This window comes from Triturus cristatus, chromosome 3_1 (genome assembly GCF_964204655.1).
Source record: "Triturus cristatus chromosome 3_1, aTriCri1.1, whole genome shotgun sequence".
Classification (NCBI taxonomy): Eukaryota; Metazoa; Chordata; class Amphibia; order Caudata; family Salamandridae; genus Triturus; species Triturus cristatus.
Window position 1 is genome coordinate 911713431 of NC_140583.1, and position 72089 is coordinate 911785519.

A 72089-nucleotide genomic window follows, 5' to 3' on the forward strand; every position below is an offset into this window, starting at 1 on the left:
AAGCACAGAAGAGAACAAGTTAAAGGAGCAAGTTCTACGTTTCCAAAGTCATCGGTGTGGAAAATACTGTCGACGGAAATACAAGAGCAAAGAAAAATACTACACTAAATGTCGATTTGGATTTCCTAGACCTGTTCTTACAAATGGAGTCAACAGTTTTATGTCAGCTGTGAGACATACTATCACAAGAAAATCACCTAAGAATACCTACAACCTTAAAAGAAAAGAAGAATCAAAAAATATAAATGACTACAACCCAGTAATTTTATCCATGTGGAACGCTAACATGGATATACAGTATGTTGCTGACAATTCCATTGCTGTTGCTCGATATGTAACGTCTTACATTACGAAATCAGAAAAAACAGAATTGAAGGAAATGTGGGAAGAGATTTCTCACGAGAAGACTGTCAGTAAGAAGCTGTACAGTTTCAGTTTGAAGATGTTATCGCATCGAGAAATTGGATCCTACGAATGTTCAGATAGGTTATCTTCTGCAAGTCTCTACTCGAAGTCAAGAAGAATAATTTGGGCAAGTTTAGGCCTTGCAGCAATGAGAAATCGGGTACTGAAATCTGTTGGAGAAATTGAATATTTGGCCGAGAATGACCCAGAAAGTACAGACATATTGAAAACAAACATGTTGGACACATATTATCCCAAGAGAAGTCATCATCTGGAGAACATGTGTCTCTATGAAGTGCTGCTGAACTACATTTATTCACGGAAAGCTGCAGAAGACATCAACAGTGGAAAATATAAAGTTGTTGGTGAAGAAGGATGTTTGGTGAAGCAAACCAAAGGAAGTTTGATAAATCACCGGAAGCTGAGTTGCGACACTACCGACAAGAAAGAATTTTACTACTTGGCTCTTTTACAGTTGTTTAAACCATGGCGTACAGAGGATGAACTACTGGGAGAATTCCAGAGCTATGAAGATTCTTTTAATGCTTGCAAAGACAGCATACAATGCAGTACATTCTCAACTTATCTGCAAATGTTAAATGAAGAAATTGAACAGGAAACTACAATTGCAGCAGAAATAGCTAGAGACAGTTCTGAGGACAGCCAAAGTTCAGGAACACACAGTCAAGATCCCCTAGGACAACCAATCGTTGAAAATGAAGCATCAATAGCCATGAATGAAGTGGAAACGGCTATGAATCAAGCTCAAGAAGAATTTATAGACTTAGAAAATTTGGAAAGACAACTGAATCAAGAGCAGCAACAAATTTATGAAGAGATCAAAAACAAAATTGATCACGGATTTCTACATATCAAAAAAGAGTGCTCATGCACATCATTTCATCCAATCAGGATGTATGTAAGCGGACAAGCTGGCACTGGAAAAAGTTTCCTAATTAAAGTCATCAGAAGCTACCTAAAGCAAAAAACGGATTCTACTTTGTCTTGTGTGGTTACTGCTCCAACTGGGTTAGCAGCATATAACATAAAAGGAATCACCTTACATCGTTTGCTAATGTTACCAGTGGAGCATGAGAACAAAATACAATTCAACAAGCTAACTGGAGAAGCATCCTTGGAAGTTTCACGAGTATTGAAGAAGATGCAAGTTCTCATTATTGATGAGGTGAGCATGGTATCAAACTTAATGCTTGCCTTTGTGCATTTAAGAATGCAGCAAATTTTGAAGACAGACTATGACGTGTTATTTGGTGGAAAACACGTCATAGTTTTTGGGGATCTTTTGCAACTTACTCCAGTTAAAGGACAACCAGTGTTTAATACTGTGACACATGAAGACACAAAGAAGTCATTGGGAAGCATTGGAAATACAAATATTTGGTCCTTCTTTGAGTACAAGGAACTTACAACTAATATGAGGCAAGCAAACGATGAAGAATATGGAAGTATTCTGAAAGATATCAGGATTGGACTACTCACAGATGTTGGGAAAAAAGCATTACAGAGTCGGCTGCTACATAATTTATTTCCAAAGGAAGAAATAGTTGCAGAGAAAATATACAAGAATATTGCAGAAAACAAAAGTGTCATCTGCTTAATGCCAACTCTACGTGAATGCTCAATATTTAATGAGGAGCTTTTGAAATTGGAAAAGGAAGACATCAGAAAATTGGAAGCAGTGGACAAAATTGAGGATGGAAGAATTACAGTCACAGTAACAGGCAAAATGAAAAATAAATTGGACTCACTAGAGAAGAACATCTCCAAAACAGCAGGATTAGAAAAAAATCTTTATGTTTGCATGAACTGTAGAGTGTTTTTAAGGAGAAATTTGGATGTTGAGAAAGGCTTAGTGAATGGAGCGATGGGAAGAGTTGTGGGTTTTATTAATTATCAGAAAAAAGAAGGAATTGAATGTTTACAGATAAAATTTGATCAGATAGAGGAAGTTAAAGACATTTGTCGTTGTTCAGTTCGTTTCATGCTTGTGAAAGACTTATATGTACGTAGGAAGCAGTTTCCGTTTTCACTAGCATATGCTGTAACTATCCACAAGTCTCAAGGATTGACTGTAGATTGTGCATTTGTGAACATTGGTTCAACTGTGTTCAAAGAAGGTATGGCATATGTAGCTTTGTCACGAGTCAAAACATTATCAGGTTTATTCATGATAGACTTTGATGACTCAAAAGTTAGTGCTGATACAAACTGTGTAAAGGAGTATAATAGATTAAGAAGAAGCTATGCTCCTCATTTAGGTCAGTATCCTGTGTTGGAGAAACGTGTAGTTTCTCGTAAAAGGAGAAATGAGAATATCTGTAATGAAGATATAGAGAAGAGGAAAAAAAAGAGGAGTGATGTAATTGCAAACAAAAAGAAAAAGGACAATGAAGAACAGGTTGTAGGATGTCATTTTGAAAATAGCTCTGGTGTCAACTGCTACGCTAATGTAGTGCTGAATGTTGCATTTTATCTGGAAAGTTTGCAAGAGCAGATAATAGTAAATCAGGGAAAAAGATTCTGTTCAGAGCTCAGTCTCCTTTTTCAAAAGCTGAGTAAAGATAAAACTCAAATAGAAAGTGCTACTGATATTAGAAAACTTTTAGATGTATGTTCAGGACGAACACAGTTTTCTCAAAATGAACAGCAAGATGCACACGAATTTTTGATGTATTTTCATCAGGTAGTGGAAGAAGAAGGAGTTCCCATTGACATTTTTTTTGGTCTCTCTTATAAATGGGAACATAGTTGTGATAATTGTTATAATATATGTGGCTCTATTGTTGATAATGAAAGGTTTATTTATTTGACATTGCCAGAGAGTAAAACAGTCACTTTTGCAAAATTAGTTAAAGATGCTAATCATAGCATGAAATGTGGTGAGTGTAATTCTGACATGTTATCAACATTAATTTTAAGGGAATACGGACAGTATGTAATTTTAATGATGCAACGATGTAGAGCTGATGGATCAAAATTGGATACTTTAATAAAGAAGTTTACAGGACAGCAATTATCAATTTCAGGAAAAACTTTTGTAACTGTTGCAATAATTTTCCATGATGGACCTACTGTTACTTCTGGACATTACACAGTTTATCTAAAATGTGAAAAAGGCTGGACACTGTGTAATGATTCCCAATTGATTTTCAAACAACGTTTGCCTTTTGATTTAGCAAATTCCTATCTAATCTTCCTGAAACCTAAATTTTAGAGAGATTTGGCAAGATCTGGACAAAATAATTTTACCATTTTACTGGATTACCATTGCAATTTTGTAGAAAAAAGATTTTTAAAATTATCATTTGGCCTAAAGGAAAGATAACCAATTGTAATGTGGACTTTTTTAAATTTTAATGCAATTTTCAAAAACCAATAATTTAGAGATAATCGGTAACTTCTGCACATTTTAAATTATGGAATGCTATTGGACTGCCATTGGAAATTTTTTCAAAAATGATTTAAAAAATTACTATTTGGCCATGTGGAAAAGTAAGCAATTCTATTGTGGACTAAATAAATTATTCAAAAAATTTTCGTGAACCAAAATGTTACAGAGAATTGGTGAGATCTGGACAGATTAAACTTTAGAATTTTAATGGTTTTCCCTTGGAAATTTATTCCAGGAAAAAAAAAAATACTATTTGGCCTAAAGGAAATAAAATCAGATGTATTTTGGAGTTATTTGAGATATAATATTGTGATTATACTTCTGAAACAAACATATCAGACGGTATTTTAAAGAAAAAAGTATTGTTTTTAGATGATATTTTTTTAGAATAATATGCATTTCTGTAATGATAAGTTTAAGTGAGAAGAGATTCTGGGCTTTTTTAATACAATCTTTGTGATTGTTAATTTTTTTTGCCCGCTGTAAAATGATGAATGCAATTGCTTTCACAATTAATAGTGAAATGCAATATATTCTGAAAACAGCAAAAATAAGGCAAAAATATTTTTGGGTAAAAAATGTAAATATGTGTACTGTATTATAAAATGGATAAAAAATATTAATACTTTTTTCTTTATTTTCAGATCGATATAGAAAATTTTCGGAAACTACAACCATTTTAAAAACTATTTTTTAAAAAAACAAATGAATAAATATTTTTTTGAGTGAGTATGGTAAGTTAAAAATAAAAATTGTAGTCTCTCAAGGACTTTGTAATGAGATAAATGATTTTTAGTGTTTTTTTTTTAAAAATAAAAAAAAGGTACGCTTACCGTACGCGTACGGTAAAAAAAAAAAAAAAAAGTTTTAAAAAAAAAAGAAAAAAAAAGATGAAAGATAAGGTTGGCTCTTAAAAGAACCGTTGTGTTCATGCAGGGACAGAGGAAAGAAAGATTGGGAATATTAGACGGTACGACAAGTGTGCTGATCTATTTTACTGTTCACCAGGGAAACACTGGTCTCCCTATAAGTAATTAGATCGTGACAAGTGGCGCACCGTACTTCAACCCTCGCAAACCGAGGGTTAATTTCCAGAGGGCCAGCAAAAGGAGATTCTCCCCCCACAGATGAAGGGCTCACCTGACCTGCAGAAGAAGGAGTCTGCCCTGCAGATGATGGTCCAGGCTGAGCTGCTGTGGATGTACTGGCTCGTCTTTCTGAAGAGTTACCTCCAAAAAGATGACCATGTGTCCTTCTGTGTACATCCTGGAGGTGTCTCTTCATGGTGTGATTCCCAAAGGAATACTTCCTGTTAGGATTACCTCTAGAAAGTACACGCTTACACAGCTTGCAAGTAACTAAGGGTGCATTCACCTTTTGCTGGCCTTCTGGAAAAGTAAAATAATCCCAAACATAAGAAGGCTTTACTTTCCTCGCTCTCTGCCTCAAGACAGTGCTGCTGGTGCTAGCCTCACTCTCAGAAGAGCTCTGCTGTTCTGCCATCGTATCCCAAAGACAAACCAGCTCCTTCTCCCAAGGGATCACAAGCAGAAATGAGGGGAATGGGTGTGGTGTAGGAGAGTTCTAGAACTGAAAGTAGTTTCAACCAATCAAAAGTTGTGTTTCAAGATCACATGACCTACCGTACGCTTACGGTACGCTTACGGTACGCTTACGGCAAAAAGTACGCGTGCGCGTAAAAAAGACACGCGCTTGCGCGCATGCGCATAACAGTCACTCCCCGGCACTTCCGCGTAACGTGCGCGTGTTGCGTAAGCGCGCACGCGTCCCACGCGCAGTACGCGCGGCTACGCAAAGTACGTAACTATACGCAAGCAGCGTAGATAGATTACGGACGTTGCGTAAACCGTACGCTTACCGTGAGCTTACGGTACGCGTACTATAAAAAAAAAAAAAAAAAAAAAAAAAAAACTGGAAATAAATTTTACATGTTTATTTTAAAAAATATATATAAAAAAAATATTTAAGGATTTTAAAAATTTAAGCATAGTCTTTATAAAAGATAAGAAAATTAAATTAAAAATATGTTTGAAAAAAATGAAGAATAAAAAAAAAAAATAGCATTTAAAAAACCTTGCAAATTCACTGAAAAAACCATGGGTTTCACACACGTTATAGTTAGGAATTAGCATTTAAAAAACCTTGCAAATTCACTGAAAAAACCATGGGTTTCACACACGTTATAGTTAGGAATTAGCATTTAAAAAACCTTAGAAATTCACTGAAAAAACCATAGGTTTCACACACGTTATAGTTAGGAATTAGCATTTAAAAAACCTTAGAAATTCACTGAAAAAACCATAGGTTTCACACATGTTATAGTTAGCTGGACATTTTACTCGTAAAAAACCAATGAAATTGCCCCGTTATAGTTAGTTCAGCTAACTATAACTCGCGCGCCCGCAATGCACTGCTGATGACGTCACATATTACATCACTCATGACATGGTCAGTGACATCACTCATGACATCACTGATGACATCTCAAATGACATCACTGATGCAATAGCAAAGTAACTCAAATGTTTGGGGTTGCTGTCATGGGCCGTCTGAAAATGCCTTGCCACAGGGTAATTCTGATCTTTGTTGATTATTGCCCTGATGTGTTGCAAAATGCGTTTATGGACTGCCAGTTTGGTGCTGCCGATGTACTTTAATTGACAGTCACATTCTAAAACATAAACACAATATTCTGTCTTACACGTTAGATGTTGTTTGATTTCTTTAACGGTTTTGGAGAAAGCAGTGGTATATGTTTTTGTGTTAGTCCCAAACTGTCAGACCTTGCATGACAGACATTTAAAAAAACCTTTTCTTATAGTCAACCACATATCTTTTCGACAACTCTCATGGCTGTTTTTAGCTAACATTCTCCCCATACTCATACCTTTTCTAAATGAGATTGCAGGATTGGAAGGCATCAAATCACCTATCACAGGATCATCCTGGATAAAGTGCCAATTGCATCTAATAATGCTCCTTAGTTCTTTTTTCTGTTTTGAGTATGTTAACATAAACCTTACAGGTTGTGGATTTTGCTCTACAGCTGACTGTGATGATTTAGACTTGTAGACAAGGAGATCCTCCCTTGCCCTCGCTTGTGATTTTCTCATAGCGGCATCCACAATTTCAGTACCATAACCCTTGGCTAGAAATCTGGCACGACTTTCCATCTGTTTTATCCTCGCATCTTCTGGGTTACTACAGATGCGACGGATACGGAGCATTTCCCCATAGGGGATGCGCTTGATTAAATGAGACGGATGTGCATTCGACGCATGTAAAAGTGTATTACCTGCAGTCGTTTTTCTAAAAAGGGTAGTGACTAAGACATTATTTTCGACTAAAACTTGAACATCTAAAAAGGTCACTGAGCGCCTACTTATGGTAAAAGTGAATTTAAGATTAAAGTCATTTTGATTAATTTCATTTATGAATTCCAAGGCACTTTCCTCCCCTCCTCGCCACACAATAAAAAGATCATCAATAAAACGCATCCAAGAAATGACATTGGTGGTATATACATATTCGTATTTTCGCATGAGGACCAGTTCTTCCCACCAGCCCATAAACAAACAGGCATAGCTGGGTGAGAAACTGGCCCCCATCGCAACGCCCTGAATCTGTTGATAAAACTGGCCATTAAAAAGGAATAAATTGTTCTCCAAGTTGAAAAGCAGCATATCTAACAACATTCTGGTGTGTTCTGCATACATCATAGGTCTTGTGTTTAGGAAATACTCCACAGCTCTCAATCCATCCTGGTTTCGAATGCAGGTATAAAGAGAGCATACATCCAATGTAATTAATAGTAAATCTTTATCCCAAGCCAACTCCTTGATTTTGTTTAAAAAGTCGCTTGTGTCCTGGATGTATGACTTTAATTTCTTCATATGGACCTGCAAAAAATAATCAATGTACCTGGAGAGATTTTCCAGTGGCCCATCACATGCTGCAATGATAGGCCGACCTGGCGGTGCATCTATGCTTTTGTGGACCTTTGGTATGAAATAAATATAAGGCACCAGGGGATGTTCTTTCTTAATAAATTTATATTCATCCCAGCTCAAAAGTCCTACACTTTTCCAGGCCAGCAAATTCTTAAACAGAGAGTCTTGAGTGCTTTTGTATTTAAATGGAGTACTTTTCCTATAGCATTGGGGATTGTTTAGTTGACTGTATGCTTCCTTTAAATAGTCTTTCATAGGCCAAAGGACAATGTTCCCGCCCTTATCAGAGGTCCGTATTGCCACATCCTCACTTTTTAATCTTGTCATTAGTTGGTTATATTTTCTTTCACTGTTGGTATAAGTTCTTTTGGATTTGTTGGTGGCGTAGGTCAATTTTTTAATCTGGCCCACTACATAATCACTAAAGGAATCCAGTCTGTCGCGTGCTGTTAGGGGGAAAAACTTTGATTTGGTTTTGAAAGGTGTTTCTGGCCTGGTCTGGCCACATAGGGACATTGTGTCCTGACTGATGAGTTGATCCCCACTCTCCAGTTGACACATATCACGAAATAAATTGATATCTGCAACCATTAGCCCCGGGGTGTCTTTGTTAAAAACAGGTGCAGCGACTGTCGATATTAGATCAGTGGATGATCTTTGTAAGTGAAATTTTTTGAGTTTGAGTTTACGTATAAATTGGTAGACATCTGCTCTCGTTCTGGTGTATTGAAAGTTGGATTCAGGGCAGAAGGATAATCCCAGGGAGAGTAACTGCTCTTCCGCTGATGACAGGTTGATGTTGGATAGATTTATAATAGTGTTTGATTTTTGTATTTCCACTACACTGTCAGAGCGTTGTTGTTCATCACTTGAATTGATTAGTTGCGTTTGCCTCTGCCACGGCCCCGCTTCCTGAATTCTCCAATTCCTGCGGGCCTGGCGTCTCCCCCTTCTCCTTTGGGATTTTGTGTTGTGACCATACCTTGGTTCTTTGGCAGCAGGGTATCCCTTCTGCCCTGCTTTAAAATGTCCAGCTCTTCCCCCAATGTAAACTTTATTCCTTGTTCTGCATTTTTTCTGGCATTTTCATTGTCCGAATCACTCTCCGGTGCCGAACTCAACCCCGACTGTGAGGATATTTCAACATGTTGACTGTTAGTATTGTTTTCCCCCTGCATACGCTTACTGGTTGTTGCTGCCATTAGTGAATCATAGCGCCGTGAAAATGCAAAAATTTGACCGTTAGCATAGTCGTGACGGTCTCTTTTGAATTTGTAAAATTTGCGTGTTTTTATTTTCTCCTCCTCTTTCGGCAGTCTTACGGTAATTTCTTCCCTCATTTTTTGTCCTGCCCTAGAGTCTCCTTCCTGCTGTTTAATGCTCTCTTCTAGGGACTCAATTTTTCTTTGTAATTCAGCCCTATCTATTTCAGCATATTTTACCAGTATTTGAACCAATTTTTTCGATGATTCGAGGTTACATTCACCCCACTCAGCCATCATCAGGGGGTTCGGCGCCTCGTAGCTGGGGGCTATCATGATACGCAGCCCCCTGGGGATTCTCCCTACATCGAGATATCTTTTCAATGAGCGCGCCTCCCACCATTTGGACTGTTCCTGGTGCTTGTATTTCTCCAGCAGCTTAAAATTTTCTTTAAGACCATTTGTCCTGGCATTGGAGTCATTGGATCCCTCTGCTATGGCATTTACTGAATTCTCTATAGAGTCTGAAAACATTTCATCCGCGGCGAGCTCGCGGTTCCTGAGCGCGTCGGCAGACATTGGACTTTATCTTTCAATAGATTTATTGCTCCTAGAATCAGTCCCAGTGATGTTGCAGAGATAAACTCACGCAGTGTCCTGGGCTTTCAAGGAGACAGGCACACCTCCCCACCCTCGCTGCACCGATGCGATCTGAAATCGGAATGCGTTTAGCTAAGCGCCAAGACTCCGGAAACACCCCACGTCCTGTACTTGCTTAGCTGGGCGATATCCTCCGGCGGGTGGGGGCTTCCTTGCTTAGCACTCTCACACTTCCTGTTCATTGATCGACGTGCAGCAGCCGGGGGGCTCCGTCCGTTTTCCTTCCAAAACTTTCTTTGATGCCCCTGGGGTCCCCGCCAGAGCACTATTACGTGCCCGTGATACAGCTGACAGGGAACCTTGACGGGCAGACGGACCGCTTGCTACGGAGCCTTCTTCCTGGGAGGGGGTCTGCTGACCGGCAACAGTCCAATGCCGGTAAATATCACTCCAGCTCGTATCACCTCGTGATTGCTTGCGCATGAAAAACGAGTGCAGACCTCCAATGGTGCCAAATTAATTTATTTTTATTTTAGTCCTCTGCCATAACGCGTTTCGGCCGTTCAAGCGGCCTTGATCACATGACGACGCTCAGCTGGTTTGTCCCGCTATTTAAAGTGCCAGTGCATAAAGTTCATGAACATAGTAAAATTACTATAGTAATAGTACTATAGTTTATAACAAACATATTCTCTTAAATGCTCTTGTATGTTATTAATAGACATTTTATGCATTTCCTACGTTTTTAGACATAAAATATGTCCACATTAAATAATATAAATATAATTTTCTGGAAATGTACAATCCATGCTGATAAAACATCTCAAGATTGCGGCCTAAATGCCAAGTTTGACCCTCTTTATACAGCTCATGAATATTGAATAAAGTGAATGAACAAATGTTAAACGTGCTCCATAACCGTGAAAAAATGCTAACATATACTTCACAAAACCAATAATGAAAATGCTAATTTTCTATATATATATATATAAACAAAGAAAAGAGAAAATTTGTATCATAGCCATATTGAATCCATTATACCTAATTCTATAAGTCGCCTACTTTTCTTGGGGTTGATTCCATACTATGCTTTTAACCTCATACCTGGCTAATGCCAATTGGGTATCTCATTAGTGTTTATTCTTGTTCTGATTTTGCATCCCCCCCACACAAGATTAAAGTGACATTGTGCTACAGTACTTTGGATTAAAGTAAACATTTTAGTGCAGTATGTCAAATATAACTGAAAAGTTGGTCAAGAGAAATTGTAGAGCATAATATTAAAATCAGATCATCTTCCTAAGTGGACTGTGAGTTCCTCCCCGCTATTGAGTCCATTTGGTGTCTTAGTCTGCAAATCAATTATATAGTGGGATTCTAATCTCCGCAACTTCAAAACCCTGTCCCCACCTCTCAGGCTAACAGGCACATGGTCCAAAAAAAAATATTGCAACAGTTCCCTGTTGCTCTGATGTTTGAATGCAAAATGTCTTGCTAAAGGATAATTAATATCCTTATTGGCAATGGCACGTTGATGTTCAAGAATACGTAGCTTCACATTATGTATGGTGCTCCCTATGTACCTTAGCCCGCAAGGGCAGACTAGACAATATACCACATGCGATGTTAAACATGTGATGAATTTTTTTATCACTTTATGTTTTGTGACGCCTGGGATGGTATAATTTAGGACTCTTTTACTGTTGGTACAAGCCCTGCATTTACCGCAGGGAAAGAAACCTTTCATGTCTTTCAGTGTTCCTGTCCTCTGTGTAGTGGGTGGCAGGTGGCTCTGGACCAACTTATCCTTAAGCGATCTCGCTTTACGGAAAGTAATTAAAGGTGCTGGAGGAATGTCCCTACCTATTGCTACATCCGTTTGGAGGATATACCAATTCTTTTTCAGTATTTTCCTTAAAATATTGGCATCGTCTGAGTATGTGGTAATCATACGAAAGGTGCCACTTTCTAGATCTGAATTATTTCTTCCACTACTTCCTACTTCCTTAGTTTTTAGAAGCTCTTTTCTGGGAATTCTCTGCACTTTTTTATATGCAGCCTGCAGCAAATCCTGGTTCATAACCTCTCGTTCTGAACCTAGCTAAACATCTATCTGCTGCCATTTCGAAATCCATATCACAAGAGCAATTTTGTTTTAAACGTAAGAGTTCCCCATACGGTATGCTATTGATCCATTTGGGAGGATGACAGCTGTCAGCATGTAGGATCGAATTGCCGGCAGTAGGTTTTCTAAACAATTCGGTCTCTAATGTCCCATCCTTAACATACACTCTGAGATCAAGATAGTTCACTGCCACTGAACTGATTTTGTATGTAAATCTCAGGTTCAAGTTGTTATCATTTAGTGCATGAATGAACTCATCCGCTTGTTCGACTGACCCTCTCCATACCAGGAAAAGGTCGTCGATGTAGCGATGCCAGACAACCACATGCTCCTCCCATTTGGCCCTGGTTCCGGCAAGGGCCACCTGCTCCTCCCACCAGCCAACGAATAAATTCGCATAGCTGGGGGCGAAGCAGGTGCCCATCGCCGTCCCCGATATCTGTCTTAATAGATCTCCTTGAAACAGAAAAATATTGTTGAGTAGACAAAATTCGATAAACTCAATCAGCATGAGGCTGTGTGCCAAAAACTTCAATGGCCTTTTGTTTAAGAAGTATTTCATAGCTTCGATCCCCTGCGTGTGATCTATACACATGTAAAGGCTGGTTATGTCTAAGGTAATTAATGCAAATGTTGACTCCCATTGTACATCACTAATTTGGATGATAAAATCCTTAGTGTCCTTCACATAAGAAGAGAGTTGCAGAAACAACTGAAAAAGAAAAGAATCTATATATCTGGACATATTCTCGGTGAGTCCTCCTTTGGACAAAACAGGAGCTTGATATATATATATATATATATATATATATATTATCTACTGGCGGTCGCCAGTAGATAGTTATAGTTACAACCTAGTTTCCATAGGAAATCTCAAAATTCTATTTTGAATAACTTTGGCGCCGGTTGACGAATCCTCGCGAAATTTTCAAAACTAATGGGGCGCTCCGTTCAGCTCCTACCCTGAAAGTCTCGGGGTGATTCGTCAAGCGGGGGCCGAGAAAAAGGGGGGTCCCAAAACGCGTTTTCCCCATGCATTTTTCCATAGGACCTTTAGTCGCAGCTACAGCCCGAATGGCTGAACAGAATTACGTGAAATTTGGCAGAGAGGTAGCCATCAGGTCAAGGAAGTGCCTTTTGCAGGTCTGGTGTAAATCTGTTCAGTATATTCTGAGAAAATAGCATTTAAAAGCATATCAATATCTATACGCGCGCACCGTGCGCGCTCTGTGCGTGCACCCTGCCGTGCGCCAGCGCAATTCTGATTGGTTGTTAGATGTCGGTAAACATTCGAATCGGTCGAAACCAGGAAGTGTCGGCTGCCATTTTGTCTCTTGCAGTCTGAGGGGGTTAAAATAAAAGGTGGAGAACTTGAAAAGGGGGCAGAGTGGACAGTTCCTGACCCCCTAGCCTTGGACAGGGGGTCACAGAAGGACCCCCAAGGGCGAAAAATTATTATTATTTTTTTTTTTTTTTAAATTGCGAGGTGCGCGCACGTTGCGCGCACGGCGATCCGTTGGTGCTCGGTACGCGAAGCGCACCGGGCACCCACAGCGCGCGCACGGTGCGCGATGTGCGCACCGTGTGCGCACGATGCGCGCACGGTGAAAAACCTGGAAAAAAAAAAAATAAATAAATACATAACTTAGCATTTAAAAAACCGTACAAATTCACTGAAAAAACCATAGGTTTCACACACGTTATAGTTACGAATTAGCATTTAAAAAACCTTGCAAATTCACTTAAAAAACCATAGGTTTCACACATGTTATAGTTAGCTGGACATTTCACTCGTAAAAAACCAATGAAATTCCCCCGTTATAGTTAGTGCAGGCAACTATAACTCACGCGACCGAAATCCTCTGCTGATGACGTCAGATATTACATCACTGATGACATATGTGTCTTTATGAAAAATAAATATTTGTAATATATGTATAGCTAAAGATTAATGGAAGAAGACATGGGTAAATAAGTGTCTAAATAGAGTGATGTAATATCTGACGTCATCAGCAGAGGATTGCGGTCGCGTGAGTTATAGTTGCCTGCACTAACTATAACGGGGGAATTTCATTGGATTTTTATGAGTGAAATGTCCAGCTAACTATAACATGTGTGAAACCTATGGTTTTTTAAGTGAATATATATATACATATATATCTATATATATATATCCTACTGGCGGACGCCAGTAGGTAGTTGTAGTTAGGACATAGTTTCCATAGGAAAAACGTTTTTTGTTTTCTCAATATCTTTGGTGCCGGTTGACAAAAGAGGGGGTCCCAAAACGTGTTTTCCACATGTAATTTTCCATAGGGAACTTTAAACACAGCTACAGCCCGAACTGCTGAACGGAATTACACCAAAGTTGGCAAAAAGGTAGGTCGTGGTTCAGAAAGATCCCCTTTTTTTAAATGTTGTAAATCCGTTCAGTAGTTCCTGAGGAATTAGAAAAATAAAACGTTTCAATATATAGGGCAGCGGTGGGTCCGCAAACCCTCCCAAGCATGAGCTTCACTGTGATTGGCTGCCAACACTCAAAACCAGGAATTGTTGGCAGCAATCTTGTGACTCAGTAGAACCGAGTCACATGAAAAACAAGAAAAAAGGGCAGGGTAGAAACACCCTGACCCCCTAGGCCTGCTCAGGGGGTCCCACAAGGACCCTCAGGGCCCAAAAAAACATTTTATTTTCATAATTTTGGCATAACTGGCACTGGCGTCCCGAATCCCACTGAAATTATAATATATATAAAATATATCTATATATATATATATGTATATATGAAGCAGTCTCGTTCACAAAGTTTCAGACAAACAAACGAGAGTGGACCCAAGATAAGTGCTCGTTTTCTATTTTATTCCTTTAGAAATATCGCCATGACGCGTTTCGACAGCTCCCTGCCTTGATCACATGACAGCGTTACCTCGTGTGCTTAATCTATTTAAAGTGACGGCATCCAATCATATAATTCATAGACATAAAAAACATCAAACAATGAATAGTTTGCAAGATGTTTCAATAACTTGAACAATAAAGGCATAAATGCTTAAAATGTCATAAAGCTAACAATCATAGAGTATAAATATATAAATATAAATAAAACTCAGTTAACAACACCTTATTGTAAAATGCATATATATACAATAACATAATCAGAACTTAGTAATTTGCATAAATGCTTGGTTCCTAATTTATGTGTTGTAAGACCTTACCGGTTCTATTACAAATGTTAATAACTTTCAGAAATAGTTTGCTTAAATGCAAAAAAGGACCGGTATTACCTAATGTCTATTGTATTGAATGGACCCAATTTTTTAGTGCCTAAAATGTGAGAAAATTAATAAATTGTGAAAAATCTATCATACTACAAACAGCTTTGTTTTACCCTTCTTTTTCCCTTGTTTTAAAGTGCTCGTGCTATAATTGGTAAAATGTTATCCTGCTCCCTTTGCCTCATTTATTTCTGATTAATTTCATTTCAAAATTGAATTTGGAGGCAGTAAGGGGTATTTGTTGTATAAGTGTTGAGACTAGGGTCCAGGAGAATTTATAGGTTGTATTTTAGAGTAATTGATTCCCACTATTGTACTTAAAATTAATATAAATATGTATATAAATATTAAATACATAAAATGTTAATAAATACAATCCAATTACTAAAATCTACTCCATAAAAACACCTAAACATTACAGCATATAAACAGCATAAAAAGAAGAAAATACAAAGAGGATAAAACATCGCAGTGCTCAGCATATCTGTTTGATTAAAACAATTGGGTTGCAGTAGGCATATTTGTTACAGATTATACTATTATAATTGTTCTTAGTCAAGGTAAGTATGCAGATCCTCACTAGTATTGAGGCCTCCTGGCTGCTTAGTATCCATCTCCAAAATATATTTTGTTTCAAGGCGCCTTAATTTGTGTTCATGATCCCCTCCTCTTTTTAGGGTAGGGATAGCATCAATGACAAAATATTTCAGAAATTGTAGATTACTATCATGATGCAATTTAAAGTGCCTAGCCACCGGGTAACTCGGGTCATTGTTAACGATAGCCCTTGTATGTTGTAAAATGCGTTTATGGACAGATAACTTAGTGCTGCCTATATATGATAGATTGCAACTACATTGTAGAACATAAATAGCATATTCTGTCCGACATGTCAGGTGTTGTTTTATATCAAAAGCTTTATCACTAAAAGCAGTGTGATATGAGGTTTTGTTTATACCATACTGACATGCTTTACAGCTAGAACATTTAAAGAAACCATTTCTAGCCACCAACCATCCTATTTGCTGTTGTTCTTCAGGGTTTTTTCGAACTAGTGCATTAGCCATTGAGAATGATTTTCTATAAGTTACAGCCGGATGCTTAGGGAGCATATATATATCACAAAAGCAAAACTGTCAAGACTTCCACTGCGGCGAAATGAGAGAAACTGACCCAAACGGCTCTGGCAGGTAGATGTCTATTCTTCAATTTTTCCCTCTGCCACTGGATGTCATCAGTGATGTCATTTGAGATGTCATCAGTGATGTCATCAGTGATGTCACTGACCATGTCATGAATGATGTAATATGTGACATCATCAGCAGTGCATTGCGAGGGCGCGAGTTATAGTCAGCTCAACTAACTATAGCAGGGGAATTTCTATGGTTTTCTATTAGTGAAATGTCCAACTAACTTTAACATCCCTGAAACCTATGGTTTTTTTCAGTGAATTTCAAAGGCTTTTTAAATACTAATTCCTAACTATAACGTCCCTGAAACCTATGGTTTTTTCTGTGAATTTCTAAGGTTTTTTTAAATGCTAATTTCTAACTATAACGTTCCTGAAACCTATGTTTTTTTCGGTGAATTTCAAAGGTTTTTTAAATGCTAATTTGTTCATAAAACCTATCTTTTTTCTGTGTTTTTTAATTATCAACCCATTCTCAACTTGGTGAAAACTGCAAATCTCACCACTCTTTCATCGATACGTTACGCCAACAAAATCGCCACAAAACGAGAGCCACAACTAACGGTAAAGAAATGCAAAGTAGGCGTTCCCGTGCAAAAAAAACATGAAAACACCACTTCCCCATATTTTCAAAGACCAGCCAAATCTGCAATGCGATCCAAAACGCAGGCGATAAGCCAAGTTAGCAGTAACAAATTAACATCAACCTTTAACTGGTGTAAGGGGGTCGACTATCTACTCTGTGAATTGGACCCAACTCACAGCCACATCTAAAGACCAACACGTGATACAGCTACTGATCATGCAGGTCCGACACGCAACAAGACCTCAACACCCAGCGCCACCACCACCAGAACCTCCCCCCCAGACCACCCCCCTACTACCACCGAGGCAGCGCAAAACAGGACAACGGACCTTCCCAAAACGCCATGCCCCTCAGCCACACAATAACTGTATGGTGGGAGATGTGGGAACCAACTATATATGAAGGAGGCAAGTCACCATTCAACCACCCTTCAACAATAAAGCACACAATGCCAAGTGTAACGCTGATGTGCTGCACAGACCTCACTATGCAAAGCACAAACCTCTCCATGTGGAGATATACTGTTGATGCTTGTAGTGTAGTGCACAGTGGGCGCAACCATGTTACCTCAGGCAGTGGGGAAGATCTCAGTCATGTAGCTGTGTTGTCCCCCCGGAAGCGGAAGCGGAGTGGGCTGCTCCAACGTACGCCACTCCAGCATACCAGTATGAATAAATAGGCCAGGCCCTAGGTGTGGTTCACTTGAGGGAAGACCTACGAGTCTGTCACAGTGGCAACCCTCACCCTGGCATGTGGCTGCCGCCATAACCGTGGGCCTCCTCGAGACAGGCCCCCTGTGAACCCAGCGGCACAGCACTGCAGACTTATGTCTGTACCGACTATTGCCTTTGATCTACACTGCGGTCAGCAGCACTCACAACTCAGATGCAGTGGCGATTGCAGATGTCGCAGTCCAGTTTGCAAGACACTTTGCTTCCAGTGCGACCCGCCCAGACCACGCATCATCGCATGGTGCGCACATGCTGTGTGCTTCAGGTGCTACTAACTCACTACACCATAAATCATTGCCACGTAGCTGTGTGCCCATCCTGACCTCTGCCTCTGCCCTACACTGGGGTTACACGTTTCACAATTCAAGATTAGTAGCGACGCAAATTGTGTAAGACAGTATAATGGGTTAATCTCTCAATCTCTGCAGCTCAAGTCAACGTCACCTGCCTGTGGGCCTTTGCTGACCGCTGCCTCCAGCCTACACTGTGGAAGACCGGCGACACGTGGTGCCAACTAACCCTGTTCAACACAAGCCGATCCCACATGTGTAACTGTGTCCTGAGTCCTCAAATGGCAGTGACCACAGCACCACACTCCCTTCGATCACCGAGGGGTATTTCCACATGGAAGACCAGCGACACGTGGTGCTACTGAACCTGTACTACGCAAGGTTTGTTTGGGTCACCAGTGAACGCACGTGGCTGTGGACCCTAGTTCACCGCTACCTCTGCCCTACTCTGTTGGCGACCGGTGACAAATGGTACCACTAACCGTCTTCAACACAAGCCGATCCCACACGTGTAAGTGTGTCCTGAGTCCTGAATTGCAGCGACCACAGCAAGTCAAGTCAAGTCAAGTCAGAAGTACTTATATCGCTCACATATCACTCTTGCGAGTCTCATGGCGCTTGCAGAGGCTCTGAAAATGAAGAACGGACCAAAGACTAGTTTCCAAAGAGCCAGGTCTTTAGCTTCTTACGGAAACAACTATGATCTGACGTATTGCGAAGATGGTAAGGCAACTTATTCCAAGATGCTGGGGCCAGATAAGAAAAAGCACGACCCCCCTGTCTAGCAGTGTGAATTTTAAGGGGGGTAAGCAGGGCAGAGTCACTGGAGTGCAGAGCCCTAGAGGGTTGGTACCATCGGAGTTTCGGCAACCAATATTTTGGACCGTTTCCATACATTTGCTTGTGGGTTAGACATAAAGTTTTAAAGAGAGTTCGTTTTCTCACAGAGAGCCAGTGAAGAGTGTTTAAGCAAGATGACGCCGAGGTTCTATACGGGCGGTCAAGGACTAGCCTGGCAGCCGTATTCTGGAGAACTTGATGTTTGGTTAAAAGATCGGAATTGATAGCGTGCAAGAGAGCGTTGCCATAGTCCATTCTATTCACAATTAGACCTTGTATTGAGGGTCTGCGGGCCTCGTGGGGAAGCCATTTAAAAACTTTGCGAAGGCTCCGCATGACACCGTAACACGTGCCTATGACCTGATTCACATGCCCCTTCATAGACAAATTATTATCGATGTAGAAGCCGAGAATTCGGACCACATTTTTATGGGGAGGACACGGGCCGAGCCTAGACGGCCACCAGTCCTGCGTCCAATGGTCAGTTGCTTTACCAAAAAGCATCATCTCTGATTTGGCCCCATTTAATTGGAGATGATTAGATAACATCCATTCATCCACATGAGTCAAGCAGTCTTTAAAGCGTTGCTTGGTTTCTCAAGGATCGGGACCAAGAGTGATTAGAATCTGAATGTCGTCAGCGTAAGATATGACATCAAAGCCATATTGCCTAATCACTGCAGCTAATGGGGTCATATAAAGATTAAAAAGAGTGGGACTCAGGATAGAGCCCTGGGGAACGCCCATCTTAACTGGACGTTCACTGGAAGTGATGCTACCCATCTGGACAGTAGTTTTGCGATCCCTCAAATAGCTGCTGAACCATTTCAGGGCCGGCCCCCTGACCCCCATCTCCCAAAGTCGTCGTTCAAGAATACGATGGGATATGGTATCGAAGGCCGCCGACAAGTCAAGCAAAATGAGGATGGCTGACTGATGTTTGCCTAAGGCTAATCTGATATTGTCAGTGACCTCGATCAGAGCAGTCTCTGTGCTGTGTAACCAGATTGAGAGGGATCCAAAAGTCCATGGCACTCAAGGTGGCTCACAAGTTGCTTATTTACCAGAGACTCCAATATTTTCCCAAAATAAGGTAGCAGAGAGATTGGCCGATTATTCAGAAATATCTCTGGATCCGCCATAGGCTTTTTTAGAATAGGCCTGATTCTGGCTTTCTTCCAGCATGACGGAAAGTCGGATTCTGCCAGGGATTTATTGAATATTTTGACTAGTCCCGTTAATATTGTAGGAGCCAAAGTAGAGAAAATTTTAGAAGGGAAAGGATCATCTGGAGAGCCAGATTTTATTCTTATCATGGCCTCGGTGACAGATTTGGGATCGCAGTCCTTGAAATTCTGTAAAAATTCACCTGGACTAAGTGGGGTGTAGGGGCTCTCTTCCAAGTCGGTGTATATAAGGACAGGGGGAAAGGTACAATGGATGTTCATGATTTTTTCCACGAAAAATTCTGAGAGGGAGTCGGTCCCTCTCAGTCGATCGAAGGGAGCAACAGACTCCCTTCGATCAGTGATGGGTATTTCCATATGGAAGGCCGGCGACACGTGGTGCCACTGAACCTGCACTACGCAGGCCGGTGGGGCCACCAATGTATGCACGTGGCTGTGGGCCCTTGCTCACCACTACCTCTGGCCTACACTGTGGAAGACTGTTGACAAATGGTGCCACTAACCATGTTCAACACAAGCCGATCCCACATGTGGATCTGTGTCCTAAGTCCTGAATGGTGGTGACCCTAACTCAGTGAGACAACCACAGTACCAGACTCCCTTCGATCAGTGAGGCATATTTCCATATGCAACTGCGGTGATACGTGGTGCCAATAACTCTGTTAAACACAAGCCGAACAATCCCACATGTGGAACTGTGTCCTGAGTCCTGAATGGCAGTGACCCCAAGTCCATGGCAGCGACCACAGCAGCATACTCCCTCTGATTAGTTAGGCATATTTGCATATGCAACGGCGGTGACACATGGTGCCAATAACTCTGTTCAACAGAAGCCGATCCCACATGTGTAACTGTGTCCTGAGTCCTGAATGGCAGTCACCCCAAGTCTGTGGCAGCGACCACAGCACCACACTCCCTTTGATCAATGAGGGGTATTTCCATATGCAACTACAGACTCCAGTAGGCAACTAACTATCACAGTCCTACACCCTACATGTTATCCTTTTAGTATCCTCGCTTCAAGATTTTTTTTATATATCAGTTATAGCTTTACTACAATGACCAAATTAATCTTCAAATGCAAACTAACATGGAATAGCAGTCCACACTACAGGCAGTACAGCTAGCAATTTCAATTTTAAATGCCACTCGTAATAGACTCCGTTGCCTTTGCTGTTTTGGAGCCCTGAATTACCGCCTGCGCTACAGGAGTAGCAAAACCACCTTTACCCTGCGCTGCTGGATCGGCTAGGACGCCGGCAAACACCGCGTGGCCGCAGAGGAGGGTGAGGCGCTGGCCCCGGGACTGCGAGGACCAGCATACAACAGCTCTAGCTGGTCCTCTTCCCGCGAGAGCCGCGCCCCCTCACAGTGCCTCGCCCCCACAATCCATCACATCTTAAAAGCGATCCCCGGAACGTGCATCGCGGGACGCGCGCGGGTCGCAGCCCGGGGCGAAGACCGGGCAAAGAGCGGGCCGTTTGAGGCCGTTCGAGAACGTGAGAGTCCGGTCCGGCCCACCCCCCTAAGCTCTATATTTTGGACATCCAAATACAGGTATCTATCACTTCTCTGACATCTCCTACAAGCTAACAGTCGCCACACAAAGTTCTCCCTATAAACACTCATCGGAAAATGAATACGAGATCTAGCAAGCAAAAAAAACTTTTAAAAAACGGGATAGGAGAAAAACTGCTAGGCCCAATGGATGATTTTCTCGCCAAAGCAAATACATTCATTGACCAAAGTATAAGTCTAATTGAGGGGAGGGTCTCAACCGAACTTGCAATCGCACGTCGATCCTCAATGGGACTATTAGCAACCGCAAGAACTCCAGATATACAGTCACCGCCAACCCAAACCTCTGTGGCTGCAAACAGACTTAGCCTCCCAAACAATGTAGACCTTTCAGCCTCCCAACTCTCTGTAACTTTCACAGAAAGTGACCTAGAAAAAACCCCAGACATCTTCCCTGATCCAACCCTTGAAGAAGTAAGGCAAATGAGAGGGAGGCGGGAGGGAGCCATAAAGAAAAGGAACGCTAGGAAAAACCCAAACCACACTGAAAATACTAAAGCAACTGAGCACATAGTTTTGGTTGGTGATACAAACCCAGCAGTATTACCCCATCACTCTGACCCCCCAAATAACAACGTAGTAGTAATACATCAGCCACCACATGACCTTCAAGATACCTCTATTCCAGATCCCCCAAGCCCACAACAATTAGGCGAAGAAAGAGAAGCAGCGAGATTAATCAAGGAGATAGCTTCCCTCCTAAATTCCTATATTCGCCCTTTAGAAACTAGACTTAGTAACATCGAGATTCAATGAACAAAAATTTCCGGTTCTTTTAAACCTATACCCCCACAAGCCCTTCCAAAACCAGCCTCAAATCCCACGACTACTCTTCCTATACTTAAGAAACTTGTAACCTTACCTCCTCCGCAGACCAAAAAACAACCCACAGTAAAACTCCCTACAGTACCAAACCCTCCCACTGTACAAAAACCGATCCCCAAGCCCCTGACCATTCCCCCACAAACTAATTCCCAACCTACACCAATAGTAAATACCTCAATCATAAACACACCTGCCTCTAAAACCCCTGTCATAACAAACACAAATCCACCAAAAACAAAAGGAGCCCCGAAAGGGACTACTGATCAAAGACCTACTTTAAACATGCCACCTGAGGCATGTCCATACGTGGTAGTCATGACGGGGGTCCCCGAACTTACAGGTGAGGGGACGGAACCCAACTGGTCATTGAAGAACAAAGTCCAGTATTGGCTGAATACAAACCGCCCCGTCCCGCCACCCTGGAAAAGCAGAATAGCATCAGTCTGCAGGACTTCGTGGGTGGGCCATAGGAAAAAAACTACCCGGGGAGACTGCGTTGTAATCACGTTTGAGGACCCCAGTATAGCTGAGTATATCTGCTCCTGGGAATACAATAACACCACAGGGGGGATCGCCACAAGATCTTTGTCATACTTCTACCCAAAAAGATATAATAACAACAATTACATACGTGACACTGATAACATCTGGCGGAAACCTATTCCACAGCCGTGGGAGCTAGATGTCGCTGGACCAAAACTACTGCCGCGACATAGTGACCCTGATAACTCCTGGTGGTCAGTAAATTAGAACCACCAGCAAAGAGAAGTCCCGTGGCAGATTATGGGCCCACAAAACAGACCTAGAAACTGGGAGCAGTGGGAGAGACCACCCCACCAACTATACGGATCCAACTATAGAGATACCATCAATGGGCAAAACTGGCCAGGCATACCGACTATGAATCGGTTCAGCGGCCTGGAAATGGTCGATTGACCAATAATCAAATCCCCGGAGCCCCCACAAACAACCTTGGCCCCATCCATCTCCACTCCAGCCCCTCCACAAATGAAAATCTCAGCCTTAGATAACACATCCTCACAGCTTCCTGTGATCTTTTGGAACGTGGCGGGTCTCCGAAACAAAATAGAGGCCGGTTCGGCCGCTGGTTTCTTGAAGGACGCCCAAATCATTTGCTTACAAGAAACCTGGGCAACGACGCCCCTACACCTTGAGGGATACAGGACATTTACATCCCCCGCCCTTCCTAGCATTTCAGGTAGACCTAAAGGGGGACTGGTAATCTACCTAGCAAATACAATTTCTGACATGAAGATCATCAAGGTAGACCTATTATCAAATTTCCAGATCCACACCTTCATAATTGGGAAAAAACTCTTCATCACAATAATCAACTTATATAACAACTTAGAGGATGACAACTTTTTTAACGTTCTTTCCCTAATTCAAGAAAAAATAACCGAACATTGGCATCCCAAACAGAAAATCGAAAATGCCCATATAATTTGGGGAGGAGATTTCAATCTACATCCCTGCCCCAACAACGACACCTGTGGAATGGTGGATGAATATGAGAACTCTATAGTCCACTTTATCCATTCAGGAGTGGGGCTAGCCATGAACAAAATACTTTCCGATCTGGATCTGCAAATTATAAACCCCATCCAACAGTCAAATAACAAACTAGAACCCACCTACAGAGGAAGGGGCCATGAGACCACCGTTGACTACGTAATAGTCTCAGAAGGCCTCAAAGATCAAATTAATAATTTTAAATTTTTGGAAAACAATCTTAGTGATCATTCTGCTCTAAGCCTAAACTTTCAAACAAATCAACCAAGAACACTGATGGCAATTATAGCAAAAACTCTAACACAGAACAGGCTAGAACTGGGCAAAAATAATGGATATACCATAAAATGGGAAAAAGTGGATCCCAATATTCTCACAAAACGGTTAGTAAAATCTGCCTATAATAACATTTTGATCTGTCTCGACCCTCATGCGGAGCCGAATCAAATCGTGGAAAACTTCAAGACAATAATAGAGCAAGTCAAAAAACTGCTAACCAAAACACCTAACCAAAATAAAACAAGCTCCATAGGTTGGTTTAACCGAGACTGTACCAAGGCACAGACTAACCTGAAGAAAGCTCTCGGAAATCCAAATAGAGACAAAACAAACATCCAAGCTCTTCGACGGGAGTATAACACTGCTAGAAAAGCAAGGAAAAAAGAACTGAAACAATCTTTGTGGAACGCTCTGCACAAGAGTGCACTTCTGAAAGACAGCCAGGCATTCTGGAAAATAGTTAAATCCCCCTTGCTAACGGACCCCAACGGCCCAAAAATAGACGTGGCCATCGACGAGGATTCGTGGGTGAACCACTTTTCAAAAATCTTCAAATTGACATCTACTAGTGAAGAACACCATCCTAACATCTACCCAGTAGTTTACCCAATTTCATTGGATGTTGAGCTGCAGGATTTCGAAATGGCGTTATCTTTAAGTAAGAGTGGGAAAGCTCCCGGCCCTGACGGGGTCCCAGTCGACTTATTTAAACATCTTACAGACCTCTGGGTACCAATACTCACAAGAGTTTGCATAGCAACAACGAAACTCGGCCTGTTAGAATCATGGTCCCAATCTTTAAGAAGGGGGACCGACAAGACACTAAGTGCTACCGACCAATCTCGCTCCTCGACTCCTTGGGCAAAGTAGTTGGCAGAGTCCTTCTTGAAAAGCTACAGCAATGGGTAGAAGACAAAAACATCCTCTCGGACTTACAGTTCGGGTTCAGGGAGGGCTTTGGAACTGTCGAACAGGCCCTAAATCTAAGCTTGTTAACATCAAAATATACCCATGCTAAACCTGGTCCCATCTACATGGTATATGTGGATTTGTCCTCCGCATTCGACTGCGTTTCGCACGCGAAGCTCTGGTCACTGCTGAGCGCAATGGGGGTAGACCCCCCTCTTTTGGACTTTCTGAGGGAGCTATACAGTGAAGCCACGGCGAGAGTGAGGTACGGGACAAAAGGAGAACTGATGTCACCATTTAGGGTAGAGCGGGGAGTGAGGCAAGGCTGCGTCCTGGCCCCCTTCCTCTTCTCTTTGTACACCAATGGCCTAGAAGAGACTATGTTGAGAGGGGGGAGGGACCTCCCTAGAGCAAAAGATCGCTTGATCCCCGCGCTGCTTTACGCGGACGATGCAGTCATTTTAGCACGTACCCCCATCGAACTGCAGAAATCTTTATCTAAATACGCAGACTTTATGGGTGCCTTGGACTTGCACATTAACATCAAAAAAACTTTTGTCATGGTAGTCGGTGGATCAAGAAAAGTAACTAAGTCCATCTTTCTGAAAGATCAAAAAATTGAAAAGACCTCACAATATCCCTACTTAGGCATTATGATCGATGACGCCCTAAACTGGAAAGCCAGTACTGCACTTCAATTCAATAGTTTCTGCTAATTGAGTAACAATCCTCAATTCGGAAAGACCAATCTTTTAGTCTGGTTTCTTATGAACATTTCTTTTTATTTTGGATTTTATTCCTAAAGTTTTTTTCTATTTTTTGTTGGACCTTCTTTAAACAAAAATTATTTCACAACAAATAGAGACTTGAAAGGTATATACAAAAACATCCAATATATACAAAGACATCAAAAAATGTCACAACTCACATATAATGTATATCACTTTGCAAAATATTTAGTGGACACATTAAACATTCAAAGGACAACATTAAGTGCACTTAGAGACATGAACATACAAGACTGGACAAATTGACGACATATTAACAAATATAGCCTGTTCAGAAACAAGTGTAAACGCCCTGTGTTAAATAAAGTTTTTTGAGAACAGGTGCGGATACTAGTGATTAGTACAAGATTTGTTTGTTCATATTTTCATATAATAGACCATCAGATAGTTCAATTTTTAAGTTGTAATCCTGGGGAGATTGGTCTATTTGAGAGAACGGAGGTAAAGAGAACAGGGGTCGACGCGTTTCGAATCCCTTATGTAGCAGGGATTCTCATCAGGACCGTGAAGATTCAATCTACAGAAAAAATAATAAAAACATTCTGTCAGTCATACTCACAACACTCGACTTCAATCAATCACGCACACTCTCAGATCATACCTGTATTTATGATTCAGTGGTCGGTCTCCCAACAAAGTGTCTAATCGTGTAGCTGTAATGTTAAGAATTCAATGGGCATAATTAGTGTTGGTTAGCCAGTAAAAGGGAAACAATGATGACGTTCGTTAATCTGGGTACTTACATAGAGATGCGGTATGACCGCGTGGTCAGTTACTTGTTGTCAGTTTCTTCAAACAATTCTGTAATGAAGAAAAGAAGAAATGTCCTATTTACTTTGGCGAAAAAAGGCACGCAGATGCTCATATTTAAAATGACCGGCTTAGTGGGGCGGGTGTAATCGAGCTCTTAAGTTTGTTAGCACGCAGCAAGCCTGATTTCTAGGTGAGGGTGTGCCAATAAATGGAGTGGTTTGGATTTTAGGATCAGCATTGCTTCTCGTTGCTTTAGTTTGGTCTCTAGATCTCCGCCCCTCTGGTCATGCTCTAACTTCGAAATGACGGTCCATCTGAAGTCAAGATCTCCGTGTGACTCGTCAATCCAATGTTGTACAAGGGGTGCTGTGGTGATTTTTTTCTTTATTCTTGATTTATGTTGAGAGATTCTCTGTCTGATTTCCTGATTTGTTTTCCCTATGTACAATTTGGGGCATGGACATAGGATGGCGTAGATCAAGTTTTTTGATTTACAATTCGTAAAGGTGTTGTGTTTCCATGAGATTCCTTCATGTTGGAATACATTCCCCTCAATTGTGGAATTACAACACATGCATGTTCCGCACTTCTTATGTCCTGTAACAGGAGGTAAATTGACAAATTCACGTATTGTGGGGGTCTTCTTGACAGGGACGGCTGCCCTAATGATTTGGTTCGCAATGCTCTTATCTTTTTTGAAGGCGAAGAGTGGTTTGGCGTTCAACTGTATGTCAATATCCTTTATTAGATGCCAGTTCTGGTGGATGACCTTAAGCAATGCTGATCCTAAAATTCAACTCGGCCACTCAGGGCTTGAACGAAATGTCGGAACTTTATAACTTATGAACATAGTGGTTTTTTCTCTCTCCCTCCATTTTACATCTACTGTGGCAAGAATTCATGGATACATTGGACAGCAATGACACATTCCACCACTAGACAATCGATCTACAATGCACTTACACGGGTTGCTAAGTAACAGCTGTCAAGTTTTTTTTTAAAAACCTCCAGACCTACGGAATCGGCATATCCTGCCACCAAAAACGGACTAAACCACACTTTTACATACCCCTAAACAAATATTGCAATCAGCACAACATGTTCAAAACTTAAAACTACGATTCCCAGAAGCCTTAGCAGCAGGCTCCAATCACTTATACAACCGGGTTAACCGGGATAATCACAAACGCGCCTCAGTGATGGACGTGGACGCGTATGGAGGAGACTTGAGAAACTAATACCGGTAAGATTTCCTTAGCGCGCAGCCGAAAAGCTTCAACCCATCCGTGCACTTGGAATGCCGCCTGACGAAATCTGTCATTTAACACGAGCATAGACACACCATCGAATTACAGAACGCAGAAGTGCCTAAGTGAATTCTACATTCTTCCTAAATGAACGCTACCGAACGCCAAACCACTCCATTTATTGGCACACCCTCACCTAGAAATCAGGCTTGCTGCGTGCTAACAAACTTAAGAGCTCGATTACACCCGCTCCACTAAGCCGGTCATTTTAAATATGAGCATCTGCGTGCCTTTTTTCGCCAAAGTAAATAGGACATTTCTTCTTTTCTTCATTACAGAATTGTTTGAAGAAACTGACAACAAGTAACTGACCACGCGGTCATACCGCATCTCTATGTAAGTACCCAGATTAACGAACGTCATCATTGTTTCCCTTTTACTGGCTAACCAACACTAATTATGCCCATTGAATTCTTAACATTACAGCTACACGATTAGACACTTTGTTGGGAGACCGACCACTGAATCATAAATACAGGTATGATCTGAGAGTGTGCGTGATTGATTGAAGTCGAGTGTTGTGAGTATGACTGACAGAATGTTTTTATTCTTTTTTCTGTAGATTGAATCTTCACGGTCCTGATGAGAATCCCTGCTACATAAGGGATTCGAAACGCGTCGACCCCTGTTCTCTTTACCTCCGTTCTCTCAAATAGACCAATCTCCCCAGGATTACAACTTAAAAATTGAACTATCTGATGGTCTATTATATGAAAATATGAACAAACAAATCTTGTACTAATCACTAGTATCCGCTCCTGTTCTCAAAAAACTTTATTTAACACAGGGCGTTTACACTTGTTTCTGAACAGGCTATATTTGTTAATATGTCGTCAATTTGTCCAGTCTTGTATGTTCATGTCTCTAAGTGCACTTAATGTTGTCCTTTGAATGTTTAATGTGTCCACTAAATATTTTGCAAAGTGATATACATTATATGTGAGTTGTGACATTTTTTGATGTCTTTGTATATATTGGATGTTTTTGTATAAACCTTTCAAGTCTCTATTTGTTGTGAAATAATTTTTGTTTAAAGAAGGTCCAACAAAAAATAGAAAAAAACTTTAGGAATAAAATCCAAAATAAAAAGAAATGTTCATAAGAAACCAGACTAAAAGATTGGTCTTTCCGAATTGAGGATTGTTACTCAATTAGCAGAAACTATTGAATTGAAGTGCAGTACTGGCATTTTTTTGTTGACTCTTGTATTGGCGCAGCCTTACTGCGTTGGAGCCAGAACCCCTATTGTTGCCACTAAACTGGAAAGCGGCGGTTGAGGCCAGGAGACATCTCTTCAAACGAGCGATCATGGCGTTGATGAAATTCTCCAATAAACTTGGGAAAAGACCACCAGTAGAATTGCTACAGATTTATGCTGCGAAATGCCAAGCCATCGCACTATACGGTGCAGGGATCTGGGGACATACACCCACCGGCTCTATACAAAAAGAGGAGAATATCTTCATGAGATTCCTTTTATCAACTCCAAGAGGCACCTCCACCTATGCCTCACACATGGAACTGGGAATCCCACATATCGAAGATTTAATGAAAATCCAACCTCTTTTACTTTGGAGGCGAGTTTGGTTGTCGGAAAAAAATAGCCTGACTATAAGCATTCTACACGACACTATGGATTTGGACCACGCTCACAAAATAGCCTGGCTCTCCTATGTAAGACATTTTTTTTCCGACCTGGGTCTACAAAAATATTACCACACGCCAGAAAATTTGAAAGAAATATCCAAAAAAGAACTGAAACTAGTTGCGCTGAGCCATTTGGAATCCCTGAGACTGACTTCGCTGATTGCGAAAAAATCTGTTACTCACGCAACTATGACACAGCAGTCCCCGAAAATTCAGTCATTTTTGACTCTGGAGATCACAACATATGAAAAGATGCTCCTAACAAGGTTCAGAATGAATCTCTTCTTCAGACTAGTGACATTTCCTGAAAAAAATAACTGGAATACTCAGATGGATCCGTGCCCATGTGATGATCTTTCCCAACAGTCCACCATGCACACAATATTGTTTTGCAAGTTTTTCCATACCCACCGAAAAATCTGGCTAATCCCTTTACTAAAAAAATGGGGCCACAGACAATGCCGTCCAGCTATGCTGGCACTTCAAACTTTGGACTCCGAATGTACTGTTTACCACGTACTGAATTTTCTAAAGTGTATCATGAGGCACAGAAATAACCTGTAAAAGAGAGGACTAATTTGCATACCATCTAACCGTTTGCATTTTCTCTTTTTAACTGTATATTCAACTATACTTTTTAAACAAACTTTACTGTGAATATTTGTATGCTATGATATCTTTTATGGTTTTGCAATGCTAAAAAAACGAATAAAGATTATTATTATTATTATGTTAATTTCTAACAAGATTGTACTCAGAAAATACAACACTTCGTCAATGTATTTTATACTTATTTCATCTTTTCATCATATGCCTACACTGCACTCAGTAGGGCTCACAACGAAAATTATTTCTTTATTCATTAACTACAGAGTCCACTAGGCAAGTAACTATTATAGGCCTCAAATCTACATTATATCCTTTTAGTATCCTTTCTTCTTGAACACTTTTTATATCAGTTATAGCTTTAGTACAATGACCAAATTAATTTTCAAGTACAAATGAACACTCAGCAGTCTACACTGCGGGCAGCAGACCTCACAATTTGAATTTTGGACACGTGGTGCCAACTAACACTGTCCAACACAAGCCGATCCCAGATGTGTAACTGTGTCCTGAGTCCTGAATGGCAGTGACCCCAAGTCCATGGCAGAGACCACAGCACCAGACTCCCTTCGATCAGTGAGGCATATTTCGATATGCAAGGCCGGCAACACGTAGTCCCACTAACCCTCTTTAACACAAGCCGATCCCACATGTGTAACTGTGTCCTGAGTCCTGAATGGCAGTGACCCCAAGTCTGTGGCAGTGACCACAACACCAGACTCTCATCATCAGTGAGGCATACTTCCATATGCAAGGACAACAACACGTGGCGCCACTGACCCTGTTCAACACAAACTGATCCCACATGTGAAACTTGTGTCCTGAGTCCTGAACGTCAGTGACCCAAACTTTGGAACAGCGACCACAGCAGCACACTCACTACGATTAGTGAGGGGTATTTGCATATGGAAGGCCGGCGACACGTGGTGACTGAACCTCCACTACGCAGGCCAATGGGGCCAACAACGTATGCATGTGGCTGTGGGCCCTTGCTCACCGCTACCTCTGGCCTACACTACGGTCACCACGCCTCACAATTCAGATAGAGTCCTGATTCCACATGACGCAGTCCAGTAGCCAAGACACATTGCTCCCAGTGCGGCCCGTCCACACCAAGCATCATCACAGGCTCATACAGTCTCAATACTTCTGCTGCCACTAACCCTCTTTAACACAAGCCGATCCCACATGTGTAACTGTGTCCTGAGTCCTGAATGGCAGTGACCCAAGTCCGTGGCACCGACCACAGCACCACACTCCCTTCGATCAGTGACGTATATTTCGATATGCAAGGCCGGCGACACGTAGTCCCACTAACCCTCTATAACACAAGCCAATCCCACATGTGTAACTGTGTCCTTAGCCCTGAATGGCAGTGACCCCAAACTCGTGGCAGCGACCACAGCACCAGACTCCCTTCAGTCTTATTTGTTGTTCTTTTCTTTAAATATTTTTTTTTTATATGTTAATCTATACATGACTGAGATTCTTCTTTGTCCAACCGCACAGGGACACTTCCAGGCCCAAGAACGTTGTTGGTGGTATGATGCTAATGTGGGAAGAGGGTGCGTTACCTGCTGATGTGGGGAGAGGCAGCGTCAAAGGGGTATCTATCACAGAAAGAACTCCGATATGTTTTTACAAATGCCTCGGACAAATGCCAGCTGAAGGACTGAATCACAAAATGGTTTTTCAATGCTTATGTAGTGGGAGTTATAAACAGTTCGCACCCAGGCTCGCAGAGGGCCAGCTGCGGCCCGTCCGCTCGAATCACAGACGCAGTACTATGAGCCGTCCTCATTATTGTAGCTATCCCGGCGCTGTTCCGTCGTACGCCACTCCACGCCACTGCGATTACGTTCCGACGTTGGCCCCACATAGCTACCTGTCGCAGGCGTACTTGCTGTTGGTGTGCATGTCAGTGGTCTAGTTATCAACATCTCACGGCCACTGGCTCTTGGCAGGTTTGCACACACACCACACCCATCCGGCACATGCGTCACAGGCCATGTGACCACGCAAATATAATAGATCGACAACGTCACATTCTTTATTGCCGGTGCTGACTAGATGGCGGATGCTCCACGTGACTCAACCATAAAGAGTCTTTGAAAAGTTCCGCAGAAGGTTAGTCGCACCCTGATCTGTATAGCCATCAGGGGCCTATCACCCCCTTGGCCCGGACTTCAGATGTACAGGGTTAGTGCCACCCAAAGCTCAAATGGCCATCAGGGGCCTACCACCACGTGGCACAAACTTAACTTCCACAGGCTTAGCGGCCCCAAAAACTGATGTGGTCTCCGCCAATGATGACTCAGGACTCAGCGACATGTGTGAGATCTGCCGGGCCGTCGAGAACATGATGTGGTCCCCGCCATTCATGACTCAGGACTCAGCGACATCTGTGCGATCTGCCAAGCACCTGATGAGGTCTCCGCCATTCATTACTCAGGACTCAAAGACATATCTAGGATGACTTTTGACGGGCACGTGGAGTGCCCACTGCTCCACACTCCGGTTGCACCAGGTAATTATTTGCTCATGCTTGCGCAGAGGCGGCAGTGTCTGTCTCTCTATCTCTCTCTCTCTCTTCCTTCTTTTCATTCTATCTCTCTAACTCTCTCTCTTCCTTCTCCCTTTCCCCATTCCCTTTCTTTCTTTCCCTCTCTTTTTCTCTCTGGCTTTTTTTTCCTTCTCTGTTTCTCTGTGCCTCTCTCCTTTGATATGCCCATTACAGACGTCCTTATTTTGTGCTTAATTTTCCAGGTTAGCTCGTCGACATCCATGGTCCTCACAGGAGTGTTCCGCCTTCTTGTTTTCTATTATTTTTGTTACATTTTGTTTATTAGTTTATCATTTATACATATGTTTATAAAAAAAAAAATTTGCAAATATTTTTTCGTTTATCGTTATATATATATTTATAAAAAAATAAAGTGAAAAAAATAATAACGTTTTGGGTTATTTTCTTCACTGCTGTGTGACTCTTTCTTGTTCTTATTACTGTTATTTGATGGAATCCACCATGGTGTTAAATTGTGGGGCACTTATCGTGGGAATACTGGTGATGTCTGCAGTTTACACCATCTTCTGAATAGTGTGTTAGATTTATCTCAACTTTACTTCCATTAAAGTGCTGATAATGAAATGCAGACTAGTCGTTCCCGTACAAAAAGACACAAGGAGCACCTTTGCGATTTATTCTAAATACTAAAATCCTGTATTGAATTGCACTGAGGCAGTGGCTGCACTTACAGTGTACACACAAAATCAATTAAGAACTCTCATTGTATTTATATTGATTGGGAATAGTACGTCAAGTGCTGGATCTTGACGAGATACACTGCTCAGTTCTATATTGTTCTGCACACGAAAAAAATCACATCACAACTTTCACACCAACTGCAATGCGAAACAAATTCCGTCGATAAGCCACGTTTGCACCAAGTATTTTGCACCTGCTTTCTGCTGGTGTTAAGCAGGACGACTACCTGCACCATGAAACGGAACACAGCCAAGAGCCTCGTCAGAATACCCACAGGTGCCATAGAATCAATGAGCATGATGCAGGGATACCCATGAGGGCCACAAGACTCATCGCAACAACTCCAGGACTGCCAACGCCCCCCAAACCCGCATCTGAGCAAGTGTGTCCCTGTGGTCATTGTCTTAGCATGATAGGCACGAGCCCTGCAACATCACAGTGTGCTGCCACCTCAGCGTTGGCAATGAGCCTGGACATGTAGCTACGCATGCATCCTCCTTCATGCACAACCGGCATGTGCTGGTCCGGAGTACACAGGTCAGTGCAGGGGTATGCCTATCCGGCAAAGGGAACAGAATGTCTCGGACCGGAAGTGCGGTAAGTGTGTCTGTGTTCTGGTGTGGCCTGCCACAAAGGCCGCAGCACTCGATGTTGTAAAGTGCCATGCACCACCTCCAAACGGCACTGTGATGGTGTAGTTTGAATGTAGCAGGACATGCGCGAATAGGCATTACAATGGTGTGTCGTACGAGTGCACAAGATACAACAGCGTACCGTAGAAAAGTGTGGGGGCTCATGGGAGGGAGAAGCAGCTGTTTGGCAATATAACACACAGTGAACTCACCCATGTGCCACGCGCTTGGCATCGCATCCATGATAACCACAGTCGCAGATATCCCGCAACACCATCGACTGGCATTTGTACACATCCTGTATGAATGCAGCATGGTTTACACTTCTATGCTCGTTCAGTGGTGTGATGTTGGCAGGTTGTGTGACTTGTTCACCTTGATGGTGTGTTTCATTTTGGCCATTGTTTGTCTATACTTGTGCTGTACTTAATTGTGCATGTGTGCCATTCTGCCCAATTCCCCTTGTCCCCCCACTCCCTGCTTCTTCCTCTTCCTGGTGCTGTTGTGTCTATAATTGTGTTGCTCCACACATAAACACATGTAAAGAACAAATTCGAATAGTTCCTTGATTCTTTTAGGTTTCAAAACTTCTCTCTATTGGTTTCTTTTTAATTTTCCATATAAACCATTTTTTTAATATTCACATAGAAGTCAGAAGTGCAACGTATTCTATCAACACACTTTCTAGAACATTCTACAACATGTGCAGGTTAAAAGTTCATAAATTTTTTTAAACTTAACGATATTTTTTTGCAACATTTTCTCGAACATTTAACGGCACGTGCAGGTTAAAACTACACGATTGTTTTAAGTTTGAACAGTGCCTTCCAAATGCAAGTAGCAGCTATGTTTCAGTTGAGCAAATGTTGTCCTATGATATGTAATCCACGTTGAAACTGCTTTTTCTTAACCAATCACAAAGATGCTTTTCCACAAAATGAATGTGCACCCTACTTTTAAAAAAGAATGCTTTTCAACTCCCAATCATGTATTGTTTTGTATGGCAAAAACAAGTACTTCCCCATCTTTAAACATATCTCTTATTCAGCACCTTGAATACTCCCGCGCTGCGGACGTAAGCGCTGCCGAGGGTTGGGAAATCCTTCGCCTACAAAAGCCGGGCTGATTACAAGCTCGCGCTCAGAGGTAATTGACACTCCTGAGGCGGAACCCGGGAGAGAATGCTCGTGTTTTAAAATTGTTTGTTCTCGATCTCACTGATCTTACCTGATTGCTCTCTTTTGCTTGGCACTTCCCCACCAACAACAGCACCTTGAATACTCCCACGCAGCAGACATAAGCGCTGCCGCGGGTTGAGAAATCCTTCGCAGCCATCAACCCTCAGGCCACGCCCACTGATGTGAGGCCATGCCCCTTTTTAAAAAAACCCATCTTACAAAAGCCGGGCTGATTACAAGCTCGCGCTCAGAGGTAATTGACACTCCTGAGGCGGAAGCCGGGAGAGAATGCTCGTGTTTTAAAATTGTTTGTTCTCGATCTCACTGATCTTACCTGATTGCTCTCTTTTGCTTGGCACTTCCCCACCAACAACAGCACCTTGAATACTCCCGCGCAGCGGACGTAAGCGCTGCCGCGGGTTGGGAAATCCTTCGCCGCCATCAACCCTCAGGCCACGCCCACTGACGTGAGGCCACGCCCCCCCTGGCCTATAACTATGTGCATTTTTCGGACGCGCAGTGGACGAGTGCAGCGGGCGCGCCAGCAGCGTGCCTAAGGCAAGCCCGTCTGCGACTGGACGGGGCTAGGGGCACAGCTCCATGCCCATTTTATTTCCTATCCCCCTGAAACACTTTGCGCCCACCAAGGCCCTTGGGATTTGAACCAAGCAGTGAAGGATCATATCATAGAGGCCGGGATCATGAGCGCCCATTCCCTACCCTCTTTACCACCCAACCTGCCTTCAACAACTCGACTCTCGATCTGCACCAGTTCCACCTCTGCTCAAGTAAGTGACTCACCGATTATTTCTGCCCCCCTACTTAACACTCGGTCGGCAGTAAAACACCTCCTTGACCTGTTTATTCTCCTAGACACTCAGAAACCTAACTTACTGTTCCTCACGGAAACCTGGTTTCACCAGGACTCCCTGCCCAACTTGCTTGCGGCTCTGCCCTCCTCCTACTATGCCCTTCGGGCAGATCGACCCCCTGGCAAAACGGGGAGGGGGGAGTGGCTCTGATCATTCACTCAGATCTACACTTCCAATCACTACCTCACACCCCTATCCCAGAAGTGGACTACTTAGTTGCACGCTCAAACTCCTTCCAGATCCCTATCACATGTGTCCTGATGTATCGGCCCCCCAAAAATATGCCGCATTTCCTTCCAGCTTTCCAGGACCTGCTAGCCACATTAGCCGTGAACAACTCGGCAGTCCTGGTACCGGGGGACTTCAATTTCTGGCCATTGAATCCAGCAGAAGATGCCCCCTCCAGAGATTTCACGGAATCACTTCAAAACCTGAATTTTATATCCCATATTCATACCCCCACCCATGTTCAGGGCCACATACTAGATCAAGTTTGGTCCCTTAACATCCCTATCCTTGAGCCTACTGTTTCCCCTTGCTTGTGGTCAGACCACCACTTGATCTCTTTCTCCCTGGACTCAAGTTCGACCACAAAACCCCCCCTGCCCAAAAACACCTGGGCTCGCAACTGGGGCAAAGTTGACATCCCAGTGCTGTGTTCTTCTCTACTATCCTCCAGTCCAGCTATAGAGGAACAGGCCCCACCCCTTCAGGCAGCAATACTAAATAATTGGCTGTCCAATGCCTGTGATCAGGTGGCACCCCTTAGACGCATTAGGGTAAGACGCGCCCATGACGTCAACAAATGGTTCACCCTAGTACTTAAGGAGAAAAAACTGGCCGCCCGCCGCGCAGAACGTGCGCGGAGACGCACTTACTGCACAGCCTCCAAATCACTGTACTCCTCCACCCAGGCAGAGTACAAGAAAGCCATTCTTGATGCCAAAACCTGCTACTTCTCAAACAAGATCCTCCGGGCAGAGAACCAACCCAGAGAAATCTTTGCCACAGTCTTCGAATTAGCCTCTTCGGACAGGACTTCATCCAAGCCGGTACCTTCCCAGCACTTGTGTGACTCGCTGAACAACTTCTTCATCAATAAAATTGCAGATATGAAGGCCAATATACCTCCACCCTCCCAAGCTTTCCTAAACCCCGACCCACAACCCAATGTCTGCCACCTTGACTCCATCGCCCCACTGTCTAAAGAAACCTTCCTCTCCTTGCTCCCATGCGTCAAATCGGGATCCCCCGCTGACATCTGCCCGGCCTACATCTTGCGCGATATCTTCCTCACTTGCCCACTTCCCCCCCTTACCTTTCTCAATCAGACCCTCAAATCAGGCACTGTCCCTTCATGTCATAAATCAGCCACGGCAAAAATCGGCTGAACAACACGGAAACGAACGGATTCTCCGCTCCGAAAATCCTCTGACTTATACAGAGTCGGCTAAAAACTCTCCTGACGAAAAGCAGCGTCCATACACCGAACGTACAGACCCAAAATAACCACAAGATACTTCTACTAAAGTTTTCCAACGAGGACTAGCCCAACACGCTCCCTTCCTGTTTTTCTTAAGCATAAAGCAATCTCTTTCGGTCGAGTCACTCCACACCACAATTAATTCCGTCCGTCTCCATCTGATACAAGGTCCTGACGAGAGACCCAATGATCTAAGGGTCTCGAAACGCGTAGACCTTATACTCTGACCACAAGAAGTTAAAACACTGAAAATTAAGAATTGTTTGTAGCTAAGCTTGTTGCTCTAACAATTGACTCTGTGGTCCTTTGACTGTAAAAACCGTTTTTCCATTTGTGTGCCAATGAACAAGCCTGTGTGATTGTAGGAATGGATGTGAATGCATGAGACATGTTTGTGATATGACAGTATTGAATGTATAATTGTTGTAATGTAAATATTGTATTAATCACTTTTTCTAAATTCAGCCCCTCTGGCAACAGGAAGGTTCTAAAAATCTATAAATTAGATTACTAAAACATTGATTTAATCAAACAAAAGAATAAATTCATTTTTTGTGACACATTTTGTTTCATTTTCTCTAAATGTGTGTTCCAGAATAATATGGAAGCTTTAATTCTAGGGCAGTATTAGCACTCTAATTGTTTACATAAATCAGCCACCATCATTCCAATCTTGAAAAAAACAGGCGCAGACCCCAGAGCGCTAGTAAATTATCGGCCCATTTCCCTCCTCCCCTACCTGGCTAAAGTCCTCGAACGCCACGTAACCAAAGTCCTTAGCTCTTTTATAGAGGACAGCAGCTATCTATCACCATGCCAAGCAGGGTCCCGCCCTCTCCATTCCACCGAAAAAGTGGTGCTCTCTATCATTGACACACTCAGAGCGGGGCAAGATGCTAATCTCTCTCAGGCATTGGTTCTCCTCGATTTGTCGGCCGCCTTCGACACGGTCGATCACACCATTCTCCTTTCCCGTGTCGAGGCGGCAGGCATCGGAGGTTCTACACTGGCCTGGATCAGCTCGTTCCTGAGCGACCACTCACAGGCAGTCCACCTGGCAAATTTTTCCTCCGAGGCCCGCAAAGTGCCTTGTGGCGTCCCTCAGGGCTCCTCTCTCTCCCCCCTTCTTTTTAATTTATACGTCTGCCCGCTCATTTGTGCTCGGCAGAGGATGGAGGTCGCTGTGTTTAACTACGCCGATGACCTCCAATTCATTTTTAACCTCAATAACTCCCCCGATTCTATTTCTAATTTCCAGTCGGTGATGGTCTTTATCAGGGATTGGATGTGCTTTAACCACCTCAAGCTCAACCCTGATAAGACCGAGCTTCTTCTCACTGGCGGCAAACTCAACCCTTGGTCCCCCTTCTTCTGGCCCCCTTCCTTTGGTCCCCCTCCTTCTCCCTCTCCCGCCGTTAAGACATTGGGAATCACCCTCAACCAACAACTGACCCTACACTCTCAGATCAGCACAGTGGTCTCTTCCTGTTTTTTTTACTTTGCGCACCATTCGCAAGATCTCACGTTTTTTTTTCCTTTTCAGCCCTTAAATTGATCTTGATGGGTATGGTCCTTTTTCGGTTGGATTATGGGAATGCACTACACAACGGCGCCACTGCTTACGCCATCCAGAGGCTCCAACTGGTGCAAAACCAAGCTGCCCGCCTGGCCCATGGTCTACCCAAGTCACACCATACCACTCCCTTTCTCAGATCCCTCCATTGGCTTCCAATTAGAGAAAGGGCCCTCTTTAAGATGGGATGTATCACGTTACAGGCTCTTGCGGGAACAGCCCCATCTTTTATCACGTCAAAAATCGTCCCCTATACCCCCAGCAGACAACTCCGATCCTCCTCTCTGTCCCTACTGGTGGTGCCCAGATTCAAGAAGAGCAGAATGGGAGGCTCAATGTTCTCCGTTCTTGCTCCACAATTTTGGAATTCTCTACCTTTCCAAATGAGATCAACACCCTCGTACCTGGAGTTCCGGAGCACCCTGAAAACCAATTTGTTTGCACAGGTTTTTAAAATCTAAGCCGCATCATCCTCTCACTCAGGTATCATTTCCTCTACAGCGCCATGAAACTGCTTGGTGTCCGAGCGCTCAATAAATATTTTTAAATTCAAATTCAAATGTGTGGAAAATGAAAGGGAAACTTTGCCATTCTTTGGTTTTGCTGAGAGGTGCACAGTGCAGAGATTCTGTATAAGAAAATCTGGTGTGTGACTGATATCTGGTGTATGACTGATATACTTCTTAATCTACAAAACAACTTGAAAGGTGAGTTATTTAATTTTGAGGGGATGTATGTAGACTATTTTGATTTTAATCAGACTAATATATTTCTCCTGCTAAAGTGTAAGGAGTACTTTTTTTCTCTACAATATTATTGACAGTGTGTGTGCATGTAGAAACCCTTCTGTGATAAGCATTTGTGTTTTTCATGCGTTTGCAGACAGATAACTGTGCTGTTTTATATTTTGGTAGAATTAGAAACCAGTCATTGTTTATGAATTTGTGAAATTAGTTATGTTTCTGCACTAAAATTTAGTACTCCTTCTAGATGAAGAAATGTGTTTTGGTATAGTGCAAGGGATAGTGTTGTTTGCCTAGAATCACACAGTGAGTATGTGTGCATTTGGGAACCACTGTGAGAGAAGCATTTGGTAACATCGTGTATTTGCTGACAGATAACTGTTTTAAAACCTGTCATGCTATCAAGTTTTAGTAGCATTAGAAGCCAGTCTTTGCTTATGCATTGATAAAATGAGTCATGCTTTGACACTAATGTGCTGTACTTTAATATGTAGATTGTGTGTAGTCTCCTTACCCCTTGCACAGTAGTGAATGAGTTTTGGTAAGCTGCTAGGGATAGTGTTGCTTGTCTAGAATCACACTGTGAGTCTGTGTGCATTTGGGAACCACTGTGAGAGAAGCATTTGGTGACATCGTGTATTTGCTGACAGATAGCTGTTTTAAAACCTGTCTTGTTGTCAAGTTTTAGTAGCATTAGAAGGCAGTTTTTGCTTATGCTTTGATTAAATGAGTCAGGCTTTGACACAAAAGTGCAGCCCTGAAATATGTAGATTGTGTGCAGTTCCCTTACCACTTCCACTGTAGTGAATGAGTTTTGGTAAACTCCTAGGGATAGTGGTGCTTGTCTAGAATCACACTGTGAGTGTGTGTGCATTTGGGAACCACTGTGAGAGAAGCATTTGGTAACATCATGTATTATCTGACAGATAACTCTTTTAAAACCTGTCATGTTGTCAAGTTTTAGTAGCATTAGAAGCCAGTCTTTGCTTATGCATTGATAAAATGAGTCATGCTTTGACACTAATGTGCTGTACTTTAATATGTAGATTGTGTGTAGTCTCCTTACCCCTTGCACAGTAGTTAATGAGTTTTGGTAAGCTGCTAGGGATAGTGTTGCTTGTCTAGAATCACACTGTGAATATGTGTGCATTTGGGAACCACTGTGAGAGAAGCATTTGGTAACATTGTGTATTTGCTAACAGATAACTGTTTTAAAACCTGTCTTGTTGTCAAGTTTTAGTAGCATTAGAAGCCAGTCTTTGCGTATGCATTGATAAAATGAGTGATGCTTTGACACTAATGTGCTGTACTTAAATATGTAGATTGTGTGCAGTACCCTTACCTCTTCTAGACTAGTGAATGAGTTTTGGTGAACTCCTAGGATAGTGTTGCTTGTCTAAAATCACACTGTGAGTCTGTGTGCATTTGTGTAAGGATTGTGAGAGAAGCATTTGGTAACATTGTGTATTTGCTGACAGATAACTTTTTTAAAACCGGTCATGTTGTCAAGTTTTAGTAGCATTAGAAGCTAGTCTTTGCTTAAGCATTGATAAAATGAGTCAGGGTTTGACACTAACGTGCAGTACCATGTACTATTCTCTTCACTGCGCCAGAACTGAAAATTTAAAAGTTTTACCCAGGCACTGTCCTAGCAGTAGTCTGATGATTTAGTCAGTTTCCAAGTACTCATGTTGTGAACCATACATTACCACATAGACTGCTTCAAATGTCTATGCAGTATGCATGCTGTCGTCTAACATAATATACACTTGTCTTTCACACCTTCAATTCCCTAGTCAGTATCCATACAGTCCAGCAAACATCCTGTCACTCCCTTTGCACTCCTCTAGTGACCCATTCAGTACCAAGTACTAATCCATTCACTGTGCCAAAAGCCAACCACTTATAAATTCACCCAGGCACTCTGCTTGCTGTACTCTAATCATTCAGTCAGTACCCAAGTACTCATGCAGTGAGCCAGGCCTTAGCACATGGACTGCTTCAAACGCCTATCCACTATATATGCAGTCCTCTTAACCACCTACACAGTTGTCTTTCACACCTTCAATTCCCCAGTCAGTATTCATACACTTCTAGCAAACACTCTGTTACTCACCCAGCGTGTCTCCTTATAGTACTGTAATCATTCAGTCAGTTAGCATGTAGTCTTTTAGTGAGGTAGGCTTTAGGGTATGAACTGCTTCAAAGTAGTATGCACTATGCATGTATTGTTTTAACCATTGTCACACTTGTGGTTCAGGGCTATAGTTTCTTAGTCAGTTTTCATATAAAATGTGTTTGTACAGTAATGGAATAGTATAAATTTGAAAGTTATTAATATACATTTATTTGTGATTCTTTTTTACAGATACTGTTTTTCAACGTAAAAATAGAGAAATCATGCCAGAAAAAAAAAGAAAAAGAAAAGAAACTCAGAAAGGCGCAGGAGCAGGAGTGTTTCTCATCCGTTTGCACTCTTCTCATGCAAGATTGTTCGGATGAAGGGTCCTTAGGTGTTTCATCATACTTGCCGTGCCGCACGAGTATTTCTTGTTAGGATCCCCTCGCGACAGCACTCTTTTGCAAATCTTGCCCGTGACCAAGGTGGCATTGGTCTTTGTTTGCCCCTCAGGAAAAGTAAAAAATTTCCACACCACGGAAAAAAAATGTTTTAGGCGTGGTGCCTCCTCCAAAAATTCATCCTCAGATGAATGAGGAGATGCAGGTGATGCCTGCTGCCCTGAAGCCATTTTTTGTTGAAAAAAGTTAGAGCTAAGTGTAGACTTAGTCTAAAAAATCTTCTTCTCTGCAAAGAGAGGCTCCTCCAAAGAAGGTGAAAGAAGAATGATTGAATTGGGTGGGGTCTTTCAATACTTAGAACAGGAAGTGTAATGAACCAATCAAATCTCTTTTTTTGCAGGTCACATGGGATCCGCGCACCCTGCGCTTACGCATCACGCACCCAGCGCGCATCCGCGAAATTGAATTAAAAAAATAAAATAGGATTAGATGTAAAAATATATTACTTTTAAGACTAGTTTAGAGTTTGTCTTCAATTAATATTAACATGAAATACATATATATGTTTTTTAAAATGTTAAATATTTTGCGGGATCCGCGCACCTACTGCGTCATAGACGCAGATGACGCATCGCGTAAGTGCGTAAATGTCACATTACATACATCGAACGTGTCGCGTATAGGCTGGGAGTCGCATACCGGTCGCATTGCGATCGCGCGCTAAACACGTACCCAATGCATACCATACGCGGATGCTAACGCGTAGGGATCGAGAACGGTGCGCATAGGGTGCGCGGATCCAAAAACATGGAAAAAATGTATATAAAATAAAGTTTTGAACATACAGTTAAAAAAAAAATTTAAAATATAAAAAAATATGTTTGAAAAACCCAATAAAACCAAATAATGTTTTTTAATTTTTAAAAGAATTAATTGAAAAAATAAGTTTAAAAAATGGTGATAAAAAAGAATTTCAAAAAAACATAATTAATGAAATTGACACACTGAATTTGAAAAATATGGAAATCCAATGAAAATCATTAAACATGATATCTTTAGAGATAAGTTATATATAGGAATTAGCATTTAAAAAAACCTTTGAAATTCACTGAAAAAAACATAGGTTTCATGCACGTTATAGTTAGGAATTGGCATTTACAAAAACCTTTGAAATTCACTGAAAAACCATAGGTTTCAGGGGCGTTATAGTTAGCTGGACATTTCCCTTGTGCAAAACCCTAGAAAATCCCCTGTTATAGTTAGTTCAGCTAACTATAACTCGCGCCCCCGCAATGCACTGCTGATGACGTCACATATTACTTCACTCATGACATGGTCAGTGAGATCACTGATGACTTCTCAAATGACATCACTGATGACATCACTGATGACATCATCCATGTGATAAATTAGTGCATCTTCTCACACCCTAATATAACCTTTGATACACCGGCTCAAAATTTCAGATGGCCATTTTGAAAACCATAGATACTCCAATACCAATAACTACACACCCACTCATTGACTCTTAGGTCTACATAAATCTCCACTCACTCACCTGTACAGTCACTCATACTTACAGTCACTATGTACAGGACTATCATATGCATTTATACACCTATATAGACACTCACACACCGCCAATCATCAATTGAGGTACTGACACACCTAGTCAGTCATGCAAATAATTAATCACAGTCCAATTTACTCACCTAAACAGTTAAATACACTCAAGTTCACTTACTCATAAAAATACTAACAAATTCTAACGCTCTTATACAATTACTGATACAAGCACACACTCATCCATACAGCCACTCCCGCAATCACACACTCTCACATATAGATAGTTATATACTCTTACACACATATACACTGCGTTTCACATATGTAGTTACTGACACATGTACAACTGAGATATACATTTAATCACTAACACACCTATACATACACTCAATCAACCATACAGTCCATCACAGTTGCACTCTTAAAATCATGCACCCATAGAATCACCCACTCACACATCTATGCACAGAGTCACACACACCCTACCCACACAAACACTCAGGCACCCATACAGATACTCAGACAACCAATCAATAACCCATATAGACACTCATATAGCTATTGACAAAACCATGCAGCCACTTATACACCAACACACAGACACATACAGACATTCACACAGTTTAGTCAATAGTCTGCAGTAAGATACATTTAATGACTCACTTATAGAGTCAGTTACGCACCTAGAAAATCATCCATTCACACACTTGTACACCCACTCATTCTTCAACAGGCCTTTCCCTATATATATTAAACATATTAAAACTTTACAGAAACACAGACTCACTGGATGACGTCATCAGTGATGTCATCAGTGATGTCATCAGTGATGTCACTGACCATGTCATGAGTGATGTAATATGTGACGTCATCAGCAGTGCTTTGGGGGGGCGCGAGTTATAGTTAGCTGAACTAACTATAACAGGGGAATTTCTAGGGTTTTGTACGAGGGAAATGTCCAGCTAACTATAACGCCCCTGAAACCTATGTTTTTTTCAGTGAATTTCTAAGGTTTTTTAAATGCCAATTCCTAACTATAACGCCCCTGAAACCTTTGGTTTTTTTCAGTGATATATATACATATATATATACCAACAATCAGAGACCAACTCTATTTTCCATTTAAGCTGACCTTTATTCGTCAAGCGCAGCAGCAGCCAAACACTCATTTGTCCTTACATGTTTCAGCTAGTTGCCTTGGTTACAGGTGAGTGTGATTATATCCCAGTGGTCACATGGCCTGTCACAGAGTCCTACAGGCCCCAGGATGCACCATAGTGATGATTTCAAAACGTGACATGGTGCAGTCTTCAGATTATGCTTAATAGCGTTATTTCAATCATCACTGTCACGATGATTAATGCCATAATTTCAAGGTGTGTACTGTTCAAATATACATTGCACAGTGCATTTAGCTGCCACGCTGTAAAATATGCTTAAAACGTGGAATCTTTGGAGAGAGTCATCTCCCTTTCTCTTTAGCCTTGCCAAAATTACCTTGGAAATCCACTGGTTGGCACGTTAGTTGAGCGGGTCATGCCCCCTCCATCAAATGTTTATGAAGAGCTCCATTTTACCGGGGACCCCTGACCCTGCAGGGCGGTCTTCCGTTCCTGTGTGCAGAGACTGCCCTGCAGGGTCGGGGGCCCCCAGTAAAATGGAGCTCTTCATAAACATAAATATATATATTTTTCCTCCCAGCTTGGGTAACTGCCACCGCAACTCCTGAACAGAGTGTGCGTCATCGTGAACGGAACGGACCACCCCAGCAAGGTCCGTAAACTATGCAAAACTCCTCGTACTGCCTCATAACAAAGGATGACGATGCCGTGTTCTGGCCAATAATAATTTATTTAAGTCGACTGGAAGGACACGTTTCACCTGTCCAGCAGGCTTGTTCACCGACAACTTAACCATTTAAATCAGCCATTTTTAAATACAATGTTCACGTCATGTCACATGACCGAACTACAGAAACAGTGTATTAGACGAAAGACTAACTACACTTAAAGCTTATCAAACTGGAATTGTTATAAATGTGTAATCAGGTCTTCTTCAATATTCAATCCTGAAGGGAATCATTTATTCAATTCCAGAATGTAACAGGACTTCAACTTTCGCAGCTTTCATAGTGGATATCTGGGCAACGAGGTCAAAAAACAGAACGCTTTTTTAATTACAAAGCTGTTATTGATTATGGCAAAAGAATTATGCACAATTACAATGTAAATGACATGTTTTTTATGAATTTAAAACACGACCGAGTTCGCGCTAACTTGATGCGATAAACTACTAGTCTTTCATCTAGTTAAAAAGATAGATATATCTGGGCGGAGCCTAACCACACATCTCATCGTGAGATCTGATTGGCTGTCAGTACTTCATCCAAGAAGTCTTGGCAGCCATCTTGGGACCAATATACATGATAGCACCGCAATAAAATACATTGAAGTTAATAGAAGGTTTTAAGACTTTAGTTACATTATAAATCATTTGTTGATGGTACCATACTCATTTTAGGAATTGTGGTGTGTTCTAAGGTGATTTTACCATGTGAAAAAGCCTTCCGCTGTGATATCATGAATCATGTTTGAGAAAAAACTATTTTCTCATGAGGTTTGGAAGGTGATCTATAAGCTAAACTGAGAGCATATTTTCTGTAAATTCACATTATCTTTCTCAGTCATGTGAAAATGAAGTCTGACATTCTCAGTAAAACATGTACATCCAAAAAGGGCAGAGACTCTCAGTTGATTCCTTTGTGTTCTACTGCAGCTTCCCAGAGTGTTCTAAAGAACAACTAGAGCGCTAACAGTCCTACTTATGACAAACGTATTGCACACCTGAAGCCATCTTGATTGGAATAAAGTGGTAACTCTTAAAACATTTAATTTAAAAAGGAACAAAATGAGGGGCTCATTTTGCCATAGAAAGTATGATTAGTGCTGCAGAAAGAAAAATTAGGGCGCATTTTGAGTGACTTCTAAAATCCTCTTCTATTTTATTAAAAAATTCTGACATGCAGACTGAAACATGCACTTTCAATACCAGCAGCAGACTTCCCTGGTGAGCAGTAGCTTTACTACAGTGATCTAATAAGCAACTAGAGTGCTAACATTCTGAATTTATGGCAAATGTGTGACACATCTGAATGCCTTCTTGATGGAATCAAAGTAAAAAACTGAAAGTATTTCCTACTGAGGAGACTGTAGTAAATGAGGAAAGCAGGAAACTTCATAACAAATAAGTCTCCGAAATGGCCACCAGAGACAAAAGAGCCCAAATGTAGCCCAAATATCACCCAGATGTAGCCCAAGTATAGCCCAATGACAGAATGTCCCAGAGTGTTCTAACGAACAACTAGAGCGCTAACAGTCTTACTTATGACAAAAGCATGGCACACCTGAAGCCATCTTGATTGGAATAAAGTGGTAACACTTAAAAAAATTAATTTACAAAGGAACAAAATGAGGGGGTTCATTTTGGCATAGAAATTATGATTAGTGCTGCAGAAAGAAAAATTAGGGCACATTTTGACTTCTCAAATCCTCTTCTATTTCATAAAAAAATTCTGACATGCAGACTGAAACATGCACTTTCAATACCAGCAGCAGACTTCCCTGGTGAGCAGTAGCTTTACTACAGTGATCTAATGAGCAACTAGAGTGCTAACATTCAGAATTTATGCCAAATTTGTGACACATCTGAATGCCTTCTTGATGGAACCAAAGTGAAAAACTGAAAGTATTTCCTACTGAGGAGACTGCAGTAAAAGAGGAAATTAGGAAACTTCATAACAAATAAATCTCCCAAGATGGCCACCAGAGACAAAAGAGCCCAAATGTAGCCCAAATATCACCCAGATGTAGCCCAAATATAGCCCAATGACAGAATGTCCCAGAGTGTTCTTAAGAACAACTAGAGCGCTTACTGTCTTACTTACGACAAAAGTATGGCACACCTGAAGCCATCTTGATTGGAATAAACTGGTAACACTTAAAACATTTAATTTAAAAAGGAACACAATGAGGGGGTTCATTTTGCTATATAAATTATGATTAGTGCTGAAGAAAGAAAAATTAGGGCACATTTTGAGTGACTTCTCAAATCCTCTTCTATTTCATAAACAAATTCTGATATGCAGACTGAAACATGCACTTTTAATACCAGCAGCAGACTTCCGTGGTGAGCAGTAGCTTTACTACAGTGATCTAATGAGCAACTAGAGTGCTAACATTCAGTATTTATGGCAAATGTGTGACATATCTGAATACCTTGTTGATGGAATCAAAGTAAAAAACCGAAAGCATTTCCTACTGAGGAGACTGCAGTAAATGAGGAAATTAGGAAACTTCATAACAAATAAATCTCCCAAGATGGCCACCAGAGACAAAAGAGCCCCAATGCAGCACACATATCACCCAGATGTAGCCCACATGTAGCCCAATGACAGAAGTGTGCAAAACACTTATTTTTTATGTATTTGCAGTTTTATATAGTGCAGACTTGTCAGGTATTGGAGTGCTTTACATGAACATTGGTTATATCACACAAGAGCAAATTCATTTTGGTTGTAGACATGGGGAGATTAAGTGATTTGACCAGAATCACAGAATGTTGAGCTGAAGCAGAAACTCCAACCTGGTTCCCCAGTTGCAAAGTCTGCAGCTCTGGAAGTAACACCACATCCTCTCCCCTAAGTGCAACATTTAATCAAGTGGTCAACTGGATAAAAAAACATAAAGATTACAAATAATTTAAAAGTTCTTTGTCGCTATTTGAAAACTCAGAAAATATGTCCTCATTTTAGTTTTTTAGAGCACTAACCATAATTTTGATGCAAATAAGACCCTCTCATATATGTAATTTCTAAAGGAAATGCTCTAGGTATTACAGTTTTGATTACATCAAGATGATGTCAGGCGTTGCACACTTTTGTAATAAATATAGAATGTTAGCAATCTAGTTGTTCATTGGGATACTGTTGGAGGCAGAGGCCAAGGGCACGGACTCTGAAAATTGAAGGCAGGTAGGAGAGTGCAGAGGCAACAATTTGACCACACTGGGCAGGTAGGAAGGGCAGTGGCAGCACAACAGACTATGGAGGGCAGTGGAAAGGGGGGCAGGGGCAACAAACCAACAATACAGGACTGGCAAGAGAGGCTGTGGCAATATAATAGACCATTGTGGGCAGAAGGAAAAGGCAGTAGTAGTACAACCATACATGCCAACAGACCCGTTTCAGCCAGGAAACGTCCAATGTTTTTGAGCTCAAATGGGCTATATTTGATCTGTCTCCTGTCTACAATCTCCTCTTTTTCAATGTAACTCAAAGGGCAAAATCAATAGCCCAGTTTTTTTTAAAATCTCCCTCTTACCAAGTTCAAAATGTTCGCAAGTATGGTACAGTGGATCATGGTAGGCAGGAGGAATTGGGGTAGGGACATGGACTCGGATAACAGAGGACAGGTGGGACATGGAGAGGTGCACCAAACTGACCCTACAGGGCAGGCATCAGGGTTTGCAGCAGCACAATACACCACACAGGGCATGTGGGACGGGAGTGCAGCACAACAATCCATAGAAAGCAATAGGGAGGGGACAGGACCATGCACATGGACAACAGAGAACAGAGGGGAAAGAGGCAATGGTAGCTAGCTGACCATAATGGACAGACAGGAGAGAAAGCTGCAGCATAACAGACCATGAAGGGCAAGAGGGACGGATCAGGGGCATTACAATGCAACAGATAAGCCAGGAGGGAGGGAATAGGGGTCTGCACATGGAAACAAGGCACACCATGGAGAGCAACAGTGAGACTATGATGGCATACACACAGACCATGGAGGGAAGGTGGGAGGGGGTCAGGGGCAGCTAGCTGAACACAGGGGGAAGTTGGGAGGGGCCATGGCAGCTCATAAGACCATGCATGGCAAGCGGGAGGGTTAGTCGCAGCACAATGGCTATGATGAGCAAGAAGGAGGGTGCAGGGGCATGCACAAAGGACCATGGAGGATAGAAGGGAGGGTCAGGACCTGGGCACAGACAAGAGAGTTCAGAGGAAGGGGCCTCACAACAGACCGTGCGGGGCAGGCACGAGGAGCAGTTGCAGCACAACAGACCAGGGAGGGCAGACGGGTGTGGCAGTAAAATAGACCATGGAGGACAGGAGGAATGGGATAGGGACATGGCATGTGGACAGGCAGGGTGGAGGTGGCAGGGACAGGTTACAGTCATCTGACAATGCTAGGCAGGTGGGAGGGGAGTGGCAGCTCAACAGAACACTCAGAGTAGATAGGAGTGGCAGGTCCATGAAACATGGTGGGCAAAAAGGATGGAGCAGGGGCATGCACAAAGACATCCGAGAGCAGGGGGAAGGAGAATAGGGGCAGCAAGCTAAGCACAGAGGCTAAGCAGGAGGTCAATGATGGGCCTTAAAATTGGGCAATGGAGGGCAGGAGAGTGGACTGGTACATCATGCTAAATGGAGGGCAGTGGCAGCACATCAGACCATGCATGGCGGAGGGAGGAGGCTAGTCCATGGATTCAGACAACAGAGGATAGGGAGGAGGTGGATGGGGCAGCAAACTAACTGTTCAGAGAAGGTGGGTATTAGGAACTTTATTGTTTTTAAAATGTGTGTCTGTGCGAACTACTTAAAATATGAACAAGCATGCAGCATAATCTCACTTTTATTCAGGAAGAAAAGGACGTTTGTGACTGTGACTCCGGGCTCACTTGGCAGAAACCCCCCCTGACCCTCCACCCCCCATCGCAAAATGTAATGCCTGTGAAAAGGGTAGGCGGATGCAGTGTTGTATAGAACATAGTCCTGAGAGCACGATTGAAAATGAAAACTAGATATAGTATATGCACCAAAAAGTGTGATATGTGACGTCATCAGCAGTGCATTGCGGGTGCACAAGTTATAGTTAGCTGAACTAACTATAACAGGGGAATTTTAATGGTTTTGTATGAGTGAAAAGTCCAGCTAACTATAACGTCCCTGAAACCTATGGTTTTTTCATTGAATTTTTAAGGTTTTTTAAATGCTAATTCCTAACTATAACGTGCCTGAAACCTATGGTTTTTTCAGTGAATATATATATATATATCTATCTATATCTATATATATATATATATATATATATATATATATATAGATAGATAGATAGATAGATAGATAGATAGATAGATAGATAGATAGATAGATAGATAGATAGATAGATAGATAGATAGATAGATAGATAGATAGATAGATAGATAGATAGATAGATAGATAGATAGATAGATATAAATATATTATCTACTGGCGGTCGCCAGTAGATAGTTATAGTTAGGACCGTGTTTCCATAGGAAATCTGAAAATTCTATTTTGAATAACTTTGGAGCCGGCTGCCGAATCCTCGCGAAATTTTCAAAACTAATGGGGCGCTCCGCTCAGCTCCTACCCTGAAAGTCTTGGGGTGATTCGTCAAGCGGGGGCTGAGAAAAAAGGGGGGTCCCAAATTGCTTTTCCCCATGCATTTTCCCATAGGACCTTTAGTCGAAGGTACAGCCTGAACGGCTGAACAGAATTACTTGAAAATTGGCAAAGAGGTAGTCCTCAGGTCAGGTATGTGCCTTTTGCATATATGGTGTCAATCTGTTCAGTAGTTCCTGAGAAAATTGCATTTAAAAGCACATAAATATCTATAAGCGCGCACCGTGCGCGCACCATAACGTGCGCAAGCGTAATTCTGATTGGTGGTTACATGTCAGTCAACATTCAAATCGGTCAAAATCAGGAAGTGTCGGCCGCCATTTTGTGTGTTTTGTGTGTGACAGTGAAAAAGAAAGGTGGAGAACGTGAAAAGGGGGCAGGGTAGAGAGTTCCTGACCCCCTAGCCTTTGTCAGGGGTCTCTGAAGGACCCCGAAGGGTGAAAAAACCATTTTATTTCTTTTTCAAAAAATCACGGGGTGCGCGCACCATGCACGCACGGTGAAAAACCTTAAAAAAAAAACATTTTAAACGAGCCATTCCATATTACAGGATACAGTCAATCTATAACTATATACATAGGTAGCTTATTGTAAAATAAATATATAAAAAATGTAATAAAACATACATAACTTAGCATTTAAAAAACCTTACAAATTCACTTAAAAAACCATAGGTTTCACACACGTTATAGTAAGGAATTAGCATTTAAAAAACCTTGCAAATTCACTTAAAAAACCATAGGTTTCACACATGTTATAGTTAGCTGGACATTTCACTCGTAAAAAAACATTGAAATTCCCCCGTTATAGTTAGTTCAGATAACTATAACTCGCGCGACCGCCACTCTATCACAAGGATGATGTCATCAGTGATGTCATGAGTGATGCCACTGACCATGTCATGAGTTATGTAATATGTGACGTCATCAACAGTGGATTGCGTGCGCGCGAGTTATAGTTATCTGAACTAACTATAACGGGGAATTTCAATGGTTTTTTACGAGTGAAATGTCCAGCTAACTATAACATGTGTGAAACCTATGGTTTTTTAAGTGAATTATATATATATATATAGGCCACACTGGCAACAGTTTAGATTGCCCACCCATGCTCAGTAGTATTCGCTATTCTATTTTTTTCGAGAGTAACATAATTATCCCATTATTAATTGCCGGCATTGATGTATCATCCTTCCAGCAATTAAGGTTACGCTTGTCCACCTCATAGGTCGAGTCAACTACAGTTTGTTGTAACTTGTACTAGGCTATCGCTGACACCATTATGTTTTATTTTACTTTGGCATTGCTTATCATTCATCATCTAGTTTCTTGTTTGGCAGTCTTCTTCTTGTGTACTTACTGTACTTCTACTACTCGTTCCCTAGTCTCCCTCAGGTGACTGACTGTCTCATTTTCTTTTTTTGCAAATGCAACTGTCTACTACTGATACCACCACCCACCATGGCATCTTAGGAAACCAAACCATCACCATGCAGCCATCGCTTCACCTAAACATCAATCACAGGTAAGAGAAGAAGTGTGGGGGAGTCAATAATGTATATACTATAGAAATTAATGAATTCACGCACCCACATCCATCCGAATACATACTACAAAGGGGCTTTAGTTGAGGAATGCATAGACTAGGAGGAGAGACTGACAGTAGAAGGACAAGTGAGGGTACTGCAGCTATCTGTTGGTGTGTTACACTATTGGCAGATTTCAAAAACTGGCTGCGGCCCTGAAGGAAAAGGAAGAAACAAACAATCTGACATAAAAGCATAACCCCCAGAAAAGATTTGGATTATATGTATTGTAAAATTAAAAAATATTTATTATCCTTACCAAAATAAACCCGAAGAAGAAAAACCCACAACACCTGACCCACCCCTCTCCCTAACCCCAACCAATGTCCAGTAAATTAAATAAATGTCCATCCATTATTGTCAATGTCCACGTCGAAGTCCAAGAATAGTACCCCAAGTTTCCCCAACTCCCAACATCCCACCCCCCCAAAAAAAGATTTAAAAAGTGGCAAGGGTCAAAGTCTGAGGTCTAGAGGTGGGAGTTCTGGCTAGTGTGGTCCAGGACCTCCTCCAGCTTGGCCTCTAGGCACGCCATCTGAGGAGCATGCGGTGCTGCAACTTCAAGCATGTACAACAGGGGTGGGCAGCAGTGGATGATGTTGCTGAGCTAGATGATGGGCGGCGGGTGGCTGCCAGAACACGGCACCGTACCACCGGAGGCATGGGGGGGCCTGGTTGGGGCCAGGGGCAGTGGAGGAAGAAGCTGCAGCTGCCACCTCCTCCTCCGCCAGGACAACCAGCTGGTGATATTCGTCCCGGTTGGCCTCCAGCTTCCTTTGCCAGGCCCTGGCTGCTAACTCCTGCCTGTTGGGTTGGGAAGAAGTAGCTATATCAAGAAAGAAAAAAGACAATTGTAACCAATACTCTTAGCAAAGCAGTAACACAAAATTACACACGTACAAATTATAGTGGCACAGTAGCACTAGCAATTGTGGTATCCTCCTCACTTCCTCTGCCCCTAAGATTTGGATGTGATGATGATTAGCATTTCAGGCACTAAGCACTACAGAGTAGAGTAGAAGTATTCTTCTTCTCTCTCCTGTTTAGCACAATTAATGTTATAGGCATGCCAGCTCAGTCAGCTTGTGCCCTAGACAGACATACTTGTGTCGCAGACTCATGTTACTTTACTACCGTCTGCATGTGGGGCAGCTGTACTACACAATTATGTATTTTTCCATTACGGACATACTTTGTTGAATCAATTGCAAATGCTCAGATTATTTCACTTTCACCCTGACTACTGCAATAAGACACATGAAGATGATGACATGATTATGAATTATGTCATACAGCGGCTTGACATCATTTCACTCACGTGATGATGATGATGACATACTGATTTGTAAGTACTAGTTACCAAGCAGCCGATAGGCCACTAATGGCTGACACAAACAAAAATGACATGGGTAGGGATTGGAGCGGAAGTGGGCCTCGGAGTTGGAGGGAGGCGATTGATGATGGGTGGGTAGGATACATAATAGAAATGCACAATATATACTGTGTATGGAGTATTCCATTCTGAAATACAACCTCAAACCTTTGAATCAAAAACCTTGCAAAAAAACAGTCCTTGTTCGTCCCAGGACTTTTTTCATTTATCATTGCATTGCTCTTCTAGCATTATTATTGAATTTTTCACCCTTGGCTTTGGTACACTAGCACGGTTTCATTTTCTTTTACATTCTCTTCATCCAGTCTGACTCTGTCTTCACCTACTATCTAGGATACCATCCAGGCATCTATCCATCCAAACATGGCTATCATAAACCTTTCACTGACAACATACATTTGTCATAGATATATTCAACCACCACCCATGCGTCCTTTTTTGCCTTTGAGTTTGAACCCTCAAACCCCCCTCCCCGAGGATTCCTTTCACCCATACAGTTTCACCCACCCAGTCAGGCATCCTTTTGGCTTTCTTTCACCTTTCACCCATCCTTCAACTATCCATGCATCCTATCTTCTTCATCAGCCACCCATATGCATCCCGGGGCCCCTTCCTTCACCCACGCATCTTTCTCTGCCAGTCATATATTACATGTCATCTGACTCTTTGTCTTCCTCATAAAACTTTCTCTGCTGAGTTGAAGATAGAATAGAATAGGCCATTAGTTACTCAACCTCCGACGCTAATGCTAATGTTAAGAAAAGGGTGTCTTCTTCAACTGTTCAGTGTTCACAACAACTTAGTCTCAGCAGAAGTACAATGTACTACTGAGTGTACACCCTTGCAGCGAGTGTATTCATCATTCTCAATAAGTATGGAATATGACTTTCCACCGCCTGCCACTGCTGCTGGCTCACCCCCTGCAGCTGCCGAATCTGCTCCCTCCAGAGTGGCATGGCCCTCACCGCTGGCCCTGGCACTCGTAGACGGTATGCCTCGAAAAAACATTTTACATTTTTAGATGCCATATACGCCTCCCCTATTTATTTTTTTCATTAGCAAGATTGAAAATACATAATTAATAATACATACACCACACACATCACTATCTACAATTCAGATACTAGAGTACAGTAGACATTATAGTCCTATCAAAAATAACAAAATGATATCGGGTTGGGCATCAATAAGAGGACAACCCAAAGGACTGGACTCAGTGGCTAGAGCAATTGGTGCATCTCATTTTTTGAAAAGAGGAAAGAGTGGCCAACTGGGCGGACATGAGGTCTCTCTTAGTTGGAAAATAATGATGCCGTCCTCCTGTTCCTCATACTTCCTTCCAGCCATGGTGCACGGTAATCAGTTGTTCAGTGTTCACCATCAACTGCTGCTAATAAAAAAAATACTAGGCCTGGATTAGAAAAAGTAAAATGCACCACTTTGAGGTGTCCAACGTGAGTGACCACCATTTACTGATTGAGCATGATGAGACAGTAAAAGAAAGCAAAGCCTTCTCATCTCACAAACCTGCATAGAATAACTTACTTGGGCATGCAATCTGCACAGCAGATGAGTGCTACTAGTACTAGTAGTAGTAAAGAGTCCTTACTACTGCTAGTACTAGTAGTAGCCTAGGACCAATGGATTCTCTTAGTCTTACAGTACCACTACTCGGCAATCCACATATAAGGGCAGAGGGAGAGCTGAGTGGAAACAGAGGTTAGTCAGATGCAGTTTGCTTTGATGTGGAAAACAAAACAGACACTAGAAACAATGTTAGTACTTAGTAGTAGGTAATGGAGCAAAAACAAGAATGTAGAAACAAATAGATTGAAGAGGATTTTGAAAAAATTTCAATTAGGAAATGGAAATAATAGAGCGGTAAAAGTTAGGGAAATATTTGGGAAATATTAATATATAACAACACCGGGAGGACTTACTAGGGCCAGCAGCAGAGCCATCTGCTTCTCCTGGGAGGCCCCTCCAGCTCCCGCACCCGCCTCAGCACTGCCAGCAGACCTAATCTTCTTCTTGCTCCTCGATGCTGATCAAGTAAGACATAATTAAAAAGACAAAAAATGATTTGTGTTAAATAAATAAATATAATTGCTCTAAAAATATTTTTAGACTGGAAACGACAATTGCAATAACATTGACCGCTCCAAATTCAGATCGACTTATTCGACTAGTAGTAGTCAACTAGTATGTATCGCAGTCGAGTACCATCAGATCATTATTATTCCAGTTTAATTCCGATTCCTGAATCCTAAACATACCTAGCCTGCCTATTCCAGACTTTGGAATGAATTACAAAAAAATTATATTTGCTTCTAAGTTCCGATCTCATTCCCAATCATTTCTCAGTCTCAACTCCAACCCCCTTTGACAGGCCAATTACTAAGTCTGCATTTATTCTTCTTAATGCATAGATGGACGCATGCATATTGCATACACCAAATTGTTTGGTTGCTATTCAATCACTATATGAACTACAAAAGGTTCTACTAGGACTGAAGTCATGTGAGAAGACGCGTCACGCAGACCGCTAAATTACCAAATAATACTAACTAACTAACTAACTACTACCACTATCTTAGTGACAAGAGACAGGACAGCCTGACAGGACAAAGGAAAGGACTGGTGTCTTTCCTATCTGCATTACCTAACTTAAATTCTCTAACTTCTCTTACATAACCAGCCCAAGAGAGTGTAAAGTTGTAAACAAGTACGATTAGTTATTAGCGCCAAGCAAGAGCACCTGTCTGGAAGTAACAATCACATAATATAGGATTTTTAAACATAAGTTACCTGCATGTAAGCAGCAGCATGTTAGCTATTTGCGAAAAAATTATATTTGCAATAACACAGAACAGAAGAACACAATAGTAATATAATTAGCTACTCACCAAGCCCCGGGACCTCAACACCTTTCTGGTCCAGCAGGTCCTGCTCCCGGTCCAGGATGTTGGACCACCGGTGCGTCAATTATTTACGGGTGCGCCAGACCCCAGAGCAGCGAAACACTGCCCTGCGCACTCTCGCCCACCACCGGTGACTCTCCCGGAGCCCATGCCCGGACCCAGGCCTGACGCCTGCTGCCAGGGTTAAGGGAAGGTGGCGCTGGATTAAAAAAACCAGTGCGACCACCACCGCCTCAGTGAATAAGGCCCGTGGCTGCACCCCTTGTGGGCGCTGCTGGCGGCTCTCACGCCCCGGCCTCTTCCCCTGGCCCTTAGTTTTTTAAGGCTCTTCACCATGGTTCTGGGTAGGTGGGGCGGAAAAGAAAATGTAGGAAGTAAGAAAGTAAGTAAAAGAAATGAGAACAGCAAGTAACAGAAAAAGCGTAAAAAGAGCACCAAAAAACCACACAAAAAGTAGAAAAATATGCAAAATATACAATCAGCAATAGACAGGGATAGATAATAAATAAAAAAGATCAGAAAAAAGTTTCTGGAAACAAAGGATTGAAAAGATATAGGGAGGTTATAAAAACAGGCCCAGAACCATAGCAAAAAGTGAAAAACAAGATGGCCGCGACCGCGTGGTGTTGTTCGCGCAATATTTTCTCTGAGCATACAATAAGCGTCCCCGAACACGCAATACGGGTTCCCAAATGGCAAAAACACACATCGCAAACGGGCAGAACAAGCAACTCTGTGCGCTCACAGAATTCTGCTTAGCTCGCTGAGTTTTTTTGCAAGTTTGTGGAATTCCACATAGCGTGGCTATGTGAAACTCCACCCAGGGTGAGTTGAGGTATCTTTCTTGTGGTGGTGGTGGTTTTGCCAACCTTGGTTCCTGAATGCTTGCAGGGACGTACCCTCTTTCTGACAGACGAGGGATCTGGACCTGCTGAGCCAGGGGTGCTAGCAGGAGTATTCTCCTCTGTCAGGACCTCCCTTCCTGCGGTTGCAGCAAATGTTGATGCTCCCGAAGTACTAGGACCACATGAAGGGGGAGATGCAGTACCAAAAACCCTGCAGAGGGTGGTATTGATTGCCTGCAGCACCTCAACCAGGGAGGCCACTTCTGTGCGGCGGGCGGCCACCATGGTGCAGACCCTAGCCATCTCATTTCTTAGGTATGCAACCTCAGTATAGATGTAGGCCACCTTGAACTGTATTCCATGGAACTTCCTGGTATGTGGTTTTGTGCAGCTCCTTCATTTCCTGCACCTCTGTGATGACCTGTCCCAACACACTGTGGGAGTCCTGGTACAGTACTAGGACTTGTGTGATGGCAGCCAGGGTGTCCATACTCTCAGTGGGCTCACTCTGAGGGCCCACATTTACCCTCCCATGATGGCTAGCCCCACAGCCCTGTTCCCTAGACACAGACTGCACCCTCTCAGTGGATCCTGGCTCCTCACTGGCTAGGGTGGTGGTGGCCATCTGAGATTCTAGGACTAGGGGGCACAGGATAAAACTGACTGTGCTAGGTGCACGGGTTGTAGGCCAGTGGTTAGCGGTGTTGTTGCCACTGTGATGGGAGGTGTAGGCACAGTGAATCCAACTGTTGGAGTATGCCCATGCTGACCAGATGTGCCAAGATGGTCGTTGAGGTCCACCGCTTCAGGAGTACTATCATGACTGAGGGCTTTTTCTTCCTGGGGTGGAGAGGGCTTGCCTGCCTCTGATAACATGCAGTGGTGAATTCACCTGTCGAAAAATGACAAGCACTGTCAATGGTAGAATTGAGGTATTTATAGCCATACTGTTTGCGTGATGTTAATTGTGGAGATAGAAAGGGAAAATAAGTTAGTAATTACTTCAGTTAGTGATTTTTAAAGGAATTGCATTTGGTTACTATGCATTAGGTGAAATTCAATCTATGTATCTTATTTCACCAGCTCATTGGATGTGACACTTCATGTTATTTTGGGTTTAGGGATAGACTTGACATCTCCAACACTCAACTACACACACACAGTGTAGTCATATCATGTGTATTTATCCATTCCAAGGCCAACTTATGTTGAATTCTGACAAACAGTCAGCTTGGTTGTATGAGTGGCTTTGTTCATCCTGTTATGAGTCTGTAGTCAAGGGGTCACATGGCATTGTAAATGAGCTGTGTGTCTTTCATGGCTGACGTACATTAGGGAGACTCCATTGTTATGGCGTAACTTGGGCCATCAATAGTTTGAGTTGATATGCCCTGGACACCATCAACCAAAGTGTTTAGACGTGTATTTGTGATGAACATTGTACGCTACACATTTCATGAGTAGTGTAACTCAGTAGTAAGTTGGCCGACAGGTGAGAAAGGGGTAAAGGAGGGTAGCATCTTGTTTGAAGTTGGAGTGACAAGGGCTTCTGGTAGTTGTTGTCAGTTCAATGTCACTTTAGCGAAACTTGAGATTTGCCAAGCTGCATGAGTAGTCTAGCTCAGTGGTAGGATGAGCGACTGGTGAGAAAGGGGTAAAGGAGTGTAGCATGTTGTTTGGAGTGGGAGTGACAATGCCTCCTGGCAGTTATAGTCAGTTCAATGTCACTTTAGTGAGACTTGAAATTTGCTAAGCTACATGAGTATTCTAGCTCAGTGGTAAAATGGCACCCAAATGAGGAAGGGATAAAGGAGTGTAGGATGGTGTGTTTGGAGTTGGAGTGACAAGGCCTCCTGGTAGTTGTAGTCATTTCAATGTCGCTTTAGCGAGACTTGAGATTTGCTAAGCTGCATGAGTACTCTAGATCAGTGGTAAGATGGCCGACAAGTGAGAAAGGGGTAGAGGACTGTAGCATCTTGTTTGGAGTTGTAGTGACAAGGCCTCCTGGTAGCTGTAGTCAGTTCTATGTTACTTTTGCAACACTTAATGAACATTAAGTGTACCATAGCTGTTGACAACATGCATTTGTGATGAACCATACATTTCCATATTGACACATGTTATAGATCCTGGTTTGTTATTTTGTATGCACTTAAAGACAGCACTGCAACATCTTGTAGGGCAAGGATTTGTAAGCATGTAGTGTCATCTGCACCAAATACTCATTACCACAGACAAACGTCTCAGATACTTTCTATGTTGCATGTTATGTAAGTAGATGGAGAAGACCATAGCAAAGGGAGAGTTGTTAGCAAACAGGAATTTGTGTTTTGGTGGCACTTTTTGAAGTATAACTTACCAGAGTCCAGTCCCCTAGGTAGTCCTGACAAGCCCTCAGTTTGCAGGATGGCCAAGCCTTCTCCCCGGGTAAGAGTTATAATGGTGCACTGGGAGGGTCACTGCCAGTGCTCAGTGCCTCCAGGTAGTGCTTCTGCACTTGCCACGCACCTTCTGCCTGAGGTCGTTCCACCTCTTCCTGATGTCTGGGACCTGTTTATCTTGAGATGTATATCTTAAATAAAAAAAGGTATGGGCGCGTTGTGCCCCCACTTCAACTACTATTTGCATTTAGCTCTGATGTGCAATGCATTGAGACTGTTGTGGCAATGGGAAGTGTTGAGGTGTGCTAAAGTGCTTTTGGATGATCTATGATCTGTACCTCTCGAATCAGGTTGTATGACAGAATCACGCATGGCTGAACCATGTGTGCCTCTACAACGTGGTGCCAACAACAAATGCATCTTAATCATACATTCCTTTACCACACATGCCTTTACCACGCATGCCTTTACAAAATTTAGTTGTAAAGGCATGTTTGCTAAAGGGATATGTGTGGTAAATTACCCCTACCCCTGCCTCCTTAGCCCTAAAATCCTATCCCCCTACCTTGGCCCCCCTGCCCTAAGTCCTAAAACTGACTTGCCCTCCCTGAGGCCTAAAACTCTTCCCTCTACCAAAAACTACCTCAAGCCCAGCCTCCCACCCTGAGCCCTAAAATGTACCCCTGCCCTTAAAACTACCCCTACCCCTTCCCTTTCCTTGAGACCTAAAACCCTGCCCCCTTTAAAAAAAACTACCCCAAACCCCCGTCCTGAGCCTTAAAACCAACCAAACCCCTATAAACTCCTCCCAAACTTGGCCCCAGCCCTTAAACGACCCTGACCCCCACCCTGGGCCCTAAAACCCTGCCCCCTTTAAAAAGACTACCTCAACCCTCTGCCCTGAATCTTAAACGGACTCCCACCCCTAAAATCTAGTCCCCCAAACCCAGTCTCAGCCCTTAAAACTACACTTACCACCTGCCCTGAGCCCTAAAACCCTTCCCACTTCACAAAATGACCATGACCCCCTGCCCTGAGCCGTGAAACCAACCCCATCCCTAAAAACTAACCCCCCAAACCCAGCACCAGGCCCACTTACCTGTCTGCATTCGGAGCTTCCTGTTCCAACTGTTCCTGTTCCTCTCCCCGCCCATCTGGACACTAGACCGCTATGTGCTTTAGCCAATCATGTGCATGGTTAAGGCAGATGTGTGGTTCAGGCAAGCGTTGTTACTCCTGGGGGTAAATGGTACATGTGGCTCAGCCCACGTTGTAAAGACCATTTCCCCTCGAATCAGAGTGTAGATTAACTCATTCAACCAAGGTTGTTAAGCCTGAATCCTGTCAGGAAGCCAGTGTTGCACAGCTTGGCTGAAAGAGTTCATCTAAACTCTGATTCAAGACATTGAATAGTTAAATGCATCTGGCTGAACAGCTTTTGACATGCAATAATTGGCCTGCTTTTGAAAGAGCAAGCCTCTTTGAGGAGATTTACAGTACAGTTTGTCTAGGTGTCCAACACTTCAGACCACAGTGCGAGTGAAGAGTTACCCAGAGACCCAGTGGCTCTTGGGCAACTCGTTTACCTGGGCAGACAGCTGTTATTTTAATGGCGCAGTCCCGGAGTGAAGGGAATGCACTTCTCATGCTAGAACCAGAGGGGGATTATGTCCTAATTACAATATGTAATACCCTATGGGCGTAGGGCAATTGGTATGGCTGACATCACGTCAATGAGATAATAAAGGAAGATCACCCATGTTGGGTGTGGTCAAAGTTCTCAAGCAGATCCTTGTGGAGCTTGCTACGCCGGTGGGCCCATAACGTATTGCGGCCTTCAACCCCACACTTTGCGACAAGGGTGCCCTCGCCCATCAGCTGCACCCAGCCAGGGAACCCAGAGGCAGCAAGCATTGTTCCCCACCTGCAGCTGCACTCCTCACGGGGATCTTCATGAAACAGGCTTGCTTCCCAATGGGTGGCGAACTCCTCCACTGCCAGCCCCACCACAGGCTGTGAAGGCAAGGCTTCCTCCAATGACCTGCCCCAGCCCCTGCTGTGCCGTTTCTTGCTCCTCAGGTCTTTTGCTGGCCTACAGGAGGATGCACCCTACCCAAGACCTCCTGGTGGTGTTCCTTTTCGTGTGACCAGCACCCCGCTACTAGTGTACCGGTGACCCAGCCCTAAGCAATCCAGCACCCCACCTACCAGTGACCCAGCCATCAGTTGGCTGCCTCTCACACCCTTATCCAGGCAAGTGAGCCCCAGCAGCTCATGCCCCACCCCACAGCACTGAGACAGTGCCAGGCCTTCTGGAAAGCCCAACCTCCACCAGCGACCTCACCTCTGCATCTGACCAGGGTCTCATACCTACTACTTCTCCTCCTCTATGTACCTGGCTCATTGTAATGCCAGCCCTTGCACCCTCCATGCAGGACAGCCATGCAGCCTCCTGTACCCTTCGACATGACCCACATCCCTGCCATTGAACCTTTCATAGTTGAAGGAATCTCCTACACACAGGCTCCCCGATTGAAGCTGTGGATTGAGTGCCTCAACCTGTTCTTCTACACCACAGGGGTGTGAGAAGAGAGGAAAAGGGCACTACTGCTTCACCTTACAGGGGCTGCCATATATAAAATCTCACAAAACCTCCACAAGTCAGGTCCACCTTACACCTACAACAGGATGGTTGTGGCCCTCACCATTAATTTTTAACATTTAGCAAATCCAGAGTACAAACGCTTCATCTTTCGCTAAGCACGCCAGGAGCCAGAAGAAGCTATGGTCAGTTTCCACGCAAGACTCAAAGACTTGGCAAGTACTTGTGAGTTTGCAGATAAAGCAGAAGAGATCAGAGCCCAAATTATTCAGGGGTTTGCCTCTGCCATATTGAGGTAGCAAATCCTGGAAGTCACTGTAAAATCACTGCCAGACATTTTGACACCAGCGTGGTCCAAGTAATAGCCGAAGACCAGAGCTTCGCACATAGAGGTGGTACTCCAAAGCAATCAAGGCAGAACCTGTTAACCTAGTCAACCCTAATCCCAGTGGAGACAAAGGCAGAGAACACCCACCACAGCTGCATCCCCATGTCGATACTGTGGAGGCCCATCACACCATCAGATTGCCCGACTTGAGGGAAAAAATGTGTGACCTGTGACAAGTTACACCACTTCGTGTAAGTCTACAGATCAAGCCAATCCCAGAAAGGAAAGAAAGCGGCACAAGATTGAACTAGAGGCCACAGACATGGGCCAAGATGAAGACATGGATTACGATGACCTCAATGCAACAGTACACTGTCCTAGCGGTACACCATGTCACATGAGTAGCCACGCAGCCTACTAAATGCTTGTTCAAAATAGGGCAGAAGGAAGTCCTAGCCATCACCGATACATGAATGTCCATTAATGTTGTGGCCAGGGTCATATAAGCCACACTAACACCAGCCCCAAGGTTCACCCAATCGAGGATCCTAGTCTTGGCATATGGCCAGCAGGACCCCTTGTCGATAGCAGGACAATTCACAACCATGATATCCCATGATCAATGGAAAGCAGACACCCCAATATATGTGACCAACACGGGGTTAGGCATGCTCATGAGTGACAGCACGGCAGAACACCTTGACCTGGTCCAGTTTTCATTCAGAGTCCACGAAACTTTAAAAGACCAACTCTTGCAGGAGTTCCGGGACCTATTTGAAGGTGCTGGAAGCCTGAAGGACAAGCTATTCTCTCTACACATTGATCACTCCGTTCGGCCAGTAGCACACAGACATCGGTGCATCGCATTGCATATCAGGTTAATAGCAAAAGTTGAACTGCAAAAGGTAGAAGAGGCAGAAATAATAGAAAGAGTGGAAGGACTGATGCCCTGGTTTTCACCCATAGTAGTCATCTGGACGCCCAAACAGCTGGGGGAAGTCCAGCTGTGCATCAATATGCACCTCCCAAATACTTCCATCAAACAGGAGTGGCACCCAACAGCCACAGTTGAGAGCATCATTGGAGAACTAAGTAGAGCAGGGTGGTTCTCTAAAATGAATCTTTGGTCTGGATGCCATCAATTCATGCTACACCCTGACTCATGCAACATCACGACCTTCTCCACACATGTTGGTCTTTACCGCTACAAAAGGCTACATTTTGGGATACCCAGTATGACAGAAGTCTTCAAGAACATGATGCAAGAAGTACTGGATGGATTGGACGGAGTAAGGAATGTCAGTGATAACATTCGGGTACATTCCAAAAACCCAGAAGAACACCGTAAGAGACTGAGGTACACATTGAACAATCGGAAAGAGAGTGGACCTACAATACAATGTGACGAATTCACGTTTATTTGGACACCTGGCTGCTTCTTTGAGTGCCACTTTTCAGCGGAAGGTGTGGCCCCTGACCCAGGAAAGGTGAAAGATGTACAGGATGCACTGCCCCCCTCCAACCTCTCAGAGATCCAATGTTTTTAGGCATGGTCAACTACTGTGGCCGCTTTATTAAGGGTATAGCTACTCTCACTGAACTGCTTCGTAAGCTGACCAAAACGGGCACGCTGTGGCCATGGGGATGAGAGCAGGAAGAGACATTCCAATGCATTAAAAACACCCTGTCAACAGACACAACATTGGTATATTTTGATTCAGGGAAGCACACATCACTCACAGTTGATGCCGGTAGGTAGTGACGGTGGTGTAAGCCAGTTGGGCGCTTACACCAATGGAGCAACAATACTGCCAGATTGAAAGGGAGGTAATTGTGATGCACTGGGGATGTCGCTATTTCCACCTCTACGTATATGGACATCCAGCCATTGGTACCACTGTTCAAAGGCACCTAATCTCAATATCCTCCAAGCATCGAAAAATGGGTACCTTAATTACAAGTTTACAACTTTCAGCTAGAGTATTGACCAGCAGCGGTCCTTGCATGTAAGCGTGATACGGCAGGGCGGGGGGATGTCGACAGACGATGGAATAGGATTTTTTTTATTTAATTCATTTTCCCTATTCTGTCATCTGTGGACTTCCCCCCCTCCCTCCCCACCCAGCTGACCTCTATCCAGACACCTGAGAGCTGCAACAGCCAAGAAAGAAATGGAAGCAGCCGAGACAGAGGAGTATGTGACACTGGTGCTGGAATGATCCCAACTGCTGCCAGTTTTGCTAAAGAACATTCAAGAAGCAATGCAGAGGAATAACTGCCTGCAACTGGCACTCAAAGTCGTAGCTACAGGGAAATGGGAACTCCTGAAAGACACAGTGGGCCAAACGTACACTCTAGGCACAAATGACGCATCAGATGCTCTACTATAATCGCCACGAGTGGCAAAGGAGCAGAAGGTTTCCTCCGGCGAGGTCCAAGACTTGTAATCCTGAGGAGTCTTGCCCTATGAATAGTAAGGCTAGCTCATGCTGGACACCATGGCATAGTAAGAATGAAGAGCAGAGTTCGGAGTGGTTTGATTCCCAGGACTAGATGATATGGTCAAGGTTATGGTGTGGGGCTGCCTCTGGTGGCAGGCAGCCAAACAAGTGACCCCCAGCACCCATCGTAACTGAAGACAGACCATGCACACTCTGGGGGTGCCAAGCATATATTTCAGCAACCTACTGGATGGACAGCATACCCTAGTAGTCATTGATGATTAATCCAAATAACCTGAAGTCAAAATTATTAACAGTCTGAGTGCATAGTAGATCCTACCTAAATTGGAAAAGGTCATGGCAACCCATGGAATATTGAAGGAACTTCACTCAGACAAGGCCCTGCCCTTTCAAAGCCAAGGGGTTGCAGAATTCCTTTGATCACTGAACATACATCACAAAAGAGTAACCCCAGAGGTGGCTGCAAGCAAATGGGGAAGCAGAAGGATTTATGAGAACTTTGAGCAAAACTATTCAGATTGCACAGACAAGTAGTCACCCACTGGAGTGGCCCATTAACCTATTCGAAGAATAGTTCAGGATGCAGTCGCAGCTGCTGCCTCGAAGCAGCAGTGGGGCGGGTGGGGGTGAAGGGGATGTGCGGGCGGGGGATCACTATAAAAAGAAAATAATCACTTACCTCCCAGCTGACCAGCTGGCAGTCCGCCGCCGCCTCTCCAGCGTTGTCTTCCCGACTTCTTGTAAGAAACAGGAAGCAGGAAGCACCAGGGCTCCCAAGCTTCCCGCAGTAAACCACAATACTGCAATGCAGCGTTGTGATTGGTCTGAGTGCCGTGACACGACACTCAGCCAGGGGCTGTAGGGGTGGGCATATTCTCCATGTAGGCTGTAATGCAGCCTGCATGGAGAAAGGGGAAAGTGCATATGACTGGTTTGTGCAGCCCGAGAGGGCCGACCAAACAGTCACTGCACACTTAGGAGGGTTGTACCCTCCTCTCCTGCTCTTCAGCCCTGCTCCGCCCCTCACGTTTGCTACCGCAGCAGTAGGACAAAATAAAATGATAATAACATTACGTTATCATTTTATTTTTTCCTTTCTTTTGCTGCATCCGGCATGAGGCAGTTGGGCGACACTCCTCTGCCTTAGCGGAGGAGCCACCACTGTCAGGATTTCATCTCTCAGCACCCAGGCCTCCAACCAGGACCCATTAATTAACATAGAGTCCAACAGCGGAGGGAAGCGTAAAACTCTCTAGTTAATGCAAGCTGAACAGCCAGAGATTCAAGCGTAGAAATAAGAGACATCTAGGCAGTAAGTTTCGTATGCCCTTTGAGCCTGGTCGATGGCAAGTGATATGACAGAACTGCAGGATGGTCACAGCAAGAAGAGGGGATGAACAAGTCACATGCAATGTATCATTCTACAAGAAATATTCTTGAGAATGCCGAACAAAGGCCGCGACACCCCCGGAGTGATAAAGGGAGAAATGAATGGGGGACAACAAGAGACCAATGCGAGACAGAATCCAGGCCGGTATTGTCTTCAACATAACCCAGAGTCCTGGAGATGTTGCTGGGGCGGTCGCACGTGGATAGGAGAGGGGGAATACAGAAAAGAACTTACCTTGAGGCTGTGTCACGGGTCTTCTCTGCTCCTGCTCTCCTGCCTCTGACAGGAACAAGAAGCAGGCAGCCAGGCTCCCTCCCCTAAGCCTATCACAACGCTGCAATGCAGCATTGTGATTGGTCTGAGCGCCGTGATACAGTGCTCAGCCAGAGGCTGGAGGGGTGGGCATACTCTCCATGCAGGCTGTACTTCAGCCTGCATGGAAAACAGGGAAGTGCGCATGACTGTTTTGAGTGTTTGTTTTCATTCCCGGTTCGCTTTATTTGTCACTGTCTGTTCATTTCTGTTATTGTGCCTGTGTTCTGCTGCTTTTTCCTGCCGCTGCTGCCCCTGCGGCCCCACCCACCGATCCAGCATGCTACCACCCCCTACCTCTGCACCCGCCCCCTCCCCTTCTTATGGCAACCGCTGTGCGGTCGCGCAGCTGGCGCGCCGAAGGTGCGCCTAAGTCAAGCCCATCTGTTCCCGTCCGCGCCTGTACCACACCCAGTGCCAGACCCCCCGGGCCCCGCAACCACCACAACATTCGATGCCGCTACGACGCCAACACCCTCCACGCACTCAATGCCGGCTGAAATTCAACCTGCTTCCAGGCCTCCCTGAAGCTCACCCACGGACCCTTCACCTGCCGCAACTGCAGCTACACCAGCCAGTGCATGCCTGCACGCTCTGACCACCACACCACGGCAGACCACAACAACCTCATCTGCATACTACTCCACACCCGCTCAGTCCTCAAGCACGCCGTCGAACTCTGGGACCTGCTCGACTCCTCCTCCCCGGATGTCGCCTTCCTGACGGAAACCTGGATGAATACCTCCTCGGCACATGACATAGCCATCGCCATCCCGGATGGCTACAAGATCACCCGCAGGGACCGAAACTACAAACCAGGAGGAGGAATCGCCATCGTCCACAGGAACACCATCAGAATTTCAACCAACACCGAAGACTCCCTAAGCATGGCCGAACACCTACACTTCCAGATCCATGTCAACCACAACACCACCCTCAGAGGAACCCTCGTTTACAGACCTCCGGTACCCCGATCACAGTTCAGCGATTCCATCACCGATCTCATCAGCATGCACGCCCTCGCCTCCACAGACTACATCCTCCTTGAAGACCTGAACTTCAACCTCGAGAACGCCAATGACAGCAACTCCACAACACTGATCGACAACCTCGCCAAGCTTGGGCTCAAACAGCTCATCACGACACCCACCCACTCTGCCGGACACACACTTGACCCCATCTTCTCCGCCAGCGACCACGTCACCTTCAGCCACACCACCGAACTCCACTGGACCAACCACCACTGCATCCACTTCTCCTTCGAGAAACACACCGCGCACAACCAACCACAACGTATCCCACACAACAGCTGGAAAAAAGTAACAGAAGACCAGCTCATCACCACACTCACCCGAGACCCACCACCCGAGCCCTCCGAGACCGACGCAGTTTCAGACAATAGATCGACGATTGCACCAACACCCTCGCCCCGATCAGGAAACCTTCCAACAGGCGCACCAACACGAGAGCCACCTGGTTCAACGCTGAGCTCCAGAACTCCAAGCACAACTGCCGAAGACTCGAGAAACAGTGGCGCGACTTTCAGACACCACACAACTACGCAGCTCTCATGAACACCAGACGCAAACACCACAAACTCATCCGATCCGCCAAAAGAACCTCCTTCAAGGAACGCATCGACAACAAGGCACACAACAGCAAAGAGCTCTTCAACATCGTGAAAGAACTCGCCAGCCCCAGCTCCAGCTCCAATGACGTCCCACCATCACAAGAAATCTGTGACTCCCTGGCCACCTTCTTCCACCGCAAGATCGCAGACATCCACAACAGCTTTGACCCCCAGACGCCAACGACAGACGCCGACACCCCTGACTCAACACCCACCAAACACACCAACCTTCTGCTCTCCTGGCATAACTTCAATGATGAAGACACCGTCAAGATCATGAACACCATCCACTCCGGCTCAACTTCCGACCCCTGCCCCCACCACATCTTCAACAAGGCAAGCTCCATCATCGCGCCCCAACTCCGTAAGATCATCAACAACTCTTTTGAGACAGCCACCTTCCCGGAGAGCTGGAAACACACCGAGATCAATGCACTACTCAAGAAACCCAAGGCAGACCCATCCCCCTGCTCTCGGTGAAAGTCATGGAGAAGAATGCCAACAGATAACTGACCCACTTCATGGAGAAGAACAAAGTCCTGGACTCCTCCCAATACTGCTTCCATACCAATCACAGCATCAAAACTGCCCTCATTGCCGCCACCGACGACATTAGAACCCTACTGGACAATGGAGAAACCGTGGCCCTCATCGTCCTGGACCTCTCGGCCGCCTTCAACACCGTCTGCCACCACACCCTGCGCACACACCTCCACGACGCAGGGATCCGAGACAAAACCCTGGACTTGATCACCTCCTTCCTCACCGGCAGATGCCAGAGAGTCTGCCTCCCCCCCTTCCGCCCTGAAGCCACCAGGATCACCTGCGGCGTACCTCAAGGATCATCCCTCAGCCCAACCCTTTTCAACATCTACATGGCACCGCTCGCCAACATCGTCCGAACACACCACCTCAACATCATCTTGTACGCCGACAACACTCCCTCATCAAGGACCCGGCCACTGCCAAATCCAACCTCCACGAGGGAATGAAGGCCATTGCAGACTGGATGAAGACTAGCCGGCAGAAACTGAACTCAGACAAGACGGAGGTCCTCATTCTAGGCCCCACCCCCTCCGCATGGGACGACTCCTGGTGGCTGGCCATGCTGGGAACTGCCCCGACACCCTCCAACCACAAACGCAACCTGGGGGTCATCCTGAGGTTCTGTAGCGATCCGAACTCGTGAATTCGGTATCGTAGTACTGACACGCTTTTGGTACCAATGAACCGCAAATGATCCATTATATACATGACAGTGTTTTCGCTGCGCAACCAGCATGAATTCACTGGAAAATAGGGCATTCTGTCACTAAAGTCATGGCATCCATTTTAGTTACGGCATCCATTTTGTTTCTTGCCCTCACATAGTCAATGAACGGACGATGACCTCGGCAGAGTCACCTTGTTAAGGACACGTAAGCTTGAGCCCCGAGAAAGGTTGACGCTGCATGACTAGGCAGAATCAAGCTGCCTCCCTTGCCTAAGGCCAGTCCTGCTATACTGGTTCTCGTGTCCGTTGTCCTGACTGAAAGGCCGAAGACGGTAGCCATGCCCGTTTATGATCCATAAACACCTCTTATCCTACATTTCAATCCTTTGCACCTGGCTCTGCTCCTTACCTTCTGGGCTTTTACAATGGGGAGGTTACGATTTTTATGATGGGGAGGATCGGGCAAAGAATGGAAAACTGTCGAGAGGGCCTGATCGATTACCGAAAACCAACGACAAATTATTGTTTGATGTCAAATTTACTGTTTGTTTGGGATACCGGGTTAGGCATGAGAAATATTCGTGTAATGTAGCCCAAAGACATTTTGCATGTATTTAAAGAGTAACCCACTTAATACAAATTTGAACAGTCTCGTAGATTCTGCCTCTGTGTGGTTCCTATGATTTCTGTGTCCCTGCAGTAAATAAACCTTGGTCTTTGACGCCGCCATCGAGAAGCCCGTGTCTCTGTTTATTTGTGCACCGGGACAGGAGGAACTCAGGGGTCTTCGGGTGCTGTTTCCCTGACACCTCTGGACTCTTAAAAGTCCAGAACCTCAATCCTGGACTCAACGCTCTCTATGACCCAGCAAGTCAACGCTGTTGCCTCCTCCTGCTTCAACACCCTCTGCATGCTCCGCAAGATCTACAGATGGATCCCCACCGAAACCGGAAGAACGGTCGCCCAAGCACTCGTCAGAAGCAGTCTGACTACGGCAATGCCCTCTATGCAGGAACCAAGGCCACACTCCAGAAGAGACTCCAACGCATACAAAACACCTCCGCACGCCTCATCCTCGGACTCCCATGCCACAACCACATCACCACCCACCTGAAAGACCTGCATTGGCTCCCGGTCAAGAAGAGGATCACCTTCAAGCTCCTCACCCACGCTCACAAAGCACTCCACAACGCCGGACCAGCATACCTCAACAAACTACTGTCCTCCAAACCGCTCCAAACCGCCAGCTCCGCTCTGCCGACCTCGCCCTCGCCACTGTCCCATGCATCCGCCGAACAACCACCGGTGGCAGATCATTCTCCCACCTCACCGTCAAAACATGGAACACCCTCCCCGTCCTCCTACATCAGATCCAGGACCTGCTGACCTTCTGGAGACTGCTCAAGACCTGGCTGTTCGACCAGTAGCTGCCTCCCCCATTCCCCCCTACCACCCACAAAGCACCTTGAGACCCTCACGGGTGAGTAGCGCACTCTACAAATGTCTGATTCATTGATTGAAACAGTCATTGCACACTTAAGAGTGGGCAAACCACTCTTCCCCTGCTCCCAGAGTAGAGCAGCAATTGACCGCCCGCAACGCAAACGGACACAAACCATAAAATGTTAATAACTAGGTTATTATCATTTTATGTTTCTAAAGTTAGCACTGCTG